Source organism: Larimichthys crocea, chromosome XIII (genome assembly GCF_000972845.2).
Source record: "Larimichthys crocea isolate SSNF chromosome XIII, L_crocea_2.0, whole genome shotgun sequence".
In the NCBI taxonomy this organism is placed as follows: Eukaryota; Metazoa; Chordata; class Actinopteri; family Sciaenidae; genus Larimichthys; species Larimichthys crocea.
In genome coordinates this window covers 36,412,381-36,484,469 of record NC_040023.1, presented here as the reverse complement: position 1 = coordinate 36,484,469, position 72,089 = coordinate 36,412,381, and the positions used below count along the sequence as shown (strand labels likewise).

General features: G+C 41.6%; 3 protein-coding genes across 4 annotated transcripts in view; all 3 read left to right on the top strand.

Moving 5' to 3' along the window:
- Nucleotides 1–5,503: 5,503 nt before the first annotated feature.
- lingo4b (leucine rich repeat and Ig domain containing 4b) lies at nucleotides 5,504–21,212 on the top strand. 2 transcript variants are annotated; one of them, XM_019259754.2, is made up of 3 exons: nucleotides 5,504–5,882; nucleotides 17,844–17,947; nucleotides 18,039–21,212. In XM_019259754.2, the coding sequence occupies exon 3, from the start codon at nucleotides 18,051–18,053 to the stop codon at nucleotides 19,863–19,865; it is 1,815 nt and encodes a 604-aa protein (XP_019115299.1). In that variant the 5' UTR covers nucleotides 5,504–5,882; nucleotides 17,844–17,947; nucleotides 18,039–18,050; the 3' UTR covers nucleotides 19,866–21,212. The 2 variants fall into 2 exon arrangements, with proteins under 2 accessions (XP_019115299.1, XP_027142524.1); XM_027286723.1 differs by lacking the exon at nucleotides 5,504–5,882 and adding an exon at nucleotides 15,445–16,349.
- Nucleotides 21,213–25,704: 4,492 nt separating this feature from the next.
- si:ch211-113g11.6 (semaphorin-7A) lies at nucleotides 25,705–64,294 on the top strand. The gene is made up of 14 exons (XM_010737145.3): nucleotides 25,705–26,170; nucleotides 32,178–32,317; nucleotides 33,816–33,878; nucleotides 37,368–37,463; nucleotides 37,771–37,876; nucleotides 41,116–41,223; nucleotides 41,611–41,750; nucleotides 42,971–43,149; nucleotides 45,059–45,167; nucleotides 45,407–45,614; nucleotides 56,120–56,235; nucleotides 56,905–57,077; nucleotides 57,498–57,553; nucleotides 59,240–64,294. Exons 1-14 carry the CDS (start codon nucleotides 26,092–26,094, stop codon nucleotides 59,584–59,586), a joined length of 1,920 nt encoding a protein of 639 aa, XP_010735447.2. The 5' UTR covers nucleotides 25,705–26,091; the 3' UTR covers nucleotides 59,587–64,294.
- A 7,538-nt stretch (nucleotides 64,295–71,832) lies between these two features.
- The window catches only part of tlr18 (toll-like receptor 18), an 11,623-nt gene continuing 11,366 nt past the window's right edge, over nucleotides 71,833–72,089 (top strand). Inside the window, exon 1 of the mRNA XM_010737146.3 lies at nucleotides 71,833–71,945. The gene's annotated coding sequence lies outside the window, so the exon portion shown is untranslated. The remainder of the gene's footprint in view (nucleotides 71,946–72,089) is intronic.

The window sequence follows — 72,089 nt, the reverse complement described above, 5'->3', positions numbered from 1 at the left end:
TAAACCCCTCCGGAATTTGCTGAGAACCTCATGTCCTCGCTGACTGATGCAGCTTCATATGTAGATTTCCAGTTTGCCTTAGGCTACACGGTACTTTCCATGTACGTCTATTGATGAGCTGTCTGAGTCCAGCATTCTGCACCGGAGAAACTTTTAAAATGCATTGCTGCGGAATTTTATTGTTTAGATCTTTTATATGTGCAGCGCACCTCAGATCTATTCCAACAAAACCTAATTTAACTGTGCAGCGTGCTGAGTCGTGTAAAACTTAATAACCTTTCGCACCTTCCTGTGCATCAACTGTGGCCCTCCGCTCTCTCGTCAGTCGAGAGCAGCTTCCTGCCCGGCAGATGCTCCGAGCTCTGCTCCGTCGGGGGTGGAGGTGGTGGGGGGAAAAAGAGGAAGCGCAAGGCTGCCCCGCTCTAATCAGAGAACCACAGGCGAATGGATGAGGATTAATTAAAACTGAACGTGAGGTTGAGCCCCAATCCAGCATCGCCTAGCGAAAAAAAGGAGAATTCAAAGCATCCTGAAAATCTGCTTACGGTCTGTGGACTGTGAGAAAACAGGCTCAGCGTTGTGAGGGGAAAATCCCTAATTGCCACATCTTCAACATGAGGGGATACTTTATTACAACCTCTGCTACAGTTTGTGTTGTGGAAGTGAAATAAACATCCCAGTTCGGTTAAATCCACGCACTGATAGATGAATAAATCCAGAGACTGCTTATTAAATTGTTTATTAAACTCCCTAACCACTAATATATCTACCAACCTAAAGGAACAAGCCATGAAGGCTCCAAAATACTCTAAATAATGTCCTGTCAGACCGCCCATTACATTTTAATATTGCCTGAGAAAATCTGGGATTTTGTGGCATCATAGCCAAAAAAACAAACAAACAAATGGTGCCACATACCGAGGAGCCAGTGAGCACAGCAGCAAGCCATGAGTTCTTTATTTTTTTTTACATTTTCAGAGGCACGTCTGCACGACTCAGTGAAGTAATTACAGAGGTATTTGTTTGCTATGAATTGTGTAACTTCCATCCCTCTGTTGTTTGAAACAGAACCAGTCCTGATAAAAAAACAACCTTTAGCTGTCTGAAGAGTTTAAATTCGTCTTTTATGACGTGAATTTAGTTTAAATTCTGTCCAGCTCCACACGCAGCCTCGGTTTTGGATGTCATCGCTCACCTTGGTCTCTGTTTCGCCTCTCTGAGGTGTGCTCGTCTGTTCCTTCTGCTCATGAATGGAGCTCTGACAGGCACACATGCTTAAATCCAGAGGGGAGGTCTCTTTGGATGGGTGACTTTGGATTTTAGGCTGGGATGCATTCACTGTGAAAATGTTTCTGGACCCGTTTGAAACAGCTCGATGCTTGAATAGCTCGGCGTAGTTCGGCGACAGCCTCGGAGGTACGTGTGCTCCCGTTCGGTGGCTGTGCTGGGGCTAAAAACCAACGGAGGAGTGATGAACCTCGATGTAGCAAAGGGGGGCTTCAATGCACAGGGAACATTTGAAATGTTTCTCGGAAACATCCCTGAGATTTATTTGGAGAGCGCACACATCAGTGCATCCGTTCGACTGATCAGTGATAACCAATGCTTTGGAACAGCAGCTTTAATCCACAAGTTTATGTTCAATATATATTTTTTAGTATTGGAATCGAGAGGTTCTTAAAATAAATGCAGCTAAGATTTCATAAAGGGCAAGTCGAGTCTGCAGAGAGAATTTCAGGTCGACAGTTTTATAATAGGGAGCATTGAACGTTTTTGGACAACAAGAATAGTTTGAGGAAAAATAAGTTCAGGATTAAAGGCACAAAAACTTCTTCAGTCATCAACTGATGTTAAAATAGTGAGAGCTGCTTCTGACTTTGTGACTTCCAGAGATCCGACAATTGGTCAAATGTGCAGAAGTGAGAAAGTCTGCAGGATTTGAACTTTACTCTTAAGCTCGTTTTTCATTCTGGATCCTGGCCCGAACCCAAATGAAACCAGAATGTTAGATGATGATTAAACACAGAAGTTTAGATCATCAGAGCAACAAATGGAAGCGAGTCCGTGTGTTGCATTGATCTACATTTTCTATTACCGTTAGTTATTTGTGTAATTTTGAGATTTCTTGACACCGTTGTTATGGAATTATCTGTCCTTTGGTTACACAGGGTCACACATGGGCCTTGAGGTCATGGACAGTGACAGCACTAAATCATATCAGAGAAGACTCTTTGGTATTCAAGGTCGCTGTTTGGATTGCTAGAGGACAGAATCGTGTCCACGCCTTTCCATTTTCCTCGCCCAAGCTTCAGTAGACTTTTTCGACAGAGACATCTTGGACCTCTAACTGAACTGACCATTGATGGAAAGAATTCTCCACAACAATGGTTACACCATGCTTTGGCATTGGTATGGCATAACCTCGTCCCCTAGTTGCACCGCCCAGAAATGTAACTACACATTGCAGCAACACAGACGGCGACAAAAAGCTTCTGCAAAAGTTAATTTGTTTGTCCATCCTTCCATTTATTGTTAGTCCATCGTCTTGCTGCTGTCTTTTGATGTATGATTCTTCCTCTCTGACTTCGGTACGTCCATGTAGTCGTTCAGCACGACCCTCCACCTCCATACCTGCACCCAGTCTGAGCAGATTCATCATTTCATCAGCCATCAGCCTTTAGCAGAGTCATCTGCAACCACCACCAGCGTTTGGACACCATGGGGAGATTTATGTAAGACTTAATCATCACATATCGTATATTATAATAAACAATTATCTTTATTTCATTCACTTGTCTCTCCTGACTGAACTGTGATAGGTCAGCTTGGTGTGTGTGTGTGTGTGTGTGTGTGTGTGGATTGTCTGAGAACAGGAGGTGACCTTGGATGTATTAAGAGGCGACTCATGCAAAACCCAGTTGAGTTAATAACGCTGTCTGAGAATCCCTCTTCCACAGACATGTGCGTGCACACATGAGACATGTCCTCGTCCGTCCCCTCGTATTCCCTCGTCCTTTGTCATTTAAAAACAAACACGGTGAAGAAAAGAAAAGACAGGCTGAGACGACGGAGGGGGAGTTTCAGCTTCAGTCGCCATTGTTTGAAGTACACGAAGGAACTCGGCGCTGGCTGTGTTATTCAGAGAGCAACGCAGATACATCATCGCACAAATATAAATGCAAACAACGCAGGTCATAACTATGAATCAGACGTTACTCTCTAGACAATAATACAGCTAAAAGAGCGGCAGTGATTAGACTCACAAAATGCATCTCCACTGTTCGGCTGTTCTGCTGTGCACGACTTCTCATGTGCACCATCATGCACAATGCACACGTTTAAATATAACAGGACACAACAGATTTGCTGTCGGTCCTCACAGTGAAACGTACAAATGTGTGTGTCTGTTTGTGCATGTGCAACGTGGGGTCCATGTTAAGCAGGTGTGTTCTCAGGCTGCAGTGAAGAGCGTCTCTGTTCTGAGAAGACAGACAGAGACAGAGACAGAGACAGAGAAGGTCAGTCCACAGAGAGAAGCTAAACTACGCGAGTCACACTTTGTTCTGAACTGATTCAGAACCGAGCTGGTAAACAACAGCTGTACACTGTCGGCCTTGTTCGTCCGCATGCTCGATGATCCTGGTTTAAAAGCTTCATTTCCTCACAAGATGGCTGACCTGAGTTCAGCTGAGCTGAGAAGTATGATGGATTGTCACCAGAGCCATTAAAGGTTAAGGGATTTTTTTAGTTTTTTCAGATTGCATTTGGGAGCCTTGTTAGTGAGACTGTGTTTGTACATTAGTGTTTGTTTCAGGAGGAGGAGGAGGGTGGAGTGCTTCTACGCCTCTACTACAGAGCCGGGCCTACTCATCTTTATCGTATCCAGCTGTTGTTCAATCCGGCGATTTGGCTGACCCGCGCATATCTGCCCGTCTCTCCCCCTCCAAGCTGTGATAGTAATGTACTGTCCTGGAAAGCTGCCAGCACTCACTCACTCAGTGTGCTGGATAAAAAAAAAAACAATAAATAAATAAATAAATAAATAAAAAATCACAAATCCCCTTAGAGCTGACAGCTTGGGGATTTTGCCACCCATATTATTATTATTTGCACGTCTCCAGCGCCCTGGATGTGTTCGAACAGTTACTTTGTTGACAAAAAGCTGCTTTCATGCACATCAGCCTGTTGGGACTGCAGCCGGGCTCACATTAAAGCAACACTCTATTATTCTTCTGCTAAGAGAAAACAGCTCCTCTCTTACAGTCTATTTTCCCATAGCAAGAAACATGATCTAAATGATATCTGTTTATGATTACAGCCAAACATCAACCAGCTGATATCACTGCCTAGTCCAGCAGCAGTCAGCCCAGCTCGGCGTCTGTCTTTCAGCCTTTTATTTCACCAAGCTCTCACCAACCACTAAAAGTCAGTCCCACATTTACTCTTCTTGCTCGCTCACTCTCTCCCTTTCTCTTCTTAGCGTCCTCTTCAGCCTCTTCACCTCTGAGGCTGCTGAGCCTGGTTACATTGCCTGCTTGCCAAGCTCCTGTTCTGGCACGACACCGGCTCTGTTCCACGTTACTATTCGCCTGCACTAACTCACAGTCTGCACAGCCCGGCTAACAAACTGAGTTTGCAGCAGTTACACAGTGGAAGAACAGATGTACAGGGGGAGACAGCATCCACCTGATTACAGCGTAGTTATTTTAAAGTTCCTTTAACAGAAAAGTAGAATTCGCTAAGACAGAAGTAAAGTCTGAAATGTAAACGCAGTAAGTCTTGATGTGTGTGTCTCTAAAATGTAGCATTATGTGAACTTTTATTACATAACAAAAGCTATTATGAAGAGTCGGTGGATGACCAAAGTTCACAAAGATGCAGCATCGTAATCCATCCAACAGTCGTGGAGATGTTTCATCGTGGTGGTGGGAGAGGAAAAGTCAGAGATTCATCCTCTGGGGATCAACGTCTGAACAAAATGTAATGGAGATGAAAATCCAGCCTGGACTGAGGGGGTGGACTGAACCAAGCGTTCATTCCTTTACATTAAAGAACTGTAGGCGACAGATGCAACGTCTGAAACCATGCACCGAACTGTAAAAAGTTCAAAAGTTGCCAGAAATAATAAAAACAGGACAGATTACAAGAATATCTTTTTTTTGTTTCCTTTGTTGCTTCTGCATAATATGCAAGTTTTTAAATTTCAATCTGCTGCCAGCTCTGTCAGCTGAGTGATGCATTACATTTTTATATGCAAACCTTGATGTTGTGCAAAGTTATCAAATAAGTGCAGCTGAGTCACTTTTTAAATTGAAATAAAATCATGCAAACTGCAAAAGTCCAACGTTTGATTAAATGATGTCTCATTGACTGAGAGTGGTTATTACTTTGATCCATCTTAGTGTCACACAGATAACGAAAGTAACGCGTTACACTACTCGTTACATGGGGATTTAAAGGCATTGACACATGGCGCTGATCCAGCCCTGAGATGTGTGTGACTTAGGTCCAGCTGAGCGGAGGGATGGAGCATCGGAGGGCGCAGCAGCATCAGCAGATCCGCGGCGGGCACCGAGCGCAGAGCAGCATCACGGCGCACAACAAGAAGGAGACGCGACCTAAATTATTTCAGTGAAGCGTAATTATCCCGAAACTCCCCCGAGGTGTGAAGGGAAATTAATGAAGAAAGGAGGGCGAGGTGAAAATGCGAGACTGTGATGTGTGACAGATGTTGGAAAAGTCTGGTTTGGATGTAGAGAGGAGAGGAAGAAGAAGAAGAGGAGGAGGAGAAACTGTCCTGAGAGGAGATGAACACGTTTTTCTGTCGGATACGGACGTTAACGAGGTGGAAGCGATGGTTCCTGCACTGAAAGCTTCAGCCGGTGAGTTTATTCCAACAAAACTCAAAGACTTTTCACATTTTCACTTGTTGTTCAACCTGAAAGCAGATTTAATATCCCTGCATCAGTTTATAATTCACTGCCTCTGAATCTAAAATCTTTATATCTCTGCCACTGATTTCTATATTATTACTACAGAGATTTATTGTGCTGATTCTAGCTTTATCAAACATTATTTATTATTATGGAACCACTATAATAATAATCCTTAAATGTCTGTTTGGATGCTGCCAGTGCCAGAGCGATATGTGCTTGTATTTAAAGCAGTCAGTTTCTGTTCTTTGTGTTCAATCATCTAAAATGCATCAAGACTTTTCCTCTTAAATCATATTTTCACAAACAACTTTAAAATGAAATGAAGCCTCATTGTGATTGATCTGCTGTCATACATACAAAAATATGACCTGACTTCAACGTTCAGTCATTGCTCTAATGTTCTATATCTCTCCAATATTAAATCCTATTATAAAAACGGCCATAAAACTAGCACACACTAGTAATTATTGTTAGTAAGTTTCATACTGACCCAAATTAATATTTCATTCGCTGTGTTTTTATTAAATCTGTTGAATCCCGGGTAGAAAATGTGTCATTACTGCTTTATTATTCAGCCTAGTTGCTTTTGCTGTTTGTGTAAATCTGTCGCCTTCTTCTTCTTCTTGTTTTTGCCGAGTGTCCATGTGAACAGTAATCCTCAGAAGAGTTTGTTCCATAAACCTAAAACGGGCCACAGCAGACTGTTTTAACTGCGTTTCAGCAGGATTACAGGCATCAGTTCTGCAGCCTGGTTCCCCCCTCCACTGTGTTATGTTTTGTGTTTTCTGAAATCAAGAAGCTCTGACTCTAATCGAGCCGCCGTTTGTCAGAAACTTCTCCTCGCGTTAGATTTGATTATCATCCCACCTGCAGTCTGATGTAAACCCGGGTCAGCGTTTCAGCGAGGGCGCAGAGGTGAAGTCAGACCAGCAGCGGACTCTCTGTCCTTCCCCTCCTGTCATAATGAGGACACACATCACATCGGTTGCAATGTGGCCCAGGAGGAGCAGATCACCATCAAGGGAGAACCAAGGATTTGACGCTTGGGATTCTGCCAAATGGGCAATTTAATCAGAGGGCATTTTATGCACAGGAAGTATGTCAGTCTCCTTGTTAGGGAATGATTTATCTGGACTGTTATATTGGGCAGCTGCTCCAGACCTCAATTGATTGCCGCAGGCAAAGAAGTATATGACAAGTGTTTAACTAGTTTCTTTGCTTTGCCTCCGTGGCCTCGGTGGTTGAAATATGTAGACAGGCACTGAAGTTCTTTGTGTTTATGTGGCGCCTGCAGGGTTACGCTGATGTGGTGATTTGATTGTAATGACCTGCACAGTTCTGACGGGGTGACGTGGATCCTACAAGAAGAAAGAGTTATATAAATATGTTAAAGAATTCAATTACCACGGCACCGGTTTGTTTTTGCTCCCAGATCTTTGAAATTTTCCTCCCATCCCCGTGAAGATTAAGTGAGAGCTCAGAAGATATCCAAGGAGCACAGTAACAAACATGACCTTCACCCATTTTGCCCTGGTTGGTTCCAGAAAGGTTTTTGTAAATGTCCTGATCAATATTTCGGTTTTCACACACAGTATGAATTTATTTTATTGGTCCTCTTGTGTCCGTGTTTGTGTTTGTGGAGGGTTTGGTTGTCAGGAATCCTCATCTCTTGAGCAAGGCTACAATATGTGTGAATAAGCAACAACTACTGCAACTACTATCTTATTAAAACAACAAATACTAACACTACTGTCCTCATCACTATAGAGGAAAAACTGCTCTGCATCTTCTGGCAGCAGAAAACAGTTTGTGGTTAAATTACTCAAATACTGTGTTCGAAAGCAACCAAGCAGCATATTTGAGAACATGTAAATTCAGTTTATACCTCTTGAAATAATAAATCAGAAAATAAGGTAGTTTTAAGGTGGAAATATTTAAAAACAACTAACATTAATTCAACATTTATTTCCATATGAAGTACTAAAGATTTCAAGTGAAATCAGCCACTTGAAGACCGTTTGTCTTCATGTTTAATCTATTCCAGAAGCATTGATGACTGCAGCTTGAAAATAATGTTTTAAAAAATAAATATATACCTGCCTTCAAAAAGCCATATGCTGCTTGTACACTTTGTCACTGCGGCTTTGATTTCTTTCCAACAGCAGCACCTTAATACCAGGCTTTGCCAAAGATGTTGGCGAGCTGTCAGGGGAAGATGAATTTGAGCCCAGAACAATGCATCAGCACATACCCGCCATGTTTTCAGTCTTAATGGCCACGAGATTACACTTGTCCACTAGTTCTTTTTGATTCTCGCGAAGGATAACCGTCTGCAATTTGTGGTGCGCAGCACTTTCGAACCCAAGCAATATTCAGGCCACACAGTCATTTGAAGTCTTTTTTGTAGATGAATAAAAAGATCAGATGTTCACTGCGAGCGGAGGCATGAATGAGGACTTGAATGCCACAGGCCCGGGGCTTGTGTCAGCAGCAGCAGCCTTGAAAAACATCTTTATATTAGAGAGTTTCTTTCATGCCAAGTTTCCTTTTCCAAGATGCATTCAGCTGTTTTTCATTGTGTTGGCTTACTGTCTCATGTTGTCTACACAATCAGCTTTAAAAGAATTCTTTATTTTCTCAATAGCTCCATAGTCCCTAATAGTCTAATAGCCCCCCTGAAGGGTTAGAGAGACCTATAATAGAAAAACATATTAGATATTCATATCATGCATGCTCAGTGCCGTGGTCCTTGTACAAAGGCGACACAGAAGAGGACCCAAATGCAGATGTCACAAGGCAGAGCAGGTTGAGTTAAAATGTAACTGAGCAAGCTGAAGGTTTTCAGGAAGCCAGGCCACAGTCACCCTAAATTAAAGAGGTAAAGTGGCTGGTGTTAAATGAAAAACAAGGAATAGGTGTGGCAGGTACAGTAGGAACTAGGTGTTAAACTCTGGGAGCATCTGGTGGACAGGTTGTGAATGACCAGGTCTGCAAAGAAGAATGGGCGAGTAGTCGCTTGAGAAACTACTCTCCCCATAGATAACGTGTATGTGTGTGCACATGGGATGTTGTTTCTCCGCTGTCCTTGGCTTCAAAGCTCACGAGGATTGATTTCCTTTAGGTGGTGCTGTTCTTGGTGACCATCTGTCAAGGCGTTGTCTGTTGAGTCATCAAACCACGAGACAATGGAAGATTATTTATATGTTTTAAATACAGAGATAATTGCTTCACATAAGGTGAAGAACAACATTTAAAAGGACTCACTGTGCCTCCTTTCATACCCTTTGGAGGCCATTCAGTTGTACTGACTCAGAAACCGCCAGCTTCTGTGTTAAACAATGAATCCCTCCAAGGACAGACTGTAAACAAATGTATCCTCATCCACTTTAGCCTTTAGATCTTTAGAAAATATGAAGCGGCTCTTCCCAGGAACAATTAACTCCTTGACAACTTCCCCATTTCTTCCTCTATTCATTCCAGACAAATTGCTCTTACTGCTATTGGAACCATCGCTTTTCTGTTCAGCAGCCGAGGACATCACATATAAAAGCCCACCATTAACTGGCTGCATGCTCAATAATAATTCCATTTCCATGTGTCCATTTTCTGTACACATTTAGCCAAGGTCATGAGGACTGGAGCCTATTTCGAATGCAGCGGGAAAGAGGCAGGCTGGTCCCCGGAGAGCTGGTCAGTCCTTCACAGGGCTCCATGATAAATTATTAAAACAATGACTGAAAGTAATTGATATGAGAATGTCACAATTATGTAATCAGGTGGTGTAGAGATCATGATGAGGTTTAATGATCTTTCGTGGCACGCCAGCAGCTCCAGCTGTGGGAGCAAAAGGTTTTTTCTGAAGGTCTAAAGATAGATGGTGTGTCTTTAAAGAAACATTCTGCAGATTTGTGGGAAAATTGATGAATTGATGATTTTTAAAAACAAAACGGATGCAGCAGCACCCTGTATATCATCTTTATTCCACACTTTCGTCAACAATGCAACTCGACTGCTTGATAGTTGTTCTAATGTAACCTTGAGCTGTTCGCATCAAGCAAATTGACTTCGAGAAGAAGTCAGGATGATTCTTTCTTGTACAAACCATTAGACTTTAGACTTTAGATTGGGTTAATGAAGCATAAACCAATTCGTTTCAGTTTCCCAAACTTACAAACATTTATTTTTAGAGCACTCACATGGGTTGGCATGAGCAGACGTATCGTTGCTGTGTTTAACTTCAGTTTAACATCATGCATGTTTTTAGAACAACCCTGTGACGTTTGCACATGGAAGGTTAAATGCACGAAGAGTCTCAGTCACTGAGGGAGGCACGGTGTTTTATTCAGCTCAGCTATTTTATTGTTGAAGATATTTCATGTAAGAGGCCGCCTCCTCTGTTCTCCTGAGTTGTGGGGGGACATCGATGTATCACCTACAAAATGCCTGGGACTCCTTGACTTTGATGTAGCACCTCTGGACCCTTGTTAAGTTACTTTGCTGTCACGTAAAAATTACCAACCTTTATATAAAACTTTAACTGTTTCGGGCAACATATGTGCGATACAGTCAGTGATGAGAAAACTCTTTGAAAGTCGAGGTTGCTCAAAGACAGTGTGTGTGACCTGCCAGTTACAGGAAGCTTCCCGTCCCTCCCACACATGTACAGCACTGGCACCCTTGTTTTGCGCCTTTGCACCACCATGTCTGGCTCAGGCTCAGTTGGAAACCAGGTGGGATTGTTGATCGGCTCTGTAAGATTAGCATGTGGGCCGGTAAAGTGTGCCAAAGCTCCACCTGCACACTAGTGAGAGGAGATTACGGAGCTGATTCTGTGAAATATTACTGCTTTCTATCCTCTTTTGTTCTCAAGCTTATAACCTACCTCATATCCTCTCAACCTGCAGAACTAGAAACTTGTAAAGCTTCGGAAAGCCCCCACAAAGCTTTTCTTCGACAGAACTTAAAGCTTTTGGTAGGAAAAGTCGATTTGGAGAAGTGTGACAGAGAATATTTTACTGAACAGGGCTGTTTCTAGCTGTTTGGGGGCCCTATGTAAGAAGCTATTTGGGGGGCCCATTTTTTGGGGTATCCCAGCTGACATGCTACTTAAATATATTGAGGCTAAACTTGCATCTTGGGGGCCCCCTGGTGGCATCCGCATAGTCCGCACACTTACTTGATATTTCTTCCTTTCCTTACATCTTTCTTTTTTTTGTATCCATACTTTTATCTGTTTACCTTTGTTTCCATACTTCTATCCCCACTTTCTTATTGCTTACACCACTCTGTTTCTTATCATGTTTTCTTTCCCTTATTTTCTCCGCCTTCTTGCCAATGCACCTCCTTGTTTTGTCCTTATTTCATGCTTACCTATTTCTTTCTTACTCGTCCTCCTTTTCCTTCGTTTTGCTTCATGTTCTCTCTCTTTTTTTTTACCTTCTTGCTTCACCCTGTTTCTCATTATTGTTCCGTTCCCTTGTTGTTGCACTGTGTTTTCACATTGTTTGCTTTCTCTTTTGTTTCCTTCAGTCATCTGAAACATGTTCTCTGCACCTCTGCTTCCTTTACTTTGGATATTTTTACTTTTTTATTTGTTTGATAAGTAAAGTTTGCCATTTTACACAAGGATCTGAGTACTTTTTTCCTGATTTTTAGTTTTACGTTTGATATTTCTCAACAACCAGTGACACCGACAGTCTACTGTCCCACATTTCATGTGGAGTTGATTGTCTACAGTCGGTATGTACGTTGGCCTGATGTAGTCTGAGCCGTGTTTGACCTCTTCCAGGTAAAGAGCCCATCAGTCAGCTCCTCTTTAATGTGTGACCTCCCCTCATCCCTCCGATGTACATGGACGGATCCGACGCATCGCCGCTGTTAGCTGAGACGACCTAATTTGTCACATCACATAGGCACTGCACTGAGACTAATTCCCTTCCCTCATTTATTTGTGCTATTATTAATATTGCAGACGGCGCACTTTGCACAACGCCGCACAGAGTCTTAACTCTCTCCTCGTCAGAATGAGGAATTACAGCAGAGTGATTTACCCAACGCGTAGTCTGGAACAAGAGTGAATCTGTCACTGTGACCCACTTCCACCACACGATGCATGGGTGTAAATACTCAAACACACTCATACTCAATGCATCTTTTCACATGCAAACAATCTTTTTTCATTTCAATCATGTTTTGGTATTTTGTTTGTGTAACTACTTCTTGGTTGCCAAGTTGCATGACAAGAAAAAGGACAAAAACAATGATTAATAATCTGACAAAACAATTAAATATAAATAAGATAATATATATAATATATCACAGACAGCAACAGGTAATAGCAACAAAGAGAAGAGAAAATCCACCCACACTTTGAAAGAACCTTGCATACCTCCCACACACAAACAAACACACACTGCCAGAGAATATTAAAATGCTTTCAGGTCACTTCTGAATGTGGACACTGTTGTTTGTCGTTTGCAGTTTGTTCCGAGTAAAATAAAAACTTCCTGAGTAAAAAAACTTCAAACGGGCTGCATAAGAGAACCACACAATCCAAACATTCAGACGGAATAAATCTGTTTCAATGGTAGGCACAGAGGCAAACAATTAATATAATCCTATTTGTCACAGACACAAGCTCGCAGCCACACTCACACACTTTCCTTATCGCCCCCACACACCACCACACACAATTTCCAACGATGCAACCAGGCAAACACGCCCTTTTTTTTCAGTGATATTAGTATTCATGGGTTTTTTATTTCCCTCACAGCCTTTTTGAAAAAGTGAACAAATTAAAAAAATGCCTGCTTGACCTCCGACGCACGATGCTGTGAAAATCTTCGTGCAGCGAGCACAAATATTACGTAACATAGACAGAATATATGAAAGTTACGCTCCCCCACCACAAACTGAATTATATAGCATGTAAACTAATCATATATATATATAAAAAACTGTATAATCAATATCAATACTTAGAAAGTTATGATATGTTTTTACCAGCTAGCTGCTGTTTCCAGTCCATTAACATTTGCTTGAGAAGCATGTTTTCATTATTAATTATTGTAATATTAACATTAATGAAGCTGAAACTAATAAACTATGTAAATCATTAAAGTCAATCATATAATTTGAGACTGAAACAATATAAACTATATTTGATTGTGCATCATTCCCAAAAAACAACACAAAAAACTCAAGACTCATTTCCACCGGCAGTCTTTGATTGACAACTGAGAGTTGGTCATATTTCGCGGCGTGCTGCAAAATGAAGAATGTCACCCTGTAAGTCCTACGAGTGCTGAGTAAGAAATCAAGTCAGCACAGCTGGAGTTTTCAACCAGTAGCACCGAAATTTCAGTCGGAGCTTTGCAGAGAGAGTTTCCAGGTCTGTGAATTGAACATGGAAGTTTCTTAAACCTGCAAACCTGTTTCTCCTACCTGCTCCATGCTGCAACAATATGGCCTGATTGTATGAAGTCTTACGGAGAAACTTCCCCCATTGATTTATTACCTCAGTAAACAGTTTCCTCATGAGTTTATGGTCTCAATCTCTTCTTCAATGCACCATGATGTTCATTTCATAAGTTATGTTCCCACTTTGAGTAAACTAGTAGTAAGGTTAGCAGGGTATGCTTCCAGGCTCACAGGTCAAACTGTAAAACTATTTTCAGAAACATATTTAAGATTACTGTTTAGCTGTAAAACATTTGTGACCACGGGGGCCACCGTTTCCTTCAGCTTCTTGCTTTTATCCAGATTTGGTCCCTCTTGGCTCCAAAAAAAAAACCCAAGATGGCAACATCTCTGATGCCAAACTCTAAAAACAGATGGGTGATGTCACAGCAGAGAGCTGTTGATGAAGCTAGTTAGATTATCTTGCTAATTTTAGCACTAATTCCCCCTGGACGTTACTTTCTATTCACGATATTTCAACACCTGCTGACTCACAGCTCTGCACGCGCACTTCTGTTTTCCATCCTTCACTGTAGAGAGAAGAAGTCGAGCCAGCATCTAGTTGTTGGGTTGTCCACCGTGATTCAATAATAGACTCCTGTCGTCGTTTCCAGAGTTTCCAGTGTCCTCCCTTGCATTTTAAACATTTCGTTGAACATAGATGCAGCCCCTGATATGCTCTTGTTTACAAGCCCTTTCCCCCGATAAACCCAAAGAGGAAAGACTAGGGGACGTTTGTTTTATGCACTCGACAGCTGTTCTGCCAGAAAAACCTTTTAATATTTGCTGCTTGCATGCAGGAGGTCTCAGGGGCCGTCACACTGCAGCAGGTGCCAGAAGCTCATAAAAAACAACTCCTCCACCACCGCCACACACTCAAGCACATAGAAAACACACAAAAGAGCAAAGACACAACCTCACGGTCTGTGATCCCCCTCACTGTTGTTCTGTTCCATCCGCTTTAATTGGGGATTTGAGCCAGGCTCTTGTCTTTCTCACTCCGACGTGCTAAAAATAGCTCTTTGACAAGTGTCAGAAAACCCAGCCGGGATCAGACTGTACATTCTCTGTCAGATGGGCTGCTTGGCACGAGGCTTAAGACCTTCAAACTCAGAAGGAAACAAAGACTAGCACTCCGAGGCCCACGTTAAGTCATGTTCCTGTTTCATGTACCTGTTGCAAAGGAAGCGTCCACCTAAAATCTTCAATCTTGTTACAGTTTTTCCGCATTTTGCTGCTGGTCGCCAACTAAAAGGCAGAGACTGAATGTCAAGGAATGGCAGATGAGGTAATACTTAAAAGAGCCAAGCTCAAAGAGCTCAAAGCTAATGAAGCCATAATGCAGGAGAGGAGAGAAGAGTTCAGCTGAGAATCGCTGCCTCGTCTTTGCTTCTAGCTCTATAACAACGAGGCGATGATATGTTCGCTGTAGCACTTTGTTGATTATGATCCTGAGCAGAAATGCTCGTGTTAGCAGTTTGGTAAAACACTTAAAAATGTTCTGCCAGAGCTGAAATTAAACATTTCTGGTGAGAACATAACCGTAAAAACACCTTGTCCGACCATCGTCCACAACAAGAAACTTTGAGTTAGTTTGTAATTAGTTTGATTGTTTTTTAATTTCACGAATAGTGTGACTGACATAATCATTTCATAATCATAACCATTAGAGTAACATAAAGCAACTGTGGAAGACTAAATCTGTAGTCGGTGATGAAAGTCCTTATTTAACACCGGGTGGCAACTGTCCGCAGTTTGATGTAAGGCGATAAGGGCCTGAGCTCAGAGACTTGATGAGTTTTGTCTGATGACAGAGGAGAGAGAGGGAGTTTAAAATGAAGTGGGAGTTCACCCAAAAGATGCCTGAGCTCTGCCAAAGAATTGTCTGAAGAGAGTTTGGCTTCGATGGTGTTTGGATTTTGGCACTGGGAATGGTTTATTGGGAAAAGAGCTGATTGGCTTCAGGAGAGTGGATGTTAATTTGAGTTATGCAAAAAGGTTTTTGTTTTTGTTTGAGGAGCATCAAATAGTTTCAGACGGTGTAAGCGAATCCAAGAAACAAGCCGGTGGACCGAAATGATCAGCTAAGTAATATTCAGCTTGTTTCATAGACAGATTGTTTGTGTCTGTTGGAACTCATGACCGCTCTGTTTGTTGTACCGCTGGTCTGAAGCTGCATCATTAATAGAAACAACCAGTGGCTGTGCGTAATAGAAAATAGTTAGTGTAATTAACAAGTAACGCGACACTCATGTGACCACCCTCCGCGCAGGGTGACAAATAGATGACGGAATTACGGATCCATTTATTCTCTCACTTTCTAACTTGACGGACAGGGTCAGTCCTGGCTGTGACTCCGGGGGTCGCGACCTTTGGCTGGACTGTGGCTTTATGAGGAGGAGGGATCCTGATACGCGATTGGCTGGAGGGGCTCGGCTGCCTCGGATATCGAACACCTGCCATTCTGTGTCTCTCACAAGGTGGCTCAGGGGGGGATCAACACATTTAAATTGTGAGCCCCTCCCATGTATTACACACTGACTAAAGAGACTGATATAGCTGATGATTGACAATCTGTTTTGTTTGCATCCAAAGAGGAGGGAGGTTCAAAGGACATTAACTCTCAGTCATATAAGGCTTGAAATCAAGAATTATCTTGCAAAAACAACACAGACGATCACAGGCTGAAGTCCAGTATCGGTGTCTGGTGTGTCTGCACTCTGATATATATCGGTCCTGAGTCCTGGGAGTCTAGGAGCACAAGTGTTGGGTTGGGAGTCACCGCTTCCCACAGCCAGTATAAGAGCTGTTTGCATGAAGAGCAGGGATGAGACAGAAGACTGTTTAGCTCCGGGACTGTCGACAACTCTGCCACTCAGGGGAGAGGCTGCAGCGAGGGCGAGTCCACGCTATCTGATGCTGGACAACGAGAAGCTGCTGCTACAGTTTGGACTGGTAACTGGATCATTTTTCAAGTATTTTATGGAATATCTCTGCTTGATACGAAACATAACTTTGGGGGTTTTGAGTTTTCTGTTCAGTTGTGCGACGTGGTCGCTGCTGTGTGAGGAATTAATTATTAAGCTTGGTTACCTTTGTTGCACTGTAGCTGGACCCAGCGGTGGTTGTTGCAGATGGAAATACATAATTTACACCCAGCACCGGTTTATTCAACTGGCCAGGCCTGACATGGGCAGAATAATGTAATTATGTAATATTTCATTGCACAGCATTTCACATCAGTGGACCTCTTTTTTTTTCCTAATAGTATGCTTTCACTTTAATTCAGTATATTGTTTTCTAAAACTGGATTGTTCATTATTCAGACTCCTTGTTTTATTAAAGTACTTCACTCTAAACACGACGTATCTGGAAAAACTACTTAATTAATTTAGTATTTTATGTCCTGTCTTAAAACTGAACTGTTATGTTTCACATTCATATCAGTTGTTTAGAGCTCTATAGCCACAATTTAGTGAAGTAGTTTCTTTATTGAGTAAAACTTTATATAGAAAAACACATACAAACAAAATAAATACGAAAATACATGATTGAATCCTAGCAGGGATCTCTTTTCCAGGTCAAAGATACAATATAATATGTCTGTTACACTAAATTATTTGGTATATAAACTAATTCTGTTCAGTAAATATATATCGCCCTCACCCTGTTGCTGATCCGGCTACAGTTGGCATGTCTAAACCCAGATGCTTGGCCCAGGGGGCAAAGCTTTCATCCCACCGAGGCCTCGTCTGCTCCTCGTCATCGTTTTTAGGGCAGATCATATGTGGAGACTTTATACGGGTGTTAAGAACTGTTAATGGTACTTGGGTCTTCGGGAGGATTAAATATCCTGTGTAAAATAGTGAGATGTATTCTTTGATAATCAGTTAAGTGGGGGATTTTGTTGCGTGGGGTACAGAGATGTAGGCCGGTCTTATCAGCTGTGACATCTGCTTCATGCTGAGCACACTCTGCTACCAATAATGTGAATTTTATGTTGTCCTCGTCAGGATATCAAAAGACAAATATTAAAACAAACAGGAGAATGAATTATGAGACATAAGATGAGATAGTAAGAAATAGTGTCACCGTGCCTTGTCCTGGTCTTCATCGAGGGACTCTGGGGTGGATGAGTTTGATTTGACAAACCAGACTGAATTAATAGACACACTGAAAAATTCAAGAAACTATTTTGTTTTCCATCCTCATTGGTACTCTTCTCCACGAGACCAGCTGGTCCAAAATAAATCATTTCAAATCAGGGCAGGACCGCCTGCTCAGAAAGCTGTATTTTTTTTTTTTAATTAATCTAGTTTGTCCTGGTTTTCCATTAGCAGAAACACAAACAAGTTTAAGCATCAAGCAGAGGAGGTGGACGTTGTGTTTGTTTGGACACTGAGTTAACCGTTCGTTTTGTTTTTCTGTCTTTCTTTTCTGTCTCTAAAGGACATGTTATTGACGGGATCACATCTCTACAAAGGACTTAACTCGAGCCAGATTCAAACTTGATTGCCACTGGTTATGAAAATCTGCACTCCAAGATTAAAACGGTATGTCTAACTAACTGTATATACATGAATATTCTGTATTCACTGTCAGAAACATCAGCGCTAATGTCCTTATGTCTTTCTCTCTCCTCAGGCTGGGGGTAAGATGTTTGTGGAGTCAGTCGTCCGATGGGGGGCGTGGAGCATCCTGCTCCAGTTTGGACTGTGTGTATCTGCAGGAAGTTGTCCTCCACGCTGTGTGTGTCGACCCGAGGCTAAAGAAGTGATCTGCTCTGGCAAACATTTGAACTCGGTTCCAGAGGGCTTTTCCAGCGATGCCAGGCGTTTGGATTTATCCCACAATAAGATTAAGACTGTGGGGCGCCGCCAGTTCTCTGGCCTCCTGCAACTTCAAGAGCTGGATCTCAGTGATAATATAATCTCCATGATTGAGGTGGAGGCTTTCCAGGGCCTACAGAATCTCAGGACGCTTCGGATTAAGAATAACCGACTCAAGATCATCCCAGTCGGGGTGTTTTCTGGCCTTTCCAATCTGCGTTTTCTGGATCTGAGCCAGAATGAGATCCTGGTCTTCCTGGACTATACCTTCAAAGAAATGGTAAATCTTCAAACGTTAGATGCAGAAAAGAACGACTTGGTGTTCATCTCCCAGCGGGCTTTCTTTGGTCTGCAGAATCTGCAGGAGCTCAACATAGACCGCAGCAACCTGACATCCATTCCCACCGAGGCGTTGTCCCAGCTTCAGAGCCTGACACGTCTTCGCATGCTACGTCTCACCATTTCTACGCTGCCCAACAATGCTTTTCGACGACTCCACCGTCTACGTAACCTCCTGATTTCAAACTGGCCATCATTGGACACAATGGCTAGCAATAGCTTGATTGGTCTTAATCTGACCTCGCTTGTCATCAGCAGCTGCAACTTAAGTGTTATTCCTTACTCAGCACTTCGTCACCTGGTGTATTTGCGCTTCTTGGACTTGTCCTACAACCCCATCACTGTTATCCAAGGTAATATGCTAGGGGACCTCCTGAGACTTCAGGAGTTACACCTAGCAGGGGGGAGCCTGCTACGAATAGAGCCGGGGGCCTTTAGGGGACTGGCATACTTCCGCATGCTTAATGTGACATCCAATGAGCTCACTACTTTGGAGGAGAGCGTCTTCCACTCTGTGGGGAACCTTCAGGTGTTGCGGTTGGATGGGAATCCCCTAGCATGTGACTGCCGTCTCATTTGGGTGGTCCGCCGCAGATTGCGCTTGAACTTTGATGGACATCAGCCCACGTGTTCGTCTCCTGACGCGGTGAGACAGCGTGAATTCAGAGACTTCTCAGAGAAGGAGCTCCCGAGGCTGTTTACCTGCCGCCCTGCCCGCATCATGGACCGCAGGCCGCAGGAGGCGAGAGTAGAGGAGGGCAATACAGTTCTCTTCTCCTGTAAGGCCGATGGGGATCCATTCCCATCTATCACTTGGATCTCATCCCATAAGAATGTGGTTTCTCCAACGGGGCGAATCAGAGTTTTGCTCAATGGTACTCTAGAAGTGCGTTTTGCCCAAGTTCAGGACAGCGGCACATATCAGTGCTTGGCGAGCAATGCAGCCGGCAATGACAGCCTGACTGTTGGTCTGTATGTGAAGGGGCTCCCTCGTAACCGAACCATCCCTTACATAACAGAGGAGGGCTGGTCAGAGCCTTCAAACCCACAAGCTGCCAACTCCTCGGCTCAGATGGCCAAGCCATACCCGTTTGATGCAAAGACCCTGATCATCGCCACCACCATGGGCTTCCTGTCTTTCCTCAGCTCGGTGGCCATTTGTTTTGTCTTCATGTTCTTCTGGAGCCAGAGCAAAGGTCAGATCAAGCACACGGCAACTATTGACTTTGTTCCTCGATCTTCCATGGGTGGTGGAGGAGGCGACGGCGGTGACGGTGGCAGGTTTACTATGAAACTTATTTAAAAGGTCAAGGAAAAGCCTGGAGGGGGGGTGGTCTTTGGCATTGACTGTGAGTCCTTCTGCACTATGGACCTCCAGTTGGGACAGAGACCCTGATTCAAAGGCCTGTTTGGACACCAGTTTGTGGGGCTGATGCTGGCCCTCTTCTAATTTTATAGTGGAAAGTTACATCTCAAACACTTTGCTGTGTTATCTAACTTATGAATACATCATGACGCTGGAATAGAAAGATGTTAACAGATTGTAGGCGGAGCTGCCTCGTGATTGCTGTGTTTTGTTTTTCTAACTATTTCTTTGAATAGGCAAATGACCAAGTACTTACTTAGCACAGGTCTAATTGTTTTTTATGTAGCATGTAATTATAAAATAGTTTAAAGTGTCACAGATTTTGTGATTAACTCATGAAGAAAGTTTGCTGTTGGCACATTAAAGGTTTCTGCATTGTCAAAACATATCAGGTGCTTGTTTATCAGTCATTTACATTGTACAAGTGCGCTCAGCTTTATGTCTTCACTCGCCAGTACAAGCCAAGTAAACATTTGCCCTGTTGACCCCCCAGTCGCTATTTCTGCTTACCCACAGAGGATCATGTCAAAGACTGCCAACTCAGCAATGGCTGAAGACTTTAACATGTGATGATGTGACTACGAAAAGCTTTTGATACTTGCAATAACTATATGGAATAGACTAGCCAAATAATTTATAATTCCCAACTTTATTGTTAAATCTTTGACATTTTGGAGCTTTGCAGTACGTTGCAGGTATGCTGCAATAGAGATGCGCTTTCTGTTATAGGCACTGCTTATTTTAAATGATCGTGTAAAGATATTTATAGCATACCATAATGTACATAGGAATGTATCCTTTCCCATTTCATACTAAAAAGCAAGTTTCTCCAAAGTTTGTCCAAACTAGATCACTGTCTTTCTTTTATAACATTCTTTTATCATGTACTTATGTCAGATGATTCTTTGTTCCATCACTAAATGCTTTGATTTCTCCTTTTTATATTCAAGAAACCACTTTTTATTTTTATTTTTTAGCCATACAAAACACTGAAAACTATGTGCCTCAGTAACATTCTCACCATTGACAGAGAGAATGCTCACCCCATCATTGTTAACCTAACTAAATATTTAGGTCAAGGGTGTTTGTGTGTACTGGGGTTTATTCTGTCATTTAGTTCACTAGTTCTGGGGATTAATGTCACTCAAATATGACACTCACCTGTAGTAGTATAAACTGTGTAGATGCACTATGCAGAAAAAGCAATGCTTAAAAGAGGACGTGAATGATTCACACACATCTTGTTCTTTTTTCATTTCACTTTATTAAACGCCTGTATTTAAAACCGACTTGTGCGTATGTTGAATCGCTTCATGTAACGTTCATTCAAATCTTTGTCAACGCCTCAAGAATTATCGAGGCAGTGCTGCTGAGAGAAATGTGCAGTATAAGTTCAGAGGACGATACTCAAACCACTTCACCTTAGTGTGCTATTGTTTTGTCTGAGTTCATCTTAATTAATAAATATTTTTGGAATGTTATCAAATGGAGAAAATTAATGGATCCAATCATCTTAAAACCAGTTTCTGTCAACTTCATCTGCATCTGAGTCCATTGTTGGGAAATTGGCAAGAGGACATGTTTTCTTGCATAACCAAAAAGCACTTAATCTCCTGAGTGAGACAATTTGAGACAAAAAGTGCTGAACTTTTTGTGAGAAAACAAAGCTACATTTGGCCGTGAGCCACACAAATCTACGTTTGTCTTTTTCCCCAGTAAAGAGTAAAGATGATGATGATTGTTCCACGTCCCCGTAAATCATTTTAGACATTTACAGGCATTTCCTGTCTTCCTTGCAGCATATCCTTCATTGCTGACTCCCCGTTAAAAAACAGAATATTGCTCTTGGGGGTGATAAGCCAAACGTTAACCAAAGAATTACCCTCGCCTCACCTTAGTACAGTTTAGAGGCTTGCAGAGTGGATTCGCTGAGCAGGAAATCACTTTGTCCGTCAACTGCAGTTGCCCAGTACGGCCCCCCCAAAAAACGAAGAACCCCCCCCACCGATAATCACGTGTACGAGCAGAGATTTAAACCCTTTTGGATTACCTCTGCATGTCTCAATCTGTTATATAGGTCTGTCTGGCGGGTGCTATCCTCCGGCCCAGCTTGGCCTGTCATATTATCTATTTTAATACAACTATTTGCTCCCATTGGACGGAAAGCTAAAGGGGCAGATTAAAGTGGTGTTTATAAGCCACTCCCGTCATGACTGGCACACACACACACACACACACACACACACACACACACAGAAGAAGAACATTATGGTCTCTTCGCATCTGCTGTTGGGTTAGATTCAGGCTCCTCGTCTGGTTCGATGGCAAAGACAAGAAACACATTTTACATTTACACTAAGTTAACACTGTCATCCAGAGTGACAGAGGAATTACAAGGGATTACAAGTAACTTGCAGCAAGACTTTTCATTATTGACTCATTTATCCTAGTGAATACATAAACAAATTAAAAAATACATCCAAAAGACAAATATCATCTAAGAATCGTGTTTTTACATTCTAAAATATCAATTTTCACGAGCTGATACGTAGGAGACGATGGTCTTTGCTATTTCACTTTTGAAAATGTCTCAATTAACTCTCTCGCCTGCAGCCCTCACCGTCCGTCTCAACCACCATTTTATCTCGTTCTGACTGAGCTGGAATTGACCTGGACTGGATGAAGGTGGTCTCTATAGCCCTTCAGCGAGGAGATGAGCGGCGATGAGAGGTCCTTGATGAGATGAGAGAGAAGAGAAAAAAAAAAACCTTTCTAGCTGAATTACTGTGACCAACGTGGGAATGATCGCATGCATTAACTTCTGGGGAACAAAATAATCCCTGTAGGGGCCTCTGGGGGGCCTGAGACAGACAGACATTTTACATAATGTATTAGCTCCTTGTGTGATCAGTCACACTAACTGCTCTTTGACTAGTAATGTGTCAAAAATGAAGATTCCTACCACTGGTTCAAGCACAATGTTGGTTGTTTCCTCTAAAGGGTTTCTGCACAGTAGAGGTGGCTCAGATCTACAATGTGAGATCCTAACTTTCTCACCTGAACTCTTCCTGTGTACGTTCTCCTTTGACATCGGTCTGAATACACTTTTGCATTGTAGCGGACAGAAAGCTGAGAAGCCGTTGAGTCATGCCGTTGGCTCTCTAGTTAGGTAGATTATGAGCATTTGGATGTTACAGTACATTAGCAGATTAGTTATTGTTTTTGGGGGAGATTCAGATTATTTCTAGTTAGTACATAATAAAGAGCTGAATTTGCCTTGTTTACCCATTCAGACAGCAGCAGCAGTGAGCTATCTTTTGCAAGACACTGGCCTGAACATCAGGAGCAATTTGGCATTCAGCATTTTGCCTGAGGACACAAAGTCATGTGGATTGGAGGACCAAGGGACTGAACCGCTGACGCTCATTGTGAATGTTTCAGTCTCTGAACTTTATTTCTTTATGCGGAAAGAAAACAAAACAGCTCATGATTCTACTTGTCAACTCACCCTTCCCAGCTCGTAAATACGATGTTTTTGTCCTGGTATCTCCTGGGCCAGGTACAACTCAATTGAAATTGTTGACCTTTTGATGGCACTAGAACAAAACGTCAGTGAATTTGTACAGTTTGTTGTAATCCTCTTTAGAGTATCATTGTCTGTGCCAAATTTTATTACCATCAGTCCAATGGCTTACAAGATACTCCACTTCACACCAAGGTGTAGGATGCAGCGCTACACGCAGAGCCACAGTGGTTTTGGTTATTTACACGTTAACTTCTGTTTTTTAAAGATGCCTCGTCTGCTAAATAAAGTAACTTGTGTCCGTGTTTGTTTATTGTTAAGATAGAATTCATAATCTGTGTTGAACATTGAATCGTTGTATATCATCAGTGGTACCCTACAGTCTACTGGTTTATATTGATTTCCACCAGCAAATGGTGCTACAGCCACAAATTAAGGCGATTCAGTCCATTTAACAAACATATACCAATTTGTATAAATTATCTTTAAGTGTTTTTTAAATTAAAGTCAGCCTTTGGCCTGATTGGGTTTGGATAGAAGAAGATATTCTTCAGTTTATTATTTAAAGAAGACGAGGCCAGCCAGACAGACTTTTTGATTTTAATTTCAACCTTTAGTTACAGTTTGATTGTACGGATGCCAAACCTTCAATCACCTTGTTTTAATTTAAGGTTTGCTATCAAATGAAGTGATACATAAGTAGCTTATTTTTTTAAGTTTTGACATGAGATATGTTGTATATAAACCTCAGCTTAGTGCTACTCCTTGTTTTAACCCTCTGTGCAATCGGCCGCAATGGCAAAAGAAATTGATTTTGCCATTGATAGAACCCCAGAGGGTTTAAAACATGTTTTTAATCTTGATCTTGTGGCCTCTTCTGCAGTGAAAGCAAACTAGTTAATGAAGTCATCGTCCTCGCTGTCTCCTAAAACTGTAATCTTCAAAAAATGATTTCAGCGATAAATGACTTTCCATGAAAGACGGCTGATCGGTGCAGAAACCTGCTGAAGGAGACAGGAGACCCCTGTTGATGATTTATCAGCTTGTAGTGATGTAACAAAAATTGTAAAAACCTGCTGTTGCTGCCATCTAGTGGTTAGAAATCCACCCACTTTGTCATTGCACTGACTGCATAATGCAAAATGACATCACTGTGGAGTGAGGTCATGTGTGAAACATGTAGAGGGTTCATCACCATTTAGGATGTTAACCCTGCAGGGAGAGAGGAAGTGACTCAGACTATTAATAAGCATTTGATGTTCAGGCCTTTCACATTTGAACTACATGTATTTATCTGTCCTGTTCAAACACAAAGCATTCATTTAAACTCCAGACATCGAGGGTTAAAATCCATCCAATTAACCAGGGAACAGAAACTCGTTTAAAAGCTAATTTTGGTTAAATGTGTGTGAAGAAATGAGTAAGTTTAACGAGTAAATAACTCAGCTTGAATCCCTGTAGAGTGTGCTCTTCTTTTGTACGTTAGTAGGTTTGCATCACTGACTGAATTCAGACTTCTTGATTTAAGGTGAAACACTGAGAGACGATTAAAACATTTGAAAGACGAAAGCAAAAAAAAGCCAAACTGGCCTCCTGGTGGATGCGTTTTTACAGGTTTCTTTCTGCCAAGCACCCACCTGTGTGTAGTTTGTAGTGCTTTCTGAATTAATGAAACACAGGAACGTCTCTCTGTGGTTTTTCAAAATAGCTTCATGCTGATTTTTCCCTGCAAGAAACGCTCCCAGATTTCTCATAGATGTTGAGCGATCTCACAAAGACATGCAAGCATCTGTTTGGTTGCTTCCACTAACAGCCATTCGGCATTTAAAGTGGTTCAATCTCTCCAAATTTGACTCAATTAACTTCACAAATGCAAGTACAGCAAAGCCAAACTGCTGATTCATTCCCATTCAGCCACTCAGGCAGTATTGATACATATTGATTAGACATTACAGTGGAAGCAGTTGCTGAGGCAATATCATTATTGGCAGTTGGTGCGAGGGGCTTGTGTGCAAACATAAAATGACCCATGAGCTCCTGCAGTATATTATCTGGAGATGTAATGTGAACTTTAATGTGTGGAGATCTTCTGCAAATACAAAACAAGGAGGTGTTAACTGTCATTGTTTCAGTAGCTGCTTGTGAGGAAAGTGTGATTCTGATTTTATAAGAGGATGAAAAATCAAAACAAGATGATTTAATAAACAAAGAAAGATGAATAACATCCATTTAAAGGCGCAGTTGGTTGCAAATCATATCTGGGAATCATCTTTCAGCACCAGCAACAGGTATGACGCGTGATCCCACCTGCCTGGAACCTAAACTGATGCGTTTGGAGACAAATTTTTGCGCTCCCACTTTTCATCACTGCGTCCCTGCTGAACGGCCACACCGACTCCCCCCTTTGCCTTTTGTTTCCGAGGTGGAGCCTGATACCCCGACTTCTCCAAACTGAACCGCCGGCTGGAGCAGACGGACAAGATAGAAACTGGGACCAGCAGTCGTGGCACAGATCTGGGACGCAGCAGATCGGGGAGGGACCATAAAGGCGGTTGCAAAGGAAGGAGGAGGAGGATTTTGTGGAGCGCTTTGAACGGTTGAATCATTTTTTTTACAACACACGGCAGAGCTTCGAGAAAGATGAATTCTTTCATCCTGCTGTCGCTTTTTGCCACGGTTATCGTCGGAAAGTCACCTCGGCTGAAATTTGTTGTGCACGGTAGGCACTGCTGGATTTTCTAAACGTTGTCAGACAATTATTCATGTCGCCCTGCATGTTTTATTAATGTGTGTGTGCTGTGTATGGTGGGTAGTGGGTTAATGGATGCGTGAACGGATGAATGGATGAATGCATGAAGTGAGAGTTTAGTCACGAGGTGATGTGGCCAGTTATTTCCAGTTCTCCTCATTATGAGCCGTGTTGTCCTCAGAGGAAGCTGCACAAACATTAAGCCATATTGACGCGGTTCCACCTCTGGATCCATCTGTTAAAACACCGCCCTCCCCCCCATCACTGACCGAGTAGTAAATTACGCGCTCCACCGTCCAGGCCCCGCACACATGTTCACACACTATAACAGGATGAGCATCTGGAGGAAAACTAATTCTGTTGTGTCGTCTGGATGTTAACAAGAGATCATGCGCTGGACACTGTGTGCACACTCGCACGAAGCCACGTTTGGATCATTTGGATTTGATTTGTGCAACTTGTGGCTTTGTCTCATGGTCTTTATGACAACTTGTGTGTTTGGCTTTATGTCAGTACCAGTTCACCGTGTGCTCTTCTTTAAAATCCACCTCTGCATCGCTGGTTGTTTGTCAGTTAGGGGCGCCTATAAGGCTCCGATTGGCCACCGTCCGTCCATCCTCACCTCTAGGCGCACCGAGCAGAATAAAACCAAGAAGCGCTCAAAAACAACCTCTCCCCCTGCCATCTGGAGGAACATGGCGCCAATTCGCCCTACACACACACACACACACACACACACACACACACACACACACCTAAACACCGGTCTGCCACCGCCGTAACGCATTACTGTGAAATATGACTCTTTGGGGGGTTGACACAGTCACTGTAGCTCCCGCGTCCTTGCGGAGCTGCAATGCGGGACACGGCAGCTGCTTCACACTGCAGCAGAGGAGTCCGGCTCTTGCATTGCTTTAGGGTTTGCAGCCGCCAGAAATGCATTGGCTACATGTACACACATACAGACCCAAGAGGGAGAAAGGGAGGGGACAGCAATGAATGGAAAATTCCAAGCCGACTCCTTGTTTTCTATTCCACTCACGCTTTTTTACACCTCACACAGTCTACTAATGTATTCAGCAATCAGTAAGGATGGGGGCTGTGTGTCAAGTTATCTGTATCTACATCCCCCTCCCCTCCCCACGCATGGGCACAGTACAAAAAACGCACAAGATGACGGCCCCGGACGTGCATGTCATATCAATCAAATTCTTTGTTATGCAATTGCAGGGTGAGCTATGAATGCCTGTCAGACACACACACACACACACACACACACACACACACACACACAAAGGGTTACATATACACACACAGTGTAGAGCACACAGGTAGAAAACTGTCAGAGGAAATCCATCAAAGGTCAGTTTGATCCTGAAGTGCGAAACCTTCACCAGGAGCTGGCTCAGTTTCAGCACCACGGACAGCGTCGAGGTCCTCAGATGGTTACATGTCCCCACTTTACACGCTCGGGAGATTCACAAACCTTCAAGGAACTGTTTGATGTCTTATATCAGGATTTAGATGAATCCAGTTCAGTGTATGGGTAAGGTTAGGCATGCTGCCACGGATTTATTGTAGGGTTAGGTAAATGCATTACACCGAATTCATTTGGCACACACTTTAGTGCATTAAACCTCAGTAGGAACATGATGTATTTGAACGTAGTAAGTGCATCTCTCCTGAACAAACAACTGAGAGCATACAAGCACAATATATTCTACTTTGATGGATATAATTCGAATGTTTTTGCTGGAATTGTTTTAGAGAGATTAGTCCACCTTTGTGATATGATACTAACGCAAAGCGATTCAACAAAAGCCTCCAAAATGCCTGTGAAGCTGAATTTACACATCTCTGAAACGTCAAGAGTGCATATTAGACTGCAGTTATCTCTACCTGCATTTACATGTAATAAGCACATGACATGAAAGAATACATATTAATTAGTACTGATTAATATTTACACGTGATTATTTTGTCCGTGGTAGGTTTATCAGAGCGTTCTCTCTGAAAACTGATGCCAGCTTCTCATGAGAACACAGTGACAGTGAGATAGACCTGAAACAGTAAAGTTGCAGGTGAAAGGAGTAGAGTATATAAGTGGTATTTATATTATATTTATAGTTAAGAGAATATTACAGATCAAACATGAAACTAAGAGAAAGGCACAACTGATCTCTGAAATCTCCAGCACCATGGACAGCACAATGGGTTTATAAGTACACAGCACAGTTGGACTGCTGAAATTTCAAAGCCATGGTCGGGGGGTCATGGATTCTAGCTTGCATCAAAAAGTCGGACAGATTAGACCAACATGCCCGACACTCTCTCTGCTACTGTACTTGGGAATGGAGAGGGGGGATGGCAGGGTAACAAGTCAGATGTGGGGTTAGGGTTGTAGCAACGCCCCTCAAATCACCATCTGATGAAAAGTGGCCCCTTTCATGTGGCACAGACACTTGAGCCAATGATAATAAATATGCATGAGTGCCGTTTTCATAAAATCTATGTATTTATGTACAATGTATGCAAGTATGTGTGAACGTATGTATATGTATAGAGGATATGTGCTTCTCTTCACTGTATAGGAATGCATTAGGATTAAGATTCGTTCATGAAAAGGAAAGAAAATGCAAGTCTGCCCTACTTTACTCTATATTATTATGCGTACGCACCTCAGTTTGAATGTGTCTGCTTTAGAGTGACAATGATATCAAAAGGCAGAGAGAGGAACATAAAGAGAGAGACTCAAAATCAGAGACATGAAAGCAGAGAAAAGAGGCGAAACATCCAGAGAAATGCAGAGAAAAGGGAGCGAAGGAGCTCATCTCAAGGCTAATTTGATGTCTACGACTGCATTCCAAATATCAGAACATGTTGGCAAAGTTCAGCCATCGTTTCTTTTGACCTTTTCTCTCAGTTGAAGGCCTGAACATATCAATGCAAAACCCCTATTGAACCAAGGGCCTAATTGATTTTCTGGTCAAGTTCATAATGGAGGACACAAAACAACAATGCAATGAAGGAGTCTATGTAAATGAAATACGCAGCTTTTAGAGGATCTGCTGGTGCCGAACAGAAAACTTCAAAAGTGCTTCAAAGTCTTCTCTATCGAAACCTGTTTGATGTTTGCTGCTGCTGTTTTTTTCATATCCAGAATGCTTTATTCATGCACGACTGTAAACTATGCTCGAAAACAACATCTGTGCTTTTCTCTCTTTGTTAATTAGCACATTTCTTAATTCTCTAATCTGTACCTTTTAAAAGAGACTCAGTAATTTCAAAACATGCTTTTTCTCTAACTCTACTGCCAAAAATTCAAGGTTTTCACCAACGATTAAATGTCTAAGGGAAAAAGAAAAAGAGACATATGCTGACACATAGAGATGCAAAAGAGCTTAAAAGAGGAGCTAGGAGTCCAGATTCTGTTGTATACATGTGACCCTTCTGATGTTGTGTTCAGAGACACCTGGAGTAAGACATGTTAAAATTACTGTACATTCTGTTCCACCTTTGTGCTTTTGGTTGTTTAAAGCAATTCTCAAGGGGGTTGTGAGATAATTTCCAGGGGTCACCAAATGGCCGTGGAGCATAAAATAACATATTGTGGGAAAACAGCAAAATGGGAGGCAGGCAGCAGCTCTCAGCAATTTTGATTCAACACAGGGAACAACAACTCAAAAACACTATATACTATAGGTTTTTTAAAATGACCACAGTATGGGGATGTGTAAATTACTGTTCTTTTATTGGTCTAAAACAGATGTGTTGACTGTGGAGGAGCCATTATTTCAATACCAACTGAAGCCAAAATTTAAATGAGTTTGTTTTTCCGTCTGTGTGCAAAGCAATAAGTCCTCCTCTGTGAGTTTTGGTAGGTTGATGGGATACATTACAGTAAGAACAGTTTTAAGGGGACAGGATCTCTGGTCCAACTTTCTGTCCAGTCAGAGATAGGTGGATGAACTTTGTTTCTATGTTTGTCTTTATTGTAACTCAATTACAATATTAATCAATTGTATCTAGCGTAACTAACAAATAGTCTTTGTCATTTTGTTATCTTAGAATGAGAGCTACATTACATCTACAGACGAGGCAGGTCCTCTTTGACAGAGTCCATCGTATTGGATGATTCTACTGTTTCTACAGTACAAATAATGGAGAAAACCAATGTTTAGCACCGGGTCTTTCGTAGGAACCATTTCATCTGTTTCTCTTTCACACAACTTATGCTAAATAAACTAATGCACACTCTCTGGTATACTCTAAGTAGCTGGTGGTTTGGCAGTATATTTGGTTTACAGCTTTTGATTTGGACTCTTTGATCTTCATGTAAAGTCTGTCTCTGTTTTTGAAGAATTTAATTAACGTGGGTACACTTGGGAAGCTCTGAAGTGCTGCTTGTTAACGTTAATGCCAATCTGTGTGTTTGCCAGCTACTGGGTGTTCCTCCCAAGATCGCCTGACAGTGACATATATATATTCCTTAAACCATCCATCACATTGGCCTCGCTTGTTCGTTCCTCACTTGCTTGAAGTACAAGCTTCATCAATTAGATGCCCCCCCAATCAGAGAGACCACTGTTTCCATAGAAACTTAGTTGGTTGGCTAGCAACCAGTGATCACTACCACTTCATCTTTGCTGTCAGAGTGAACGTCTTCTTTATTTCAGGGATGAGAAGAAAAATCATTGCAAATACTGTGTAACCATGACCCTGCGATCACCTCTTGTCATTATTAGTATATCAATTTCTATTGGTGCCAAGCAAAATGCATCATCAGCTTGGAATTAAATTTAGATTTTATTTTCTACTCATGAAGAATCTTTGTTGAAATATATACACATTAACAATTCAAACAAACAATTTCTTCTTTTATTTTTTTTGGTCATGATCATGTTGGTAATATTATCTGTTGCTCTGTTAAGCACGTACCTGGCTGGGTTTCTACAAAGCTTTTAAACTCTCCAGACTGGAATTGTATGAAATACCTCTTGACAAAATAAATGGAGAAGTGTTGGTCTGTGGAGCAGAGACCAAATAAAAGAAAGAGGCTGGCAGCTCTATTAGAGGGATTGAAACTGTAATGTTTTATAAACCCCCTATTTTAATTATATGCTAGTCCTCTTTAGTCACAGCATTTCTTTGTAAGACTCTTACAGATACTTTTAGTACATGTTCTACATGTCTTAAATAGCAGCATCTTATCTATTTTTAAGTGAAGGCACAGTTGCAGTTCAGTTATGTGTGAGTCTGATTGGATGGATGAATCAGAAATGCCAAAATGAACATTTGAGCCTTCTGGAGGTGTCCTGAGTATAATTCAACCAAGCATCTGTGGTGGTATTTGCCCACATGATTATTTCAGTGATATTTATGCTCCCACCAAATGCCCTTTTCCTCTAACACCCCAGCCAGGTTTCCTGTAAAGGCTCCCTGTTTAATCTAAAACCACAAAGGGCACTAACGTCAGATCGAATGTTTTGGTAAATCAAACCAGTTCATAGCCAGGAGTCTCTCTCATAGTGACGGCGGATTAAATATAGATTAAAATCCAGAGGTTTGGCGTTTTGCCATCAGGGCTTCTAGACTTTGATTTGACCTGCCTGAGGAGCTTAGGCCGCTAAATCTGGATCAGCTTTTTAAATAACTTCCTGAAACTCAATTTTGCTTTCCTGTGTTGACCTTTTGTTATTGTTGTTGACCCCTGATTTATGAATCTTTTGTATTACAGTCTTGTCTTCTCGATTTACTGTAATTTGTGAAGTGCTCTTGATTGGAAAAATGCTGTACTGCATATTCTTACAGTACTTGGTAGCACTCATAATTAGTTGTGGCAGTGTATCCCTTGTTTTTAGAATAAATTGAATTGAGTTCAGTTCATTTACACTAATTAAACTTTATTACCACAGGGCACATTTTCTTTGCACAAACAAAAACATACATTTTAACAATGTTTTGTTATGATCCACAGAGCCCTCCAGGTTCCACTTCAACAAACCTGAGAACTACATCAGCATGTACCACCAGGAGGGGAGCGACACATTGTATCTGGGCGGCCAGGCGATGGTCTACGTGTTGACATTCACTAACAGAGGGGTCCGCGACCTACAGGTACAGTTTACTTTTAACTGATTTTGCTGACTTGTGCGCATATCCCTCTAGTAGAATATCTTGGGCGATTTAATCTCCAGACAGTCTTTTGTAAGGATGCCATGTAGAGAGTAATTATAAAAAGATCATTTTCCAGCCACCACTTGAAATTCGAAATACTGCCAAACCAAGTGAGTCAATTACAAAAACCACTTTGGCAACCAACCAATGTTTGAAAGTGCGGTTTATACATAAGGCTTACATAAACATGAAAGCAGGGACCTAAAAGGACTACAGGTACTTTAAACCTGGGTTTAAGGCCATGTTATGTTGCTTGTTAAATCTTGTGTCAGGACTGTTTGTCACTTTCAGCCTGAGCAGAGGTTTAATCAGGCAGACTGACTTTAAATGCCTGTGTGGTTGTGCAGGGCATTTAAATCGAGGCTGAATTTGAAAACTTGCCTGAGATGGTTCTGGTTTGAGTCTCCTGGTTAGGGAAGCACCCCTTCGCTCCTCCCTTACTGTCTTTACTAAGGTACCCTTGAGCAAAGCATTTGGCCGTGGTTGTACTGGACAGCTTCCAACTTGGCTGCAAAAAAAACAACTAACTCAGGAAAAATGTTCAACATGATAACTAAGTAGGAAGGAAAACTAAATGTATCATTTCAAAATATGTATTCCACCCCAACTCTGTTTGCCAGACTGGATGATAACAAATAAAGTTGCCCTCTTGCTGCGAGGGCGACGCAGAGAGAGATGAGACGGCTGGCCCGCCGCTGACCCAGTTCAGCTCAGTTGAGGGCTGAGGAAGTTAGGTCATGCATACATTTATGAAGCTACACCTATCTGTGTGTGTGAGGAAATATAATTGACTGAGCTAATAATGTCAACACAGGCTTAGGACTACATAGTGTGTGGGCTGCAGTGTCAGCACTGACACTGTAAGCTCGGTGTTTGATCCAGATACGACAATGCCCCTTTATCCAGAACGACTGCAGACTTAGTGTTGGGGTTTCCTCTGTGGAGACAAAAAGACAGGTGGAAAAACAAAGATCGGTGATGTCTTTGACACTGAAGGACAATTTTTGATGCTTGATGGTGTGTTTTTCTTACTCGCAGGTTAGTATATCGGAGCATAATAAATTTACAATTCTTAAAAACAGCTACAGTAAACATCAGCTCATGGTGTCAGCCATACAGAAAGAGCAAGGGCTTCTTTTCTGAGATTCAACAATTGCATTGGGATACATTTATTATTAAAAAGTCATCTACTACTCTGCTTTTGAAAGGAATTGTAGGGAATGTGAAGTAAAGGAGGCAAATTAAGTTACCGCAGGCGTAGAAGAAGAATGCAAATTACCCATTTAAAGACAGCATGAGTCTTTGAATGCAGTGAGCATTGCGGAGTGGTGTTAACTAACGTGGTGGATGTTTGCTGTGAGGATTGTTTAGCAGCTGCAGCAGGGTCGTTGCAGTGTGAAAGAACTTGGCACAAACTAACCAGTCCTTCCTCCTACAGATCCCCGCAGCGTCCGATCAGACTGCGATTGACACCTGCAAGGCCAAGGCTGCACCACTCGAGGTAGAAGCTCATCCTCCATCACTTCGGCAAAACACTCTCCTCCTCCATCAGTGTGTAATCATCCTGTTTCTCATCATCATCGTCATCATCATCTGCCCTTGAGATAGGTACTATAACAGTTTTAATTCTCTTATTTTAGATGAGGATAATGTTTTCCTTAAGAGACCAAATAATAATAATAAAAACACAAATATGCAATAAAGAAATAAATACATATGAAATGCAAATTTATACAAATTACACCGGAGACTTCACCCCCAAGACAATCAAAGCAAACAATGCACTTGATGAGCGAGCTGTTGATAATTGCAGTGAGTGATGAGGTTCCATGGAGAGAGACGGAGAGAACACCGGGAGTCTAACGCAATATTCAACCTGAAATGAGTGTGGGGAAGTGTGCAGTGTAGCTTAATACGCTGCTTGTCTTGGAAAATAAAGACATCCAAGTGACTCTGGCATGAGAATCAGACGTCTTTGTCTTTAAAGGTTGTACTTAAAATACCAAGACCATTTTACATCGATTCCAACGTCCAACAGGAAATTAACAAGCTCACTGAAGTTAAGGTTTCAGTTATACTCTGTGTTAAATTCCAGATTTACTCAATAGCAAAAAAAAAAGGAATTCACTTTCACCTATCTATGTAGACAAATTAAATTTTTGTAAGTTTTGTGAATTCTCATATCACATTTCTTGGATTTCAATGGGTTGTAGCACCGTCGATATTGCAGGTTACAGGATGTCCACTGGACCAGAAAGACTTTATTTCAGTACACAGATTAATAATATAATGAACACATATCAACAGACACATACATTATTTTCATGTAACTTATATGTGGGGAGCCAGTAGCAGTCCGTTATGCTCATGTTTTACGGGGCCAAGCTTGAAGAAGCCTCCAAAATTCGAGCATTAGTGCCTGGTGAGCAACTTTTATTGGAACGAATGGGGCAACGTCTTAAAATATAGTAACATATTCATACCTCACAATGAAATTTCAGTTGTATTCAGTATATTGCTTCAGAATAGAAAAATTATATTTAGAGCTGCTTGAATCCCTTCAGTCTCCAGTCCAGGTGTGCCAAGCTTTATATAAACATAAAGGAGTGTTAGTCCTAATTTAACACAAGTAATATATTCTCTGTAAAGGCAGCATGTCAATTGGAGTCTATTGTGACAACCATAAACATATTGTCTTCAGGACAAAACCACTTTTGCGATTCAATTGGTTTAAATACCACTGCACTGCTACCCATATCTCACAGCAGTGAGTAGAAGTGTTACTGGCACAAAACAAAGAAGTCTTTTTCTGTACAAACAGAGCTAAAGGTTCCACAGTCTGGCAGTGGCAGATGGTGGAAGAGGAGAATATCCTGAGCGACGCAGTAAATCTTCACCAATAAAGCCAGTGGTGCTTCAGTGATAAACAGCCTCACGGATTGTGGAAGACTTTACCACTGCAGGGAGATGGATCTCCTAGTCGCCTGTCCACCTCATCTTCAGTTTGTCCAGAGCACACAGTCTCCAAAAGCCCAATGTGAAAATGCACCAAATATGGTCCAGGCTGAGTATTACAAGAACAAAGTTCATCTTAATTAAAGCTAATCTTAGATCTTATTTTAACACTATAAGTCATTATCCTTAATGACCTAATCATCAACTCTCGCCAGGAGGCTTTTAGGTTGAGATTAACTCTGGATAAGTGTCCGCTCAATTTACACTTACAGATCAGTTATAGTCCCAAGGAAAACTAATCAGCTTATGAAAACAGCTGTGTAATGTCCTCTGTGGCTGCTTACAGTAGGAGCTTTGTCTGTAAAAAGCACACAAGCTACTCAGAGGACTCACTGGACTCCAAAAACACTGGTCGTCTACTTTCACAACTTTATAGACGTGTCATACTAGAGTATGCTGTTTCAATAAAAGGTGGTCACCCATTTATTCGGAAATCTATGGCCATATAAGAACGTAGATACAGGCAACACATTCTGAACTCATCAAATACTGCTGCTTGGAGCCCCAATGCTTTAAAATTTGATGCTTTGTTTTCACACAAGGCATGAACAATTGTCTCCTGGGTGAAAGTCCTGTGTCCGTGGCCAATCAATTCATCCACAGCCCTTCCGTATGCAGACTTTCTTGCGTACCTACAGTATAGCATCATATTTTGAGGTCTGCAATATTGCATGAGTTGGGAGTGAGAACAGGCTGATACTAGAGAATTTGGCAAACTCTGTTCACTTATGATCAATGACGAAGGTTCAGTTTGGGAAAGATTGTAGAAAGACATGAACTCTGATCTGCATGAAGCTACTTGCCTGCACAATACCCTAACCTCCATGCCTAACCTAACCTAAAGGGTACACTACTTCCTGCACTGGCACTGAACATTGGCTTTGGACATAAATCATAAATAGATATGGATATAATTCTTAGGGATACTGGGATGGTATTCAGTGAGCATTGTTTCTTAGCAGTGGGAGAGTTTCTTGCAGTAAAATCACAAGAACTTGAGACCAGCTTTAACCTGATATGAGAAATGAAGCTACTGAGGCGGACAGTACTTTGAGGCTGATATTAGCTACTGGCCCCAGTAAGACAAATTAGTTTATTGCTTTGCGTGACAGAATATATGAATCTCTAAAACTGACCTTATAACCTAATTTAAAACTAATTCTAATGTTATAACCCCAGTCCAAAATGTCTTGTGTGAACCATGCAAATCAAATAACTACAATTATTTCCCTCAAGAACACAAAGTACCCAAAGTAAACTTGCATACATACTCACACACAAACATTACCCCGCCCCACCCACCCGCCCACCCGGCCACCTACACACACTTACACAATCTCTGGCCACTTGTCTTTTGGACGTACTGATGTACTCTCTCCATCTCCAGTTTGTACTCATCTCGTTTCCATACGAATTTGATTGTTTTATTTTAAAAGTACAATTTTGTAAAAGACACACGACAACATACTTGATTCGTATGACCCAAAAACCAGAATACTCTATTTGTTTTCATCCTCCATCTAGTAATGTCTTGTAGGGTAGCAGTCAGTTTTCTGTACTTGATGAATAAGTGATGCATATGGAGTATTGCAGTGTTGTACTGCAGGGCTAAGCCTCCTGTGTGTTTTCTGCCAACAATGCTCAGTGCATGGATTGCCTGCCATTTTTTTCTTAAATCGCTCTCTGAGCAATCCGCTTTCTCTCCTGTAATCGGTTTTGTGCTGTCGCCTCGCTTTGTTTCACTCTCCCTCTGTTCCAACGTCCTCTCTTCCCCTGTTTGTTTCCTCAATCCCATGCTCTGTCTGTTGTTTTCATTCTCTCTTCCTTTCCAATCACTTTTTGAAACACTCTACACTGTTTTGCCTCTCCTGTCTGACTGCATATATTTAATCCCTCTCCCATTCGGTGCTTTTTTCCCTCCCTCTCTCTCGTAGTTCTGCTTCATTTTCTGCTTTCGTCCCTCTTTCTCTCACAGCTGGAGTGTGATAATTTCATTACCGTCATTCAGAAAGTAAATGACACAATCGTAGTATGTGGGACAAATGCTGGAAGCCCCAGGTGCTGGATGCTGGTAAGAGTTGTTTTTTTCCTTATTCCTTGAAATGCTTACAAATCCTCACACAGCTGCTCCTCAAGTCTAAACAGTCCCAAGATCGATTGTGATTAGCATTTATTTATTTGCTCACTTATTCTTTCTGCTGGTTAGATGAAGCCCAGAAGTTATTTATTCCTAAGGAGGATGTTTTGACTAATGCATGTCCCGATGGATAAGATGAAATTTCCTAAGCTGTGTGGTGACAAAGATTACTCTGAGTGTTGGGAAAACCGTATCATGTATAATGTATGATGCATGCCTGGAATGTTTCGTCTCCTTGCAGGTAAACGACACTGTACTGACTGACGTCCAAGGCAACGGGCAGATAGCATCAGCCTCTGACATCTCACCACCCTACCCTTCCCAAAGGTCTATCAGCTTGCCTGCAGGTAATATATGCAAAATGAAACGGCATGCAGGAGGCACCGCTATGAAATATTCCAGAAAGAGAAGAGTTTTGTGGTTGCCAGTGAACCCGGTGAAATAATCTGCAGCTGGAGGCAGATAACAGGTGCACTTAGTTAAGATAATTGGGTTCTGTGTGGGCAGAAGAAGTATGGGTAATTTAAAGCTTATTTGATTGGATGATACATACCAGATGGGTGGTCCTCTTGAATGGTGCATGGTGCATTCCATTTAAACCTGGAAGTTTCCAGTGGAAATTTTCAACTTGAACACCCCCTAAAGCTGGATTTCTGACTCGGAAAGTGAAGGTAACTTTATGAACCCTGACCTTAAAGTCCTTAAAGTCCAAGATGGCATCGATCTACAGCCATGAAAGCTGTAGTTGTATGTAAATATCATACACAGAGTGCTGTCCAACTTCTATCCACTACGGTTGTATGTGCCAAAAAAGCAAAACAGAACACGTGATGCATTGTTCAACTTTATTTATTGCCAACAAAAGCTAACATGGTTGGTTTTCCAAACTTCATTCCCACGTCTGATCTGGTTGTAAAGTAACAGATTCACATTAGCAAATACAGGTGAGGGGGTTTGCTACCTCACCAACCAAAAACAAAACACACTGAAGAACGTACAATTCACCTGTCAAGTCTCATAACAAAGCCGTCCTACCAAGAAAAGTAACATCAGTCGTTTTAAAAATGATAAATATATAACGTTACTCTAGAGCCTCTGGGTTTTCTAAATACATAAAGTCATATTAACCCAAATGCGATACCTCCCTTAACTTGACAGTTAAGACATTTTAACACCAAACATGATCTCAACCAGCCATAACTGTTTTTGAATGCACCAATAAAAATCAATGTTCTACAAATTGGAGCTTCAGTCCTTTTGAAAGATAATTTGATGGTTGAGATTGGTGGATTTGTTGATCACAACCGGCGGCAATACAGTACATTTTTTATTTGACCATCTATTTTATAATCAGTATCTTGCTTTAACTTTAGACAAAACAATAGTTTCTACTTTCACTTCCACTCATGGAAGTAATGAATGGGGTGATGTTTGGGTGAGCTGAGAATGGAGTAGTTTTCCCCTGACTGAAGTCTGGCTGCGTTCCATTTTTAAAGATTTAAGTGTCACCATTTCAAGTTTGAAGTCTATTTATTTTTTATTTTTTCAAAAAGGTGTCACTTTTTCAAATATCTTATTTTGGAAACGAAGCCGTCTTGAATTCTTTATAATAACTTTGAGCAGCTCAGCTTCACCCGTGAGTCCCGCGCTCCCGGGAGCAATCTGTCTGTTATTATCACTCTGTGTTCATAACATGCAAATGAGTAGATGCGTTTACCTAAAGTGCCTTACATTACTTCAGTGACGCTCTGCAAGATATATGGGTTAGTGGAGTTTAATAGCTGAGACGGATCTAATGCCTGAAAATAACATTCCATCCTAACCGGTAAATATCTGGGTTTCTTTCTCCTGTGCGTTAAGATTAATGGTGGGTAAGCTTCCATTTGTATTTTCATTTTGTACATTTGTCAAAGAATTGACCTCAGGAAAATCATTTCTGAGCTACCATAAACAGAAATGGAACGCTTGAGTAGCTTTTGAATCAATTCTACAATACAAATGAGCGTCATGTAGCCTAAGTGAAGGCTATTGAGTGAGTGATGCAGTTCACTGAAGAGCTGAATCGAAACCTTTATCAGTACAGCTCGTTCTTCCTGCAGTATTTAGCTGCATAGGCCTTGTATAACATCCTCCTTTCAGAACAGCATTAATAGGAAGAAAAACAGAATAAATCCCGGGAAGCACAACGACACAGGGCCAACATGACCCAAGGATGGTCAGAGAGAGTTGTAATGATTTTATTCTTCCTGTGCCTTAGCAGATGATATATGTAATTTGTAACATCACCGGGGAATCTCACCACCCTGTGTGCCAAACACACAAGATCCAGCCATCTGCCGTTGTGCATTCACATAGAAAAAAAGAAGAAGAAGAAAAATCTCATGGAAAACTAAAATGGAGCTGATGAATAACTGACTGCACAAACAGATTCAGAAAGAATTCTGCAGACTTTTGGATGCTGAAGCAAAAAGAAGGCACCGCGCAACGGTAACTAACCAGACAAATTTTATATATATATATGCCTGCAGGTTTTGTTTACCTCCCTAGTGTCAAGGTACATACAGTACATAATATCTGAGGAAACGTATTCCAGCATCCACAGACTGACGGTCTGCTACTTTGTACCAATCCTTGTCGTTGCCAGTGGCGATCTTATCCGGGGTTTCATCGTCGTCCTCTCAGCATCACAGCTCTCCTTATTCAAAGCAGCAACAGTTTGTCCGTCTCGCTACTTAGCAACGGCAGCGATAAAGGCTGTTATCAAATGAAGTGATAGCGCACACCTCCTGCAATGCTAATAAGATGTTACATTTCGCAGATCCAGCACTCCTCAACTGAATAAAAAGCCAATCTTTGGGGGTGTAGCACAGGACTTCAGTGGCTCGGGCCCTCTCCACAGGGGGAAACCTAACTCCTAATTGTTTGATGACTGAGAAGTGCGCGGTCACTTTGGCTAAACGGAGATGTTTGAAATCAAACCGTGTTCACGGCGCATAATGAGGGACGGATGAAGTGGCTGTTGGTTAAAGCGTCTAACGCGGATGGATTGTTTGTGGAGACACTCAGAAATTAGTGAGAGGTTAGTTTGCACAGCGAGATGCTCCTCCAGATGGGGGATCGATTGCTGGAGCAACGAGCCGGCCCCTTCGCCTCGAGTTGAGCAGCATTCTAATAACGATCTGTCCCAATTAAGATGTTACTACCACGAATACTTACCCTGTGCATCGCCATGGAGACGGAGCTTTAAGTGGTTAGGTTATAGCGAGATGGTGATTGGTGGCTGCTCATCAGTGCTGCCACATACTCTGCCTTGATGCCTTCTTTGCTCTTGCTCTACTTTTTCTCCTTCTGTTTTTTTCCTCTCTGTGGCCTCCTGGGATTCATTTTCTTCTTCCCTCCCCCTCTCTGTGTTTAATGTTCACACTGTTGTGCCTCTCTCTCCTTCAGCTTCAGTGAATCCCCCTCCCCTGACCCTCCAATGTCTCTTCCTCCCTCTCTGAACCTTGAACCTCCTCTTTTATTTACCCACTGTTCACGTCTCCTCCTCTCTCCGTCTCTTTTTCTTTTCTCCCCCTCGCTGTCTCAGATGGGAGTCTGTATTCTGCCATGTCGTCGGTGGCGGGTCACGCCGGCTCGATCCGCCGTACGTTTGGCTCCCAGAAACTCCTGAAGACGGAGAACGTTTGGCTGCTGAGTGAGTAGGAGGAGGGGTGTCATGCAGAAACTGTAAAGGTTCAGTCTAATGAATATGGAGAGGGTGGGTGGTTCTCTCTCTCTTTCTATCTCTCTAAATCACACACTGTCATTGCAACTGGAAAAATGACATGTAGGTGTATTCGCTGCCTTTATGTTTATGGTTTGAGTCATGTTATTTAAAGCAGTAAAATGCAAATCAGAAACCACTGAGTGATTCTCACAGCGTCCTCGTATTAATATTAAACCACACGGTTGAATATTAGCAGTATGTCCTTAAATAAGGTGATCATGGAATAAGACTAGCCATTGCTCGACCCGCGAGATGTCTTGAAGGTTCCTTGGAAGCAAAGTGATGATGTCTCATTGGTTTAAATCTCGTCACCAGATCCGCAGTTTGCTGGTGCGGCCATAATCCCATCTTCACAAAAGTTCAAGGAGGAGATCTACTTCTTCTTCAGTGAGATCAACAAGACAGCCCGAGTGGACGAGGAGCCTTACAGGGCCCGCATTGGCCGAATCTGCACGGTAAACATCCCACTTACGTGACCGTGTTTGTTGTTTTTCCTAATCTTGCAGCTTCATGTCACATTGCACGAATCTGAGTTGTTACAGAAAACCACTGGTTGAAAGTGAATTACTAATTAGGTGAACTTAACGCTTCAAAGATCAAACAAATCCCTAATTTGAGCCCTGTGTGATTCATGACTCACCTTGAGCACGAATCCTTAATGATTAAAAATGAGCCTCAGATCTAAGGAGCAAGGATAAGAGCAGAGAGAATATGGTTTGATATTTTTGTCTGATGGTTATCCACCTCGAGTGTTAAAAGGAAATTCCTGAAGTGGACAGGTTATGAAATGACACAAGTCTTTGCTATTTCACTATGAGATGAGAACATCAATTATCTTTTTCAGCTCCATGTGTTGAGGTGTTAATTTGTGAGTGTTAGCGGTGCTGCTAGGTGGATTTTATTACCTTTGAACAGAGCTAGGCTCCAGCAGATGTTTCCTGTAATTTGCTAGATGGAGCTTCATATTTATTTATCATATGACGGTACAGATGTTAAGGTGGTACTGATATGTTCTTCTAAGTCATGACACAAAGGAAAGCCTATTTCTGTTAAGCAGACGGATCTCCGGGGCTCGTTTAACCTAGAATTTGTGAACCTGTTGGTCTCCTGGTTGTACATCCAATGATTAACTGGATTTTCTTCAGACTGAGCAAATTGCACAAAGCGAGTGAGGATCTGAAGTTAACACCCTGGACCAAACTCTCTGGTTTAGCACCAAAGCCTATGATAACTGCTTTTTAATCCACAATGTTCATTATCTGTTTTCACATATGTAAAATGCACAGATCTTTAATTAATCTCGCTGGGTCCAGCAGTTGTTGCTCGGTGAATTGCTACATTAATGTGTATGCTGTCCGTGATAAAACAGTCTCTTCTTGTTTTCAGTTGTGCTAAATACAAAATATGCAAATAAGACAGCTTTTGCCGGAGGGCTCCTTTAACAGAGCTGGGTTCGCTGTTTCCACCCGCCTACAGTCTTTGTGCTGAGCTATGCTGCACACATCTTGGACCAGTCTGTGCAGTGAATGCTCAGAGACAGACAGAAGCACCAAGATGTCACATATCATAATGTTCCTATAAGGGATAGAAAGGAAGTCCTGGTGTCCATCAGGACCAACTGGTTGCTCTATTATGACTCCGTCACAATGTCACAGTGGTTTTATGTCATTTCCAGGTGGATGAAGGGGGCATCAAAGCCCTGCTGGCAGACTCGTGGACCACCTTCATGAAGGCCCGGGTCATGTGCGGTGCAGGAACCACACAGCAGCAGTACAACAACATGAAACAGGCGGTGGTGCTGACCGCGCAGGACAAAAGGGCCGGGGTCATGTACGGCCTCTTTTCCAACGCATGGTGAGCTGGAACATCCTGAACACTCTGACTATGTCTGCAGTTTAACTGGCTCAAGGGGAATTATGCATGGATGTGATCCTTTTATGCCATTATGGGATATCTAACAAAGAAAGAACAAAGACGCTTTGTTGTGTTGCATGAAGCTGGAATCTTCAAAGATAGTCCTCTGTGAACCTAATCAGAGAGGGCTGGCTACATGTGTAATGCATGGGACAACCTACACACAAATATGAAAGAAACAACCATGCAAACACATCGGAGCGTGTTCATACATGTGCGGTGCAGAGAAGCATTATTCCGTAATGTATCTGTGGTAGCTGTAAGGCTAATTATAATATTTTAGGATTAACATGAGACTGCAGATGACTGGAAACATTTTGACACAATATTACAGTAATACAGTACAATATTATTTAGTCCTTTTATGCAGAGGGACATGAAAGCTCAATGTACAATACAATATCGTAAAGAAAGAAGTTGTAAAGTACGACATAACCATGAAGGAGATTGATCATGGATGATTTATATTCTGAAAATCAGTTTTGGTCGTTCAGGTTTAGTGAAAACAGAACATGCAAATAACGCAATGCAACAAACTGATAACACAATAAATGATACAAAACTCAAGAATAACACAGTAACTGACACTCAGACACCCACGCAGCGGTACGCACCACATACCAGCAGCACCTACTGACACAAACACATAATACACACTCCCACACAAAGCGTATCATTATATCAGATTTTAAGAAAAGTTTCGAGCGCATTTAACTGTAACAGCAGTTTTCTGTGGGAACGAGAATCTGCCAAAGGATTGTTGAATGTTTGCGAGTCATGTTCCAGTGTTTTCAGCTGTCATACTCCTGATAATACAAGTAGGCTTCAGAGCAGATTGTGCTCTAATTTTCTGCAAGATCGGGCCAAAAAATGTCTCTATTTGTTTACCAAAAGAAAAACTTTAGTTTCCCTTGTGAAATGTGCTAAACGTTGCACATTTTTAATTACAATATGTTTTCAAAACTGCAATACACACATGCACAGCGCATGGTGCATGATATTTTCTTCCTTTTGTTGTGTCTTTGTTAAAGGTGAGTCTAAATGCAGGAAGAACAGATCTATTTGTGTGTAATAATTTACAATAGTGAACCCAAATGTGTTGTTAGAGTTTGTTTATGCTACTCACAGATTAAAAAATATATACACATGATTTTACTATTCATGGTGGAGGATGAATTAAGGAGTCTCACAATCTTCCTGAGGAAAGAAGCTGCTGTATAGTCTGTTGGTGCAGCAGTGGATACTTCTGTGCTGCTTGCCAGGTGGCTGCAGGGTGAATGTTTGTTGCTGCGGTTGGTATTGTCTTTTAGCCGTGCACACAACACAATGACAAAGTCTTTCCAATGAAGGTCGAAGATGAGGAGTTGGTCTTCAACTTGCAGAAAAACTAAATGAAGAATCAGTCAAATCACAATAACAGAAAGTGATCCTACAGGAGTATTTGGGCAATAGATACTGTAGAAGATGCATTTACCCATTTTTGTTCGTACACCTGTAAAATACACAAAACAATGTGTAAATAAGATATTGTTAGAGTTCTTGGAACTCCAGTGCCAGTGCAATAAGGTGTACTTGTTAATCCACTATGTTGTTGAAGGCATTTGAAGATAAACTCGCTGTTTCAACTTGCCTCCAGTCTTTGTACTAGGCGACAAAGATCTTGGACCCTGAAGGAAAAGGAAAATCTTCCAACATTGGAGTATTCTAACACAGGAGTGAAAGGGAGTCCTGGTATCTGGGTCAGAGGTTGCTACGAGCCCTGGGTCGAGCTAGAATGTATCTGTATACGTGCATGTCGACTCGTCTGCTTTTGTCGATATAATTACTCCTTCTCTCTGCCTTTGTTCAGGGGCAGAACAGTGATCTGTGCTTACTCCATCGAAGATATTGACCAGGCTTTCTCCACATCTAAACTGAGGGGCTACAGCAGTCCATTCATTGGCACTCGCCCTGGGATGGTAAGAAAAACTAATGAGGGCTTTCTTTCTTTCTTTTTTTGTCACAAAAACAGCACTGAGAGAAAAAAAAAGAGGCGATGGTATGAGTCAGCCTTTATTTCAGAGGTGAATAGATTAGTGCTATTTCTGAAAGCCATGAGTTAATAACTGAGAAGCAATTTCCAACTCTTTGTCTAAGGGCATTTTGTTTATTCCAGAGCCCAGCCTAGTCTGAAACAATAACTCACTTCTCCTCTCAGTGTGTGCGCAAAAACTCGTCAGTAGGAGGTCCCAACGAAATCAAGAACCTCGGGGTGATCAGATACCACCCAGAGATCGAAGATGTGATCCGGCCCGTCGGTGTGGCTCCGCTGGATCTGCCGACAGATGACCAGATCACACACACCGTGGCTGACATTGTCCTGGCTGTCAATGACGAGCACTACAGCGTCCTGTACCTCGGAACAGGTTTGTGTGCATGTAAATATGCATCTGTGTGCACTAGATGAATGTATCGAACATGGTTAGACCCTTTACTTTGCCATATAGAGTTTGAATGTCTGTCTTATGATTAAATATGGGACCGGTTGCTGTGCTTGTGTTCTCTCTCTGTGATGGAGAGCAGTGATCGTGGTTAAGGGAAGTTATTTGGGGTCTGCCGTGATATGTAGTTACATTAGAGGGTGCACGTCAGCTACAGGGGAGCTCATGGAAGCTGCGTGCATATGATCTGTAACACACAACTATAAATCAATCACTGACTCTAATCTTCACCTTTTATCTTAACTCTAACCCTAACCTGTGTTGGAAATGTGGCATTAAAGCTGTATCAGTCATATTTCTGCAACTAGGAGGCAGAGTAACTTCAAAACAAACAATATTTGAGCAAACTTGTCTAAAGAGTGTGATGCAGACTGCAAATGGCTGTGATAGTGCTACATTCTTATGTGAATGTGTGGATCCTCATGTAGCCTATGCATAAAACATCTCTGGATTTCAGCGGTCACAGACTCTTAATAGCAAACATGAGCCAGAGACAAGAGTCAGTGTTGAAACAGTTTATTGAACCCGAGTGGAGACAGGATGAGGTCTTGCAGTGAAGGGGGCTGGTGGTGGCAGATGTCCAGGAGGTGAAGAGATGTATGGTTAATAGGATATGTGGAGCACAGATCGCTCATGGTTAATCACAGATCACAACACTTGTTACCACAAGAAAGTCTGAACAATCCAGCAGAGTCTGGGAGGTGGAGCTGGGTTTTTGTGCTGCATGGGTTGATGATTGATGGATGATGGATGATGAGGTGAGTAAAAAACCAGACACCCAACATTATCCATTCCAGTCCACCTTTACTGGTTCCTGAGGGTTTTATTGCCCTTTAAATCAGGTTGCACAATCTTTAGAGACTAGAGAGAACAGTTTACTTTTTAACAAGGCTGATTTTAGGAATCCTGTTATCATGCACATAGTAAGGTCATTGCAGCGAACATTAATATTTATGCAGCAGATCTAAAAACTGTAGTTAAACCTGACAGGAGAGAAACTTGTTGTGTGATCATCAGTGTTAAGAATTAACATTATCATCCCACTGGCCCTAGAACAAGGGGCCCTAAGATCTGGGGACATCAGGTTTTTCGCTTTAAACAGCTGATTGCTGCTTGTGGAAATGAGGCTGAGAGGGAGTAAGACATTAAATCTGCTGTAAAACTAAAACTATGAGCTCAAGAGAGACTAAAAAGCTCAGCAGAGGGAAATTATACTAAGTCTCAGTGAATTTGTTCCTGTGGCAACCACTTTCACGACACAGTTATCTAATTATTTGTCAATACAAAGAATAAATTGAAGCTACTTAAAACGGGAGCGCATCTTTACTACCTGTGTGATGGCCTTGCCGCTCATGTAACAACCTCATTTCCAAAGAAGTAGAATAGAATAGAAAGAAAGTGTTATGAAATGTTGGAACGGGGTCACGTTCAGCACTCTGCTGCGTCACCTCTTCTTTTAACAACACCCTGTGAGCGTCTGAGAACCGAGGACACAGATTCCTATAATCTTGAAAGTGGAATGTTTTCCTGTTCTTGCTTCATGTGCAGGTCGGCTTTCAGCAGCGTAACAGTCCGGGGTCATAGTCCTTTGTCATCATTTATAGTCTGGTCTAGTCTATATATGGTTTCCTCTTTGAGTTGTAGAGTTTCAGCTTGTGGGACAAACTGTGTTCACAGCTGAGGGTTTGAAAGTGTTCCTCAGCCCATGTACAGAGATTTTTTCTTTTAACGAGATTCTTCAGTTTCTTTGCCATGTTATGTTGAGAAACTCTCAAACTGTTGCACTGTTTGCTTTCACAGAGTACTGAACCCCTCCCCATCCTTATGTCACGGAGACTCACCTGCAGCCAATGAACCTCGTTAACTGAGTTTCACCAGGTGTTTTCTTTTAGCCCTTGTGTTTTGTTGCCGTGCTGGCGTCAGAATAAAAGATTTCTCAGTTTCGACATAAGAAAAGTTTTCTCTGTGCTGTCTTTAATTAAATATGGGGTTTCAGTGTTTTGCACGGTTACATTTCTTTGTTTCTATCTACATTTTACACAGCGTGCCAACCTTTTTTGGAAATTGGGTTGTACTTGTTGTTCACTGGAGTCCGTTGTAGCAATGATGCCTTGATCACAGAGCTAGGAAATTACATTTCTGGGTAAAAGGTATCTAACAACCAAACGATATGCAAAAATAAAGCTAAGATTTAATTCTGAAAAGATATTTTCATATATATTAATCTACTCATCTGCTTTGCTTCTGTTTGTTGGTTATTCTGGCAATAAAAGTAATAGACACACTTACATATCAGGACAAGTGAGTCATACTGTCGTGGTTTTTCCGTGGCTGCCGAAGTCGGTCTGTGGATACTTGAAAAGAAAAGAACTGCAACTCTTCTTGACTTGAATAATTAGGACTTTATTCAAAGAAACAAGTGAGTTTGAGATGCATCTCTTCCAAGCCTCATGCCAAATTGTCCCAATAGTTCTTCCAATCCTTTTTCCTTCCTCCTTTTGGGCTAGGTCTTATATCCCCAAGAATGCATACATAAGCAACTCTAAAGAGGGCCTGCATACTGTCTTTCCTAAAAAAAACACAACACACAAGGACATACATACTCTCCAAAAGTCATAAACCATTCCAGTGTGGACATACAACACATGGCACACTGCACTTCCATGAAAGAGGAACCGAGGGCAAGGAGACTTAGAAGAAAATATACTACAATACAACCCAAGGTTCGTGTTCAGCAGCGCAACACTACGAGCCAGCAGAATAAAAAGATAAGTAAGCATCACAGGCATTTTGATTATACTGAGCATAAAAACAAAGTGTACAGCAGAAAGACACACTGGAAATTCATAATTCAAGCACAGCCTAATGGAAAGTGTGGAAAAGTGACGCGAGGTGAAAATCTATTCAAATGATTTCTGGCCTTCACGCGGCTGTTTCTAATTGATCAAAGCAGCGATGCTGCAGCGCTTGCTGTTGCCCATAGCAGTTACTCCAAAAATTGCCTTGTGCCTCAGGGAGATTACTATGGCAACCATCACAAGTCATATGCCCGTGTGTGTGTGTGTGAGTGTGAGTTGAAGTTCATCGTAAAGATAAGAGAGTGTCATCGTACCCACTGCTGTGCAGTTTCTTGCTCCCGCGGTGGATAAGTGCTTGTCATTCATCAGGCTTCGTTTTCTGGGTTGATTCTAATAATAGAAAATAGAAAAACAATGTAGCGTTAAAAAAAAAAAAAAAAAGACAGGATGATGTCCTCTCGCTGTGGGCTTTACTAACTGTGTCAGTAATAGGAGGGAAAAGGATGGAGAGCTATGAACAGCCACGGGTCTCTGTGGTGGCCTAAAAAGAAACTAGAGCATTTTGAGTCGCGCTGTTATCCGAGGCCAGAGGAACAGGTTGAACTGTCTCCTGTTTTTATGCCATGAGGAAGAACATGTGTTGGCCGTTACTCCTGAATCTTTGTGAAAAGAAATGTTCAGACTTCTAAATTCTGGTTTGATCGCATTCCTTTTTCTTTTCTCCTGCTCTATATCGCATCACCTTCACTCGAGGGCACCAGCAGTAAATATTCACAAGCTTGTTACGAGTCAAGCTCATCAATCCGCATGATTAATTTCAAACATGCTTGCGCATTTCTCCAAACGATGAAGAGAGGCTCTCTTTCTTGAAATAATCCAATCGTTGGCGAGACAGACAGCTCTTCCTGATGGATAGTTGCATTATAGAAGTTTAAACCAATCAGAGGAAGAAGTGGTGAGCCAGGGTCCACCTCTGGACCACTGGCAGTGAAATCGAAGCAGATGCATTTTGGGTTAGCCGTAGGACATTCGTCTTCCCCCGGTGATGGAAATTCCAATAAATATCGTCCACAAAGACGAGCTCGGAGACACAAACTGCACCGTTAATCTTTTTGCAAGAAAAAGCGATGGCTGATATTAGTGCGGCAGCCCGGAGGGTTCAAATGAACTTTAAATGAACTCTGCAGCGTGCGTTTCAACAGTTTGGTCAAGCTCATTTAGAACATGCTGCAAGCACGCATCCGCACCAACCTTTAAAAAGGTGAACTCAATCTAATTATTTGGTCTGCATCTTACAAACTCTGGTGTTTGTTGGTGCAGAATGTGCAGAAGCTAAGCTCAGCACATGCACTCGATATGTGGCAGCTATTTTCCTTTCTCTCTTGATTCTATTTGCCGGAGCTCCTGTTGCTGCACGGCGGCTCAGCTTGGGCCTCATTTCATTTTTAATAAATAAATTTGGAGATGCAATAAAGACAGATTGTTAATCATGTATTTACAGAGGCAGTCTCACTGAGGTCACTATCTTTTGCTGTGCACAAAATGAAACATGCATGGACAAACACCACACGACAATCCTCTCCCTCTTATTTATGAAATGAAGCCGCCCTTCCTGTTCGTCCCTGCCTCGGCTCATCAAAGCTCATTGGCCGCTCAACACTTAAGCTCAAGCCGAGTGACTAGACAGTGGGTGTCATGCACAAGGGCACCTTGATGGTCTCCGTTATGAAAGTAGAGAACATTACTCATCTAATTTCCTCTCTTCTAACGTCCCCACCCACAGAGGCACATATCTTGTTTATTCTAGTCACAGTTGTCTGGCTCGGGGATGAATTTGGAGGCTAAAGGAATTCACTTCATAATGATGACCTAGACGAAGCTGACAGGACGGGGCAATGAAGTTTACCAAGCCCTAATTAGATAAATAGTTTACCGTAGACTTTGAGTTTTAAATCCATCAAAGTAGTCTGTGCGGGATTTCCCCATGGAAGATGCACACTGACAGAACGCTCCAGCATTTGACAAAGTGAATTTCTCTGTCTTTTGATCATCAGCCAGCAAATAATTCAGAATAATTTATGCATGTAATAACCAGCTACTTCAACGTCTGTCATCCTGAAAACACGGCATGCAGGGATATCAACTGCGAGCAGTTGCAAAACTACTTGCACACTCATAATGGACTCGAGGTAATGCAGTTCATTTTGAATCAATATTTAATTCTGATTGTGACCTGATTTTAATAGAGAACACTCAAGAGGAGCTCTGATTATTCTGTAGAACATCGCCTTTCTCTGATAAATGTCCTCCTCCAAACATGCTGGGATTTATTTTTGTCCCATTTTTAGAGTCTTTTGGATCTTCTGTGTCCCAGTCATTTTTTGGTCAGAAGTGTCTTTCAGTCCACTGATTGTGCAGCCTTGGATACAGCTGGAAATACAAGTTTTAAGACAAGTGCTGTGTTTAAAATTGGAGTAGACTCCGGAGCCAGTTCAAGACCTGTCCAAAAGCAGTTCTGACGAATCCAAGGCTGAGGGTTTTTGTCACTATGCTGACAAATCTGGTTCAGGGGATGTGACAAGTAGGGAGTCCATGCAAGAGATTTACCTCGAATAAGTAGTGCATGGATGTGTGAGCTGTGAAGGTGCAAAACCTAGAAAGTAATGTGGATTGGATGTGAGCTGTAGAAACAGAGTGAACACATGAGCTTTGATAACCTAAGAGTCCACGTGAACTTAATTAGTTCTACGACAAGACAATAGGAAGGGATGTTGATATCGGACAACTCTGTGAAAACCTGGACACTATCCAATGACGTTGTTTTTAAGTTCAGTGCCCACATTTTTGTTCCCACAATATCTGCACATCTAGGTCAAAGAAACATTGTGTTTATATTGGCTTAGTTTCAGGGTCTAACTCGAACTAGGCAACTAAAACACGTGGATGTGGTAGACAGTCTTTCTGACACCCAACCTTTTCTTTGCAAGTTTGTAAGTAAAATTTTTACATGGTCACACTCTTGTGAGTGACCTTATCTCGGGGAAACGTTGCCCTTCAGATCCAGAGAATGAGAAAGTGTTGGTGAATGTGAGCGCAGCAGAGGAAAAGGTTAGGAGCGAAGTTATCCAGATTCTGAATATCCAAGAAGTTCCCACGTTGTGTTTCCCAGCTGCTGGGTAAAAGTCAAGGATAGACTTCAGTCTGCACAAACAGTTAACACTTCATTATACAAGCAATGTAGAGAGACAACAGAGCTGATGAGGTAACAGCTAATTCAAGTTTTAGTGTTAACATTTTGAAAACCGTAAGCAGTGTGTGGCTGATGTTAACTAGGCACCCTCAGTGAATAATGCCAAGCTATAACTTGGTCTAGCTGAGATGCTTCAACTTGAGTTTTATCAACAGTTACAACATGAAAAGACCAGAAAAATGAAAAGTCAGAGGTGGCAACTCCTAAATATGAAAGTCTGTTAGCTCCACTGACAAAAGCCAGCTAGAGCCAACAGTGCCAAGCAGTCAATTTCCAGTCTGCCACTGAGGTTCAACAGCTTCAGAATAGTCTGCCTGCGAGCATGTTGTGTCAGTGCCCTAAAGAGTCACTTTTATATTTTTTACCCACAAAAAGAACAGCCAAGGATGTGTGAAAGGTTGTAGACCTGTAAGAGAAACCCCGAGCGGTTAGTCCGGCTTGGCGACAGTCGGGAAAGAAACAAAAAGAACAAACGGTACGGAGAGATTTCTTTTCCTTCAGTAACTCAGTGACGGATTGACGTTGGACCGTTTCAGTCATGGAGGCGATACAGCAGAAAGCCGCCCTCAGGGATGGAAGAAATGTCAGAGCCTTACACTTGTTTCAGGTCGACTTTGTGTTTGAAGCTATTTTCTTTTCACACGGCATGACACTCGAGGTAGCTGTAGCTTAAAGGTTAGAGAGGGTGGCACCCAACTGGGAAAAACATGAGCTGGGGAAGTAAATGACTGTAACTGTTGATCCACCTGAGAGCAGAAAGGAAACAGATCTTGTTAACGGGAAAAGGGCAAGTGTGGATCTTTAACCCAGCTGGAGAAATGTGTATACTGGCTGTTTTCCTTCTGGCCAGTGGTCAAAGCCTTTATATAATAAGCACGTATAACTGTAAAGACGTAAAAAGGTAGTGTGTTTACTGTAAGACAATATGTGCAACGCAGCAAACTGTCCCCGGAAAAATGAATAATACAGGTTCCCTCAGCAGATGCCGCATGAGTTCAGCGTCGTCACCTCAGAAGGTCTTTCTATTTTTGTGCTGATACACTGTTTTGATAGAAGAGCTGAAAATAGCTGCAGACAGGATTAAAGAATCATACGAGAATAAAGTGGATCAAATGGAGAATGTTATCTTTGACTGCAGAGAGAGAAAGAGAGAGGGAACATGTGAAGTTCATGACAAAGAGACGAGACAGTTTGAGGACAAAAGAAGTCTAAGTGACAGCAAGAACCTGCCTACCTAATTACAAATGTGCCTCACGGAGGGAGGGAGCGTTCGGGAAATGAAGATGTAAGATAAAAAGGCGTCACTTTAATCGCGCTTTCACAGTCGAGGAAGGTGAAAGAATCTCGACAAAAGACAAAACAAGTTGGAATGACTTTCTGCAGGGAGCCGTCAAGTCTGTTTGTGAAGGGAACGAGTCAGAGAACGCAAATAATAAGAGCGAAAGAGCATTTTCATTGGCTTTCGGTGCAATGAAATATCTTTACACTCAGCACTACAAAGTAAGAAGGAGTTATTGAGCCGGGCATGTGACTGTAAACAGCCTTGGAGAGTGATGCTGCACTTAGCTGTCTGGTGGTGTAATGGCTTATTGCACAGAAGCAGAGTGATGGCTCACAGCTGAAATAATGCCTTTCTTCCATTTTTTAAAATCCAGCTGCATGCAAGGCAGCGCTATTGACCAACAGTGCAAAAATGTAATAAAAAAACTAAAATTCCAGCAGGTCTGTGAGTCTGCCGGAGCGCCGAGGGGGGACGGCGAGGATTCATGAGGCGGACTTTATTTTATTTGGAGCGTTGGAACCTTCACACTGAGTTTCAGCTCTATGGTTGACGTCACAGACACTCCGTCTGTGTTTTATGCCGTCTATGGCTGCAATAAATGATCTTAGATATACATAAAATCAAGCGTGCATGCCCGGGTCAGTGTGTCTGACGTAACCCTCAGTCAGTAGTGCTTGTAATGAGATTGATCTGGACGTCTGAAGGACGTTCCAATGCATTGGTTCTTGTGATGGCCACAGCTAAAAAAGTCGGTAACCTTCTGCACTCACACATTTGTTTCTATAGTTACATTTCGGTTATACATATTATACATTTAGTTATTAGTCTAAATTGGTTTTAACATTTAGTTGCAATAAATCACACTTTCTGTTTCAGATAACACACTTTATTAAATGACAGTACATTGGTTTTCTATTTGAAGCGCGCACATTTAGTTAGCTTTTGTACAGTCTTCATTTAATATAATTTCTAATCTGTTTTCTTTGATTTACCGGTGCTGCTGCTGGGAGCTGGGAATGCTGGGCAAAAGGATCCACCCCACAAGCTCAGCCATTTTGTAGCAGAGGATGCTGATTGGGCCGGCACATCATGTGGGGGGGGGGAATTTAGTGCTCTACTGTTTATTTCTTTTTGAGACAGTTAGTAATTTAACTTGGTTTTGTTAAGTATGGATTATGTTTATTTCAAGGAGTTAATTTTCCTGATTTGCTTTGATAATTAGCTGTTGTCTTTTGTGTTTGTTTACCCCTCTTGTGTTGGTATGGGCTGATCACCCAGTATATAAGTTTCCCTCTTGTGTTTAGTCATCAGGTCTGTTTGTTTTGTCTTCTGTTAGTTTGTTCAGTTGGCGTTTATACAGTTTTGTTAATTTGACCTCTTTTATGGGCCCTGTTCTTTATTGCTTTTGTTTGGAAATTTAGTTTTTTTCATACTTTGGGTAAATAAAAACCCTTTTTTGAAAACACTACCTGTTGTGCTCATTGCCGGCTGACTCGGTCCCTCACAGTTCTTAACCCTGTACTGCTTTGTACACCTATCCGTCATGACTGAATATCTACCTTCGATCAACAGTAAAGATCTTACTGCCGACAGTAACCACATACCTTTGTGGACGTTTCTCCTGTTTGAATTGACGATGGAAATGGGGTTGGATGATGGAACATAATGAGCAATGTACTCCACAACTTACCGTCGAGTCACTGCTAACTGTGCACCACTGCCTGGTCAGCTGCGATGCTACATGTTGCAGATGGAGCTGTGAGTATTGTAGCGGTGTAACCATGGTTGACATCGCAGAGAGCTGCTTCTTGTCTCATTTCCATTTGCCAGAACAGCTTGAAATGACAAATTCTGGTTAATTTGCACAAAAAAAGACTAAACCGCTCGAGCAAAACCAGAAATCAACCCCAAACACTCGTAGGAAACAAGCTCCCACAGCAACTTTTCCGCACAATGACTGACAGTTATTATTAGACACAGGCCTTCTCACTAAGCATGTCTTGCTCAGTTCACACTCTGTGCTTGTGCAGTTTTTTTCTATGCTGGAATACTGCATGGCCTGAGGTCTGCTGGGCGGTAATTTGATTAAACGAATCACAAAAGCACAAAACTGCAATGATGAAGGTCTCGAGACCAGACTTTGAAACAGGGCCACAATAAAGCGGGACCCACCCGAAGGGCTTCATCGTGTCAGATGATATTGTGTTCTAGTGGTGCGTATTCCCAAACATATTTTTTATTAAACTATCACAAACCGGTTCACGTGCCCGTGTATGTTTGGAACTTTCAAGGTCCCAGATGCTCTGAGGCCGCGGGTTTCTTTTAATTATTCAGGATTTTATGAGGCATCTTTTGCTTTTATTTGATGGTGACAAGTGAAGAAGCAGACAGGAGAGAGAGAGGGTTGCTTGGTCTCTCATCTAGACTTCATACTATAGTTATAGTAGGTTAGTTTATGGCCAGCTGTTACAAATAATTGGTGAGAAATCACGGTTTCAGTCAGTTTTGTAAGTGAGATGGCACACATTTATTGTTGCTATGGAAAAGATCCCAGCTGAGAGCAATAATAATAATAGACTTTGGAGCTCCATCGAGCAGGAACAGAACTCAGTGTTTTGTAAATGATCTATCAGATCATTAGATGGTCACTTCTTGACCCAGAAGTTACTTCATTTCCACTCCTGAATGCATTAAAGGAGCTCTATAGAGCTCAGCCACTGAACATCAAGCTGCCATTAGCACCAGCCCGTGAAGAAAGACTTCCACTATTGTACTTCTGCAGCAAGTGCTGCCGTTCAGGATCCACTGAGGTTAAAAGTACAGTTACACTATCTGTCTTTTGAAAGCAGCTCTGCCTTCACAAACGCCTGTTCAAAAAAAAAATCACTAAAGTGCTGGTCTGCCATTTTCCCTTTGGCCCTGAAGCCTCCTTTAGGATGGAAGCTGTCCAAGATAAATCCATTTATAAAACACGGTGGACAGCAGAACAAGGGCCAAAACAGAAAACCAGAACAAATGCACAGATTTTAACATATGTGTGTGTGTGTGCAGAAGAGTGATCTGCAGTATATTCACAGCATTTTCTTCTTTATTTCAACAGACCAAGGCAAAATACTCAAAGTTCTTCACACCAGCGAGGGGGTCTTCATCATATCCCAGTATTCTCTCTTTCGCAACGAGGGCCCCGTTCTGAACATGGCCATCGACTCCCAAAAGGTATATGAGGAATAATGTGTGGCCGATTTTTTTTTTTGAGTTGCATTCTTGCTTTCAGTCATAAATAATACATCATGACTGAGAAAGGCTGCAGGCTCCCAGCATCACACATGTGAGGAAGATTAATCAAACTGTGGCTGTATATTGTGGCTGTACGGTAACAGAGGTGTCAATCAGAATGGGGATGGGAAGAAATCTGATTTATGATATTTATACTTTGTTCAGGATTCAGAGAGAAAACGTTCATCAGAGTTTGGTCGATTTTTATGCAAAGCCATTTGTTTTCCTGAAAGTACCACACAGAAAAAGATGATCTGAAAAATATTTAACATTTTTTGCTGAGTAACAAGTTTTCTCTCCAAAATTCAAAATGTGACCATATCTAAATATGCCCGTAAAGGCTGTTTAATCTTCCATTCAGGATTATATTTGCCTTTGTGAAATATTCAATCTCTTCCTGTAATCTCGTTTGCGTAAGGATTCCTCCCTTTGGGTTTAATTTGGTGGTTTTAATGTTGCATTTTGGTTTAAAAGCTGTCAGAGGCTCTGATAAATACAGAGACAGTTTCCAATAATGACGCAGCACTGGCTGATTTATCCCAGTAATACTGCTGCTTTTATTGAATCCAGATTTTAAAAAACAGTCTATTGCATCTTTCCTTCCTTTAGGGACACCTGTACGTTGGCACGGCGATGGAGGTCCAGCGACTGCAGCTGGCTGACTGCGGTCGCTATGGCGACACTTGCCGGGAGTGCATCCTTTCCCGGGATCCGTACTGCGGCTGGGACAGAGCCAGGAGGAAGTGCATCGCCATCCCGCCTGGATACAACGTCACAACCGGGTATGATGAGATATGACGTCACCGCTGCAGAGCTATCATCTGTTTTTGTTTTACACGAGCTGACAGGAGAGAGGAGGGGGCAGTTTGAAAAACACGATCAGATCTAAAGCTTAAATCTGCAACGAAACACTGTGAAGAAACTGCAGTTCAAAGAAAAAACAACCAAACATTTCTTAGCTGGATCGGACTGAATGGATCTTTGTGTGGTTCCAATTTTAGGAGAGAACCCGGAAATCAATCATGCGCTCCGTAATAAGCCTCCTGACTCCTTTCTCCTTTTCTCCTCCTGACATTGTTGAGCGATTTGTCTCGGCATGTTTTAATTTGTGTGCAACACTAGATTGATGTGTAGGCCCGTGAGCCATTTGTGAGACTGTTTAATGCGGCTAATTTGCCATCTCTCTGTTATTTTTCCGACAGGGCACTCATTCAGAATCTGGACCATTCGAACTCCTCCGTTTGTGGGGAAGCTGCTGGTGAGCCCTTATCTGCCGCTCTCTCTCTCTGTATCTTAATTAAACCCTTTCTGAGCAGCTACAGTAAAAAGATGATTATCATATAATTGAAGTCCAAAAACTGCAGGGAGAGAGATTTTTTTTCTTCTTCCATCGTGGCTTGTACTGTTTTAAAGCTCAAACCTCGGTTATAACCCCGAGTGATCGGGACAATTACTCCTCTCTGAAGGGAAGGCTATCTCCTTAAGTGATCAGATTTAACATCGTATTTATTTCCATTAATGTAAGCCGTGCCACATGTCCTGCCCGTGGATACAGGAGCAAGCTTCCATCTATTCCCCCAGAAAATAATAACACTTAACCTTTTTTTTTTATTACATCCTCGAGCAAAGGAACTGCACACAATATGCTTTATCATCTGATGAATTCTCACACAAAACTATGTTTAGTTTTCACTGACAAACAGAGAATGATGTGTTTGGTCCCTTCCTTGTTATTGCTGCCACGCTTGCCAAGTTGTCCGGAGTAGTTACCCAATTGGTTCTCGACAGAAGCAGACAAAAGCAGGCTTGAATTATTTTATTTTTTTTAGTGAAAGTGACTGTCGATCCCAGCTGAAATGACAACTCGCACTGCCTGCCTGAAAATAACAACTCCATTTCTCAGTTACAAAAGTCCACCTGCCGCTGAAGTTTCTCCTTGCTCACTCATGACAGTACAGAGAGTACTGTATATATGATTCATTTGATGGCCACATTATATTTTTAACCTGACACTGTGTAATGATGGAAAGAGCCCCTGCATCCTAACCCATTAAACATGCAGAAGACATAGAAATAAAGTAGAATAAATTTGTTGTCGTGCAGCTTGTTAGCCTTTATACATGTACGTCGACAACTCAGTCTGACTTTAGTTACATTTTTAATGTTGACATCACTAAACAATTATTTATTATAACAAAATGGCAAAATAATGAACTGTCTACATGTAATATTATATTTTTCAATCACAAGAAAAGAAAACTGGGTTATGTCAAGACCACGAAACATTTTTGTGATTAGGAGAAAACATTTTTTAAAAAGTCTTTGCCATCTGGCACTCGTGTATGAGCTCGATGCTGATGTCTGCCTGGCAGTCACAGCATGGGCGAAACTTTGGCATCTTCTTCAGAAAGACTTTCTGATGACGAAGCTTTAAATTTTTTTTTTTTATCCGGAGTGGCTGAACTTTCCAATTTTTCTTCTATTTATTCCAACTAAGCAGGAAACTTAAAATGCGTCAGTGTGACTTTTTTCCCCTTTGCAAAGATTATGGTTGGATTAACCCACCAGGGGTCCCCAAGACAAAATTGAACTGTGGGCCCCCACTGACAACCTGGAACAGGGCCTGCACCTACAAGACAGATGATACAGCAGGATACACCTCAGGTCCTGTATCATTTGCTTTAGTGGTGCATCTTCCCCAAATAGCAGCTAATCAAATAACTTTAAACCAAATGACACATAATGAGTACAGGGACTTTGGTCTTTGGCAGTCTGAGGACTACGGTAGCTGCCTGCTTTGGTTTGTAATTCAGCTTTGGCAAAAATCTACAACTGCAAATAAATAAAATAATGTAGAAATGTGCTGACTCACAGAAGTACAATCAATATTTACATTTAAAGGGTTCCGTTTGGTATAAAGCTTTTCATTACTTTGTTCCCACAGCTCTGAAGCAGCGTCGAACTTCCCCCAGAGAAGTTGTGGTGCAGTCCAACACTTCCATCTTTCTTCCTTGCCCTGTGCGCTCCTTCCACGCCACCTACCGCTGGGAGAAGGACAACTGCATCAAGAACTATCCTTGCCTCTTCTCCGGGGACTTCTGCGTCCTGGGCCCGGTTGTTGATACGCCTCTGAAGGAAGGTGTCTTCCGCTGCATGGCCACCGAGGACGGATTCAAGGTGGAGGTTATCTCTTTCAGGCTGGTGAACAACGGCAGGCTCTTGGCTGCCTCTCTGGCCTCCACCTTGGGGCTGTCGATCCTGCTCGCTGTGTCTACTCTGTGGCTCCATTAACTGCAGCTAACACTAATGCTAACCCCTCATCCTTACTGGCTCCCAATGACAAAGAAAGACAGGGAGCTGCCGTTAGGAGGTTTGGTTCGCAGAGCACTGAAGTACATGGTTGAGTTGAACGGTGAAAAATCACCTTTTTCCATATCGATATTTAGAGAAAGAGTCCAGAAAATGTCAGTTGAATGAAGGATTAGATTCTGTATTTTTTGCATAAAGCACCATGTCCGCAGCTGCAGCCGCCTTAAAGGTCCAGTGTCTAAGATTTAAGGGATCTATTAGTAGAATATGGCAGAAATGGAGTCATACATATAATCACCTGAATCCAAGAATTCTTTACCATAGAATAATCCTTTTATATCCACAGAGGGAGCTGCTCCTTTTCCACAGAGTCCGCCGGGTTACTACATTAGCCCAGAATGGACAAACCAAACGCTGGCTGTGGTGGACACTGGTGTTTTTTGCAAACACGAGGGGTATTCAGTTGGTTGCAATCTGCAACCTCACAGCTAGATGACACTAAATCCTACACATTGGACCTTTAATAAGATCAGAACTAGAAAACGGCATCCATAAACATTTAGACTAAAGTGACTAGGAGTTACTGTCCATGAATTGACATGCCTTCGATACATCTTCAACCATAATTAGGTGCTTTGCAAACCTTTCCTCCCTGACGCATAAAGATAAACATATCGTATGAGTGGGGCAAAAAAAAAAAAAACACCAATACCAGGCCAATTCTTTTTACCATTTCTCTACTTATTTTGAAATTGACTTGATTGTGCTTATTTGTGAATATATAAACCTTTAATACCGCTCTTACATCTAATCATTCACCTTGTTAAACCTCATTGGTATAGCTCATTAGTACTTAGAAAAACGTCTGGTATTGAGATTTAAAAAGCCTTAACACTTCTGGGACATAAACTCCTAAGCACAATTTTGCAGTCGAGGCAGAATACTGCAGACTCAGTTGGACTTGGCGCTATAATTAGTGCAGCTGAGTCGAACAACATCGCTGGGAGGAAGTGTCAGCTTTTTTGACAGGAAGTAGGCGGATGGGCAAGAGCTCATTCTCGAACATCACTGTGTCTCAGCACCTCCTCCTCAGATGATGCAGTTTCTTGCATCTTTTTATCAGATGGTATCAGACATCGTTATTACGCCTTGTTCACAGCTTTGTCCGTTGTTTTTTTTTGTTTTTACATGCCGTCGTCTTTCCTCCTCCCCGGAGCATCAGAAACAAAACGCTCGCTCATACAGGATGTGAAAAATGGAACGTTGCCTGCAGCTCTTTTAGAAAGAAGGTAACATTAGTATTAAGGAGAAAACTTACACTCAACAGGAAGCCCATTAAATAATTAATTTAATCTCTACCTAAGTTTAAATCTGTACATTTTTCTATCAAAGACGGTGCTTGCAAGTTGCGTGAAATAGCAGTGACCTTTTTGCCAATCCTGGGTAAGTTGGCGCCATGTGTCCATCAGCGTTTTTAGAAAGAGGAGCTACTCTGCTGCAAATAACATCCGATTTCTGTCAACCCAACAATGCGTAAAGATGTGAACAAGGTGTTACGCTACAGCAATTTCAATAAACACATACTTACATTACCGTAACGGCAGATGAAGCTGAATGGAACTGCATATTAGGCTTGCATATTATCGTTTTGCTAAGAGAAAAAAAAAGGCTTGTACTTAGACCTGTGAAGTATGTTCTGTATTTTATTGCTCTGCAGATGCTGATTTCTACCATTGCTGCCTACGTGTGTGAAACTTTGTCTTGATTGTTTGGATTTTTTATGCCATATTTAAAACATGATATGTAACCATTGGCTGCTTTTCCTCTCTCCCCAGGGACATCAGTGCAAATAGACTAGATTGTTCTTTTTTAAATCTGTATCTCTATGCTGTGACAAAAAAAAAAAAGGCTTGACAGATTCCATCGAGGCGCTTCACTGATGTACAGCAGCAACCACAACCACAGCGAGAGCACCGACTTTGATTCATTGTCAGGCTGCATTTTTCTCCTACAACAAAACAAAATGTAATAAAGCTGAATGTAAAAAGAAAAGAGTTCAGAATGTAGCTGCAGTTCAAAAATACTGAAATGCCAAAAACCTTATGTATACCGATCAGCTGACTGAAGAAGTAGGTTTGTGCGGTGATGAATTATGCAGTGGATTAGCATATTCTCCAGAGCATTATGAATTATCATCATTCAGTAATGTTCCATAAATCTGGCTGTGCAGAGAGATGTCATTAATAGCTAATTAGACAATGGAGCCGGCACGTCACGCACCGTATTAAAGAATTTATTTAACACCACCAGGGATACGAGCAGCGCGATGTTCTCAGCTGTGAAGCAGTGTCGTGTTCCTCACTCGGCTCGGTTGTGCGTTGCTGCTCGGGGATCTGCTTGCTTTCTGCATTGCACTGACGCGGGCTATTCACTGTGCCACAAAGCAAAGACAAAAAAATAATAATAATCAAAAAACAAAGGCTGTGTTGAGCCGCCTCATCTGCCCGATGCTTATTGCTTCTTCTTACGTTCACTTGCAAAACCTCTCGCTCCTTACCTCGCATAATATTTTGTCACAGACAAACCACGAGCGTCTGTACGACTAAACTCAATCCTACTGCAGGTCTAACATGCATATTAACTGTCTTTGTGTCTCTATGTCGCCACCAGGGTGGGGAATTAACACCAGCCACCAGCCAAGTGCTGGTAAACATTTAGTGGAGGCTGTTAACATGGTCCATGCTGCCAGAGACTTTTGGCAGGAAACTAACTCGATGTACTCGGACGTGCTCAAGGCATTTTGCAGTATAACCTCCTTTGTATTGTAACCATAGCTGCTGTGTATGTGCTGTGATTTGACTCAGAAAGCTGTTATCACAAAAACCACAATGAGAGGAGAAGCCAACACCACACAAACTGTGTCCCAGGTCCATACTTCAACAGAAAACCAAACGCTTAAAAGAACCTGCCTGATTTTTTTTAGTTTTATTCATAACGTGGTAGACGTGGTATAATAATCTCTATGTCTGTAAGCAAGGGACCAAGATTTTGGATGCATGGTTGGTCGAATTTGATTGCATGCATGTAAACAGTCCGTGCAGAGAGCAAAGCATTGGCTGAAATGCAAGATTCAACGTTCAAGGAATCTTTATTATCCCAGAGGGGCAATTCGTTGGAACCTATTGGATATTCTGTGACAACGATTTCGCTTTTTTAAATGTATCTGCATCTATATGCAGATTTTGGCTTATTGAGATTACCCACAGAGGAAGTCTTGGCCTGGATATCCATTTTGTGTTTTCCAGATATCCGCCAACTACACTGGCAGCCCCGACATATTGGCCGTTGGTCCCAGGGGCTAATTTGTTGTACGATACCCAATATGTTCAGAGATCCTGCAGATGGCTGTCAGTAAAGTTCAGTTCGCAGTGGCTGGATGGTGAATGGTGTACAAAGTATGTGACCAAGTATTTTTAGTCGCCTAACGATAATGGTCCTTCAGTCCATTGGGTCAATTGATGACTTGAACTTATACTATATAAGTATGGGCCAATGATAGTGGTGGAAGACGTACTTGAATCCAAAAGTAATACCAAAAAGTTAAACAGAATATCTTATAGAATGGTCGCTCCCAAAAAGTGTTGAATATTAGATGCAGCAAGCAGAATCTTAACTGAAGCTCCAGGTGGAGTTTCTTAGTTCTTCTTTTAATTTTTAGAAATACACAAAAAAGTAATGTACTCGATCGTGGAGGAGGCCTTTGTCTTCCACGGCAGATCAAGAAGAATCCTTTTCGGAATACATGTCACAAGGAGAAATATTTTTGATTATATTTGTCACTAAAGCCATCGTCCACAATTGTTATTTTTTCTTTAAATTTCTTTCATCAAGCTTGTTTTTGAGTTGTTTGACTGCACTTCTGTTAATAGCTCGTTCATCTCAGTTGTTTGTCAGACAACAGTGTCCGTCAGCGATACACTTTTAGCCTGCATGCTGGCATTTAGAGTTATATTGGGTATTTTGGTAGGTTGGTGTGGATTTGGGACACCGGGTTGAGGTCAGATAGTTGTTGCTGTGCAGAGCTGATTTCCTCTCAGACAGGTGGAATCAGGCTTTTAACCCAGTCATCATCCTCAACTCAACAAGGCTTTGCTTTAACAATAAAACACACTTTTCCGGCTGGTGAGTGGAATTTACAGCATTAACCAACCAACCACATCTCCTCTGTGTTCAAGTCCTTGCTTTGATATGGATATTCACAAGGCTGCTTTATTGAAATCCGGTTATCGCTCACTCACATTCGTCATCGTCAGGCAGTCTGATAAAGGCTAATCTCCTTCAAAGCAAGCTCTTGATTTGCCTTCAGGAAACCATTTTAGTGGATCACGCTATCTGTTGTAAACGAATCGATGTTGAGTGGAGCGGGTCACTGTTTTGTTTGCTCTGGGGTTTTGAGTGTCAAGTACTGTACATGATGTGTGCCCACGACTCTGTGTCTTGATATACCTAATTTTAAAAGTAACATGCCAAACTCTATTATTAAAAAAAAGAGATTTATATGCCATGCCAGTCGAGTGTCATCTCATAACATGTATTTTTAAAAAACAGATATCTATAGTGCAATAGATATTCATGTAACAAATCCATATTGACATGTGTTTCCCTGAACATGTGCGGTGAAAATTAATAAAATATAAGTATAAAGAAATTTACTGTGTTCATTTTAAAGCATTGTGTTTTGAATCTCTTTAATGAACCTTCACATTTGAGTAATTTACCCACCAATAATCACATAACCAACATTTTTAATTGGACTTTAAGGGGATAATTAATGTATTGTAGGAAATTAAGGTGTTTTTACTGGATGAATAACTCATTAAAGTCATCGTTTAACATGCGTCTTACAAAGTCATTAACTTTTCAATTTATGGGGTACCTATAATGTTATTTTGTCACTTTTACCTCTTTTTAAAAAAACTATTTATTCATGCAGAAAACTCATATTGCATTACAGTCTATTCATTTATTCCACACCTGGGGTAAACCTATTAAATACTTGAATACTGAGCTCAGTTTGCATTTGAAATTATTTTAGATTCTAACCAGAAATCCCCAAATAGTTCCTCAGATTGATAATGAATCGATTAGTCAAATGTTTGAAATGAATGTACAAATAAAAGGAAAAGTACCCCTTTTTTTTAAATGCCATGGATTTAGTTTTCAACCTTTAAGACATGAAGGGATTCCTTGTCCCATAAACATGATTTAGCTGAACGCGTTTATGATGTGTTAAAGGGTAAATGAAGGATTCATTTTGGGGTGTATTAAAGGTTTGACGTCTCACGGTAAAATAAAAATATCTTTTTAATAACTTGCCATATTATACGGTTATTGAGCTGGTTTCAAACAGTCTCGTCCTTGGATGGAGACCATCACACACACATTTAGTTGTTATAATAAGAAGGTGTATTTATAAAAATTTGCACACACCAGATCACAAAGTGGTTGACACTCAGTTGGAGGTGCCTGTCCAAGACGAACATGATTCATCACCATCTGCTGGCTAATGTTTGGTGTATTGGCAAGACGTCTTAAAATAATATACAGCCTCTATTTAGTATTTAAAATCCACTGACATCATCTAAGTCATAAATCCAGTTGATACTGGTTATTCCTTAAACTGGTTCCAGTGGATTTGGCTGCTGCCACGTTGTTGCAGTCGTTCTGCTGTAGCCTCCTCCTCCTCCTCCTCCTCTTCCTCGATCGATGCCATTTTATGAGTCTAGAGAAAGCAATCGACTCCTCCAATCAGCATTAAGGTAACATGGGTATCAAACCTGTCTGCTCCAATATTTAGAGATGATGTAATACTCCCCAGTAGGTTTTATGACAGGAAAACCAACACTCTTAGATTGATGAATGTTTTATAGTTGCGATATCGATTTATGTCCGTCCTAAGAGTATCCCTCTTAATTTTATGATGAATTAAACTATACGCACCAAATGAAGCACTGAAGTCTATTTATGGAGATGATCACATGCATGCATGCTAATTAGGTTTGTCCAGGAGGAGGAATTTTCACACTGGGTTTCAAAACACTTCAGAACCACCTTTATCAGCTTCCCTAGAGAGCACTATGACACATGAATACTCATGAGGATCTCACTTTGTGAGACATAAATCGTGTTCACACTGAGGCCGCACAGGCTTTTTTTTTATTGAACAGTCTGATGACGTAGAAATGTGGTGACACTATGAATACATAGTGGTGACAGGAATGAGAGCTAATTACATTCATTTGATATGTTTTCATTTTTAAAAAGCAGCAACAATGTGTAAAAAATAAAAGCCTGATTTTAAAAACACCATTTACGACCTTTACCCAGCTGCCTGACATTGTTGTGGTTGAATCTGTTGTTGCATGAGTTTCCTCTTGGAGCAGGAAAAACAACATCTACTAGATATGTGGTCACAAAGAATCACTACATGACAATAAGGGTATTGTTGAAAACAAGAAACATTAGCCAGTACATTACTACTGCTACTGTGAGTCAGTAACATAGAACCAAGGTACTGTGGTTAATAAACAAAGGTATTTATAAAACGAAAGTTCAATTTGTTCTTAACAAAAGGAGGTGAGGCAAAAGGAAACAAATATAACAAAAAGAACTCTAAACAGAGCCTATATCATCTACTGTGAACTGTGAATAGTGAATCAAACTAAAATATCCTCAATGTGATCAGTGCTAAACTAAACTAAACTAAACCTAGCCCGGTCCCAACAATACTCACCAACCTCCACAATTTCCAAACAAGATTCAGTTACCATTCAGCACAACATACAAAACAGGCTGTGGTTTAAATGCCTGTGATGCTGCGTTATTGGGCCTTCTGATTGGTGGCACGGGAATCCGGGCCATACACAACTCGCGGACGCGTGCCGATGGTGACCCCGCCACCTCCAGTTGGGGCCAACCGGCAACCGCACACCTGTATTTTTTACAGTGGGACACTACACATAAATATAAACCGGGGACGAGATGGCGGCGTCTACAAAACTTGAAGGATAAAACGCAGGACCAATAGAAAATGTCCATCCATTTGAATTCCAAAGTTTTAATACATCAAACCTAATGTGAAGCAAGTGATAAGATTTATGTAATAGTACTAATTAACTCAATGGGCTTCTACTACACAGTAGTGTAGTAGTAACCAGGTTTAGGCATAAACCCAACAATAGATATGGATGCAGTCACTTTGAGTTTATTAGTACTGTATAATAATAATGGAGCTACAAAGCATGAACTGGTTTTGCTGGACTTTATTCCTCAGCTTCCTCAACACAGACCACTGTGGGACAGATCCAATGCCGAAACAATAAAACAAGCAATCCAACCGGGAACGTTATCCACATTAGCTCTGTCTGTCTGCTTCATGTAGCAGCACCAGCACGTCATAGTTTTCACATTTCCTGAGAAATATCTCAACAGTTATTGGATGGATTAGCTCCAGATTCTGAAATACAGAAATCAATAGTTCATAGACGATGAAACCTCATGACTTTGTCGATCTCCTGACTCTCCACATCTGTGAAATGTCTCTGCCACCATCAGGTAGATTTTGTTCGCCTCCTTCCTTCTTTGTATTTTCCTGTGGTTTCCCTTCCCCTTGTCTTTCTGCCTCTCTGTACATGTTACTAGGTATGGCCTCTGGTTTCCCTCACCTGCCTGATTACCTCGACAAATGCACCTCATCAATCAATCAAGCCTTGCTGAATCAAACCCTGGCTCAACCCTCTGGAGTCTAGACGCTGCCAGATAGTTCAGTCTCCCCTGTGGTAACAAGTGCCATGGCCATGTCTGTTTGTTTGTGAGTAACTCTGCTGTTTCCTGTCACCACCCCGTCACTGGCTCTCCCATCTGCACTGCACATTCCCTTTAGATTATCAATAAACCGCTTAAACAAGGTTCAGTCTGAGTTTGCTACCATTAAACCTGAACAGGAATATGATCAAACATCTCCAGAACTAAGTCCCATCAGCCTCACATTGCAGACTAAGATCACAAAACATACCAGCTCTCAGCATCTCAGCATTGTCATACTATCATTTATTTCAAAGTGCAACCTCACAGAGCTTCTAGCTGCAGACTCTTAGTCCCATTTTCCCCTCATTTTCTTCCTGAGATGTAAAACTATCCAAGGAAGTGGAAAACATGCCACTGGATATTCAATTTCAGATGAATACTAATATTTTTGTTTCCTATTTCCTGCAATTTTCCTCTTAAAACTTGAACCTTTTTGGCTCTTCCTAGACAAACTTTTGTATCCCTGTCGCTTGCACAGCTCTGCATACAAAATCATCAGAAGCTTTTGTTTTTCTTGAATGAGCTTTATATTATTCACAATTCTTGAGATCCTTCAGAGGTAAAAGCCTGATGCACAAGTCAATCTATTTCTGCTCAAGGACAAAGAGGTGTTTTTGTCAAGGACCACGAGTACGAGTCTTTATCTCACTCTGCAAGCTCGCTGTTTGCCTCTCAATCCCTATTCATATTTTCTGTCTGGAATTAGGCACAAGGAGCCATTAAATATAAATCCTCTATTCTTCTAACTGGTTTGGCGGATCCATTCTTCTGCAGTTATCAGGAACACACACATTCGCAAACAAGGGCTGTCTCTTTCATGCACTCACAAACACACATCCAGAGAAAGAAGTTCACATGTCAATCTTCTCAGCGTCTGTAGTCGCAGAAACCCATGACCAGAGAATAAATCAAACCATACTTCATTGGAATTGTTTGCAGATGTGTCTCCGCAGAATGAGGAGTGAATGACAGTTAATCTGGACGTGACAGAACAGTTTGTGTTGTGTTAAATGGTCCGTTCACCCAAATTACAACATTCTCTGACTAACCTGGCTTCACACTGGCTGTACCTAAAGATTTCTACATTATAAGTTCGTGTTTTGAAGATAAACATGATTAAATCATGTTGGACCTGCATGAAATTCAACAACTTAACATTTATTTGATTCATTTATGTTGAGACAAACTGAGACACTCTAGTGTCTGCGTGTAACTGGATAATAGTTGAGTTAAGGAGTTTGTCTTCAGTCTTCAGAGCAGCACAGTGACCTTATTCTTGGAATTATCAACAGGATTTCTGCACACAGAAGGCAAGTGAAGCGGTGCGCACCCAACCCATGATTTCAAAACCAGGAGCTCTCTGAGGTGCACGCTGAAAAACCATAAACCAACAAAGCTTCACACAGCAGCAGCAGCCACAGTCGGCACTCCATCAGCAGTGGCATTTATATGTAGGAAACTAATACAGAGAGAAATGAATAATGGACTGATCTGATAAGTGACATTAAAATAGCAAATCTGGCTTTATTTTTAAACTTTGATGTTTTTCTGTCCACAGCAGTTCTTTGCTCGACTTCCATGTCGTGATTTATCTCGTCTGCAAACAGATCGCCATCCGCACTCATGAATACATACAAAAACCTGAACTGTCCATATAAACAGGACTAAACATGTACACTGATTCTAAATTTTTAATTTCATTTTTATCCTACAAAATAACACTGGTGGCCTCGCTGTGGTTTTCTTGATAACTTTTGTGTTTCTGTGAGTTCAGAAGGTCACCCACTCGGCACTAATCTACAAACTACAGGTATCGCCTTGTCATCCCACCCTGCGGTGTGGCTCTGAATCAGGAGTTCACATGAACAGAGTGTCTGTTCAGGTTGCTCTAAACCAATCACAAGTCTCTGGTTGTCTGTCTCTGGCCTGGCCTGAGGGAGAGGATTTTAATTACCGGCTGCAGTCGCTGGACGTCACGTTTGTTTAATCACAGCAGAGTTTTTGGATTTCTGACAGACTGTGATGGCAGTGTGTGAGTATTTAGTTATTATTCTAACACTGACTTCATCTCATATCTTGTATATTATTATTGTATCCAAAGTGCCTGTAAAGGTTTTATGTTTATTCTCTCTGTGTAGTAACCAGACACATGCATAATAAGTGTGATGTTAGTGTGGGAGTGACAACGTGGGTAAAGAGTACACTCATAGGTCAGCACTTTATTGAATCATCATCACTGAGGTCACACACTTGGCGTTCAGAAAAAACAAATATCTTTTTATACTGAGGAAGTGAATGGGAATGTCAAGTGTTTAAAGGAGGATGTGAGTACAATAACAATGTCCAGCAGCATCACAGTGTTCACATCATCTCAGTAAACTAAAATAACAGATACATAACAAATGCTAAGATCCTTTTTGTCTGTACTTAAAAAAAATAAGTGAAGTGGTGTGTTTAGTCTCAGAAAAATGAGGAAAGATGCTTTTTTAATTCATCATAGTTGCTGAGTTTGAGAAATACAATCTTATTGCAGCATTTCCCGTTTGTGTTGGGTTTGGTTTGAATGCCATCCAACTTTGTTGAAACTTCAGTTCCAGTCGCTGTTCACTGGATTCACATTTAAAACACGTTTTCACAAGTTAATCATTGAATTACTTTAATTAAATCATGGAAAATATGTGATTAAACGCCTTAAATCTGTTTTTCTCTCTGTTGCTGTCGGCTTGAACTTGAAATCATTGGGACCATCTTCCAGTTTGTCATATCCCGTGTCCTGCATGAGCTCGTCATCACATCCACCCATTCTCTTCATCCCTTTTGCCTCCACCAGTGTCCAGACTCCATCCGGTGGGTTTCTGTACTACTCGGATTTGCTACATCCTTAAAATATAATGTCATAAACGATGGGCTGAAATATGTTTACACAGATTAATTCAGTTTGTGTCTTAAGTTATTTTGTTTGTCGGTTCCTCATTAAAGATTGTCTTTGTGTTGTTGAAACTGCCTGTGCAAAACCGTTGCTACACATCACACACTTTGGGAAACACTGCAACATTGCAGCATCTCCTGTTTGTCTTGTGTTATGTTTTGTCGATTTTGTTGAAACTTCCAGTTACTGGTTACTGTAACGGAAGTTTTCGTCAGACTCAACCCTGGTAAACATGTTGAATCAAAGCTAACAAATAACACTAACTGGGTTTCAGGCTTTTATTTTGAAACCAGCATTCCTCATTGAGGGTACTCTGCACAGGCCAAGTTTGGCAAACCATAACTGACCTATTACCTGTGTACACCAGTACATACTACCCTTCCAACACTTATTGGGAATAAACGTAACACCAGTGACCTGTAGCCTTATCAGTCTAGGTCAGAGCTGGCTCGGTGCAGCAGCATTCAGTAGGGGTGCACATCTACACCGTGGTATGTGGAGATTCAAAAACAACCTCTGTACTCTCAACAGATTATATTCCCTCTGCCAACTCAGACTAATTGGCAGCAGTGCACATTCCGACCTCTCCACAGTCCTGTGTGTTTTATGCATTCCTAGCACTGCCTGGATGGCATCATTCATTCTTTTTTTTCTTTTTTTTTTAGGTCTGTCAGCAAAGGGCTTTTAAGAGGAACTGACCTTTCGCACAGTGGTGAGCTGTTGCAAAAGATTCCTAGTTTCTACTGTCAGACCCCTGAAGAAAAGCTGTCCTACGTTCAGCAAATCTTCAAACCCCGTGAAGTGGAGAGTGGCTGACTGTTAAGATTGATAAAGTTATGTTTTAAAGATGAAACAGGCAACACTAAATATTTTTTTTGCACCTTTTACAATTAATTTTGTTAACATCTCCTCGAATTCGTCCTGATTTCTGGGAGGTTTGAAGGCATTTGTATCTTTGAATCTTAGAAGACATTTCTGAACACAGTGACAGTTTTCCTTTTATGTTTGCTTAGAAGTTCTTTTTCAGTTAAGACAGCAGAGCCTTGCTGTGGAGGGGCGTGGAGCATCAGCTGCAGGAGAGGACTCAGGAGAGCAGCACCAGGAGTGATAGGCACTGACCTGTATCCCTTTTTAACACAGTACAGTAGCATGCCGGACCTGGAAGAGCAGTCGGAGCAGACAAAGCCAGGGCGAGACGGCAGCAAGGGTTTGCATAGATGCCCAGGAAGCCTGCGAACGTCTCAATGCACTGTATGGACTGGTGAAAATCAAAAAAATCAAATCTAAAGTCAGTCGTCCGTCTGTGCCAAAGAGCCAACAGCAGATACCACACAAGCACAGAAGAAAATCTTCCACTTGCACTCTCCACATTCCTGAGCAACACACACACACACACACACACACACACACACACACACACACACACACGTGTCTTCCAGTGTTGAGTCACTCCTCACTGGGCGTCTAACATTCAGCACACTCAGGTTAGAGCGTGTTGTGAAAAGTCAAAGTGAGTGAGTGAAACTGCCTGACTGCCCATCACAAGGTGAGTTTAAAGACTTTATATATATATATATATATATATATAGTAGATTATCACACTAACATCACACATTAATTGTGCTTTTGTCCATGATGACATGAGTAAATAGTTAAATTTTTAGATGTGGCGATAAAGCACTGGCACTGT

Bases quoted from the DNA above. Each gene is read 5' to 3' on its own strand.
- lingo4b (XM_019259754.2), top strand. From the start codon at position 18,051: ATGTTTGTGGAGTCAGTCGTCCGATGGGGGGCGTGGAGCATCCTGCTC.
- si:ch211-113g11.6 (XM_010737145.3), top strand. From the start codon at position 26,092: ATGAATTCTTTCATCCTGCTGTCGCTTTTTGCCACGGTTATCGTCGGA. The intron at 43,150-45,058 runs GTGAGCTGGAAC...GCCTTTGTTCAG, and splicing joins GGCCTCTTTTCCAACGCATG to GGGCAGAACAGTGATCTGTG. The intron at 45,615-56,119 runs GTTTGTGTGCAT...TTATTTCAACAG, and splicing joins CGTCCTGTACCTCGGAACAG to ACCAAGGCAAAATACTCAAA.